A 71,358-nucleotide genomic window follows, 5' to 3' on the forward strand; every position below is an offset into this window, starting at 1 on the left:
AAGGTATGTCAAATTCCAAACCCCTATTTCAAGTTGCTGCATCTTTTATATCCCTTTTCCGTCTCAATTGAATTGGGTATTAGATTGCCTAGCTTTAGATTGAATTGCACTAAAGCAGTCACATGATTGCAGCTCAGATTCATAACCCAAGGTTTCGATCTTTTTCAATGAGCCTCACGTGGTGTTACCCATTTCTTTTCATGCTCCAAGTCTCCATTAATGGCCTTTCCACACGTATGTTCATGAAATAGAAGCCAGATTTAACCGCACAATAATAACGGTGATGATAATTGATCAAAATAGCTAGAGAACTCACTTGTTAGATGTAAGGGAGGGGTTTAATTTGATAGTGAGTTGAGTTAAGATGAGATGAAATAATAGTTAAAAGTTGAATGAAATATTATTTGAATATAATTTTTTAATATTATTTTTATTTTGAGATTTGAAAATTTTGAATTGTTTATTATATTTTGTTTAAAAGTTTGAGAAAATTATAATGATTAGATGAGATAAGTTGATATGATTTTTGAATCCTAACAAGGCCATAAATGCACGTCTTAAGAGTTAGAGACAATGCTACTAAGAAGGTATCACATTGACTAAGTAACAAAACTCAAAGCCAGGGTTGGCTCAATGGTAAGGCCATTTAGGCCATTGCCTAAGGCCCCCACCCTATGTAAGGCTCCCAAAAATAAAAATGAGCTCTTTTTTTTAAAAAATAAAAATAAAAATAAAAATCATTTCATTAAATAAAATTTTAAATAATTTTTAGTTTTCAATGTGTACAAGACCCCATAATATTAAATTTAATATTTAATACAATGATTTTTTTTTATAAGTAATTTAATGAATATTTATATTTTAAATAATTTTTTTAAGATCTTGCTAAATTGAGACACAAAATCTTCATTGAGACCTCATTTTAAATTGTTGTTGTAAATATAAATTCATAAAATATGTATTTAAAGATTTTAAATAAAATCTCATTTTATTGAAAAGTTTCAAAATATTTCATATAATAATAATTTATATTTTATTGTATTATAATTATGAATGATTCACTTAAACTTTGCCTTAGGCCTCAATTTATATTGAGATGCCCCTGCTCAAAGCAATAACTTGCATTTTCGATAATTTGAATGTTATTAGCTAAAAGAAACAAGACACAAAACAAAGATAATGTTTATATCTAGTAGTACAATCACAAAGGCTTTGAGAAGGAAAATGTAGTACAATCGAAATCTGTTAATGCAAATTTACACCAATAAATGATTAATCTCACCCACATCCATGCAGATGAAAACAAAGCAAAGAAAATTATCTTTTTTTGTATGACTACATGATGGCAAGCATGGGAAACTAAGCACATTCCAAATTACCAAGCCAAGAGAAAATTCGAGTCACAGAAACCCACAACAATGCATGCTCAAAGTTCAACATCACAGTATGTCCTTTCAAAACTCTTGGACCTAGAGAAGTGTACCAACACAGGGGAACACCAGATCCTCAAAGTATGATGTGCAGACTTCCACCTTCCCACCTTATAACGTATCTTTGCCTTCAGCAGAACATCTAATTCAACCTCCCCTGATGATTTCTCGATCTTAAGGTCCCGAGCTGTCGACCCGGACAGTGATACATTTTGAGCTGTGAGATTGACCTCCAAGCGGGTCACGTTTCGATGAGGTTGAAAGTAAGGATCAACAATGTTTAAAGCTATGGTTTGATCATCATACTCTACAGACACTTGGATTGAGTCATAGTATATGGAGACTCTACTGTTGGGATTATAGGATCTAATGGCAAAATTGAAGGTGGCATTGAGTTGGTCATGAGTACCTAAGTTGAAATTATGGACTGAACTATCTTCAACTGTGTAAACAAGTTGTTTAGGCCTAATTACCAGCCAAGTGATGAGCACTGCTACACCTACCAGTACAATCAGGGCAAGCAAGACTACAGCAATGCTGCGAAGCACCTTCGAGTGTGCTGGCTGCGGTGCCGGAGTGGCCATTTCGAAGCTGATTTAGTATGTCTGGGTGGAGAATTAGCTAATGTTTGACAAGACAGAAAGAGTATTTGTTTGATGATGAAGGGGCAGGCTTGGAGCAAATATTCATGATGTGAACTAATATAGTGAATGCTTTTGCCTTTTTTATTGTCATTGGAACACCTTTCTCTTTTTGTTTTCTTGAATGAAACTCAAGACATCTAAAGGATTCAGATCCTGGTATTGTTCTTTTCTTCCAAGTTGGATGTTGTTTTAGGTCCACTATGATATAGGGGATCATAGCTATAAAGTTAGAAGTAATTTTTAAAAAAAATAAAAAATAAAAAAGAAATTAAGCTGGCCGTGGAAGCATTCATGAGTGGTTTATTTTCGTTCATGAACTCGTACAACAATGCATAGCAGAGGAAAAGATAATGCAGATTTATGTGATTCGAGCTGTTGGAGTTATGCCTCGAGTCCATTGTACAAATGGCTGGAAATTTACATTTTCTTTATTTATTAATTTTTTAATAGTAGACCTCACTTTTTTTCAAAGCGACACTATAAAACTTGCACACTCCACAACTGCATGTAACATTACTCTTTATTATATATTATCTCCACTTAATATATGATAATCTGATCAAAACAACAATAGCTCTAATTTTTTTTATTTGAGATATTCCGTAATCTTTGTGCAGAGATTGCCTGCATGCAAAAAGGTGAGATTTTAGGTCTAATTTGGGGACTAATATTTTATTATTATTTATTATTATTTTATTATTTTTAATCTATTTTTTATTACTATTTAATATTTTATTATTATTTTTTTACTGATATTATTTATAAAATACCTCACCAACCAAACGCAAACTTAAACACAAGCCTATAAAACATGCAAAAAGGTAGGATCAAAAACCCTATCTTCCCTCCCTTTGTGGCGATTCCCGCCCACATCTGGCTCTACGAGAGAGCAGTCGGCTACCAAAGTTGGCGGGAGTCATGTGGTCAGCAACCAATTATAAGTTTTGATTGCGTGCGAACGAGTATATTTTAATTGCGATAAAAAAGCTCATGTGGTTGTTTTAGCTTTTGGTTGGATTGTATGAGAGTCCATTTTATATCACATCTTGATTTTAGATTCTTCCTTATTAAGGGCTCGTTTGTTTTCGAAGATGAGATGAGATGAGATGAGATTAAAGTTAAAAAGTTGAATAAAATATTGTTAAAAAATATTTTTTAATATTATTTTTATTTTAAGATTTGAAAAAAGTTGAATTGTTTATTTTATTTTGTATTGAAAGTTGAGAAAGTTGTAATGATTATATGAGATGAAATATTTTCTCAAAACAAACGAGGCCTGATTCTCTCTCTCTCTCTTTCTTTTTTTTTTTTTTTTCTCTTTATCCAACATCTAATACTTGCATCAATTTCTAACATAACTTCTCAATATTAACAATCTCATTAATACACTAATTATATTTGTGATTAATTTTCTAGTTAATTAATTCTCTTGCAAGAGAGACTACTTCAATTTCGTATGCAAGTATTCTGAAAAAAAAATGGCAATAAGTTAATTCGTCTCTTTACTCACTTCAAAGAGAGAATTTTAGGATAAGATATCATTTTTCAAACAAGAATTGTTACAGACACAAAGAGATTATATAAAATAAATTCATAAATTGATACGACTTTATGAAAACTGTTAAATCTACTTTATAATAAAAGTAACATTATGATATGACGTATCATATCAAACCAAATTAATTTATAAGTTTATTTTTATGTAATTATTTTATGACTAAAGTACTTTCATTTTCAAACGGTGAGATATTCTCGTTTCATATGATTCTTGCTTTACCAGCAAGCTATTCTAAAATCCTTCTTAAAACTTTCATAATCTTTTCCCTCCAATACATTCCACTGCTGACTCAATTGATAGGCCATTAGGGAAGTTGCAGAAAGAATTAAAATAAAGTCTAAAATAGGATAAATGTCATATATTTATATTATAATGATGATGATAGAACGTCCATGCATTGATAAGAGAAAAATAAATTATACATGTCATGTTAAAATCTAGCGGCATCATTTTAAATTTTTTTTCTTAGCCAAGGTACATTTGAGTAGTGAGAATATTTAAAAAGTGTTGAGAATATTTGTAAATAGTTATGAGTAGAGTTTGGAGTGAGTTTGTGGATCCCATTGAGATTATTTTGAGTTATTTGGATGCGTGAAGTATGATAAGTTGTTGACTTTTGGATAGGTAGTTGAAAAAGATATGGATCCCATAAATATTATAGTGATTTTAGTTTTATTAATAAATATTATAGCGATTTTTTAATATTAATAAATATTGTAGTGATCTTATTTTATTTTTATATATAATAATGATAAATATTATAATGATTTTATTTTTCATTTATATATAATAGAGATAAATATTAGAGTAATGTTATTTTTTATTTATATATAATAGTGATAAATATTATAGTGATTTTATTTTTTATTTATATATTATAGTGAAATTATTTTTTATTTATATATAATAGTGATAAATATTATAGTGATTTTTTATTTATTTATATATAATAGTGATAAATATTATAGTGATTTTATTTTTTATTTATATATAATAGTGATAAATATTATTGATTTTAATTTTAATTTATATATAATAGTGATAAATATTATAGTGATTCTATTTTTTATTTATATTTAATAGTGATAAATATTATAGTGATTTTATTTTTTATTTATATATAATAGTGATAAATATTATTGTGATTTTATTTTGTATTTATATATAATAGTGATAAATATTATTGTGATTCTATTTTTTATTTATATTTAATAGTGATAAATATTATAGTGATTTTATTTTTTATTTATATATAATAGTGATAAATATTATAGTGATTTTATTTTTTATTTATATTTAATAGGGATAAATATTGTAGTGATTTTATTTTTTATTTATATATAATATAAATAAATATTATAGTGAAATTATTTTTTATTTATATATAATAGTGATAAATATTATAGTGATTTTATTTTTTATTTATATTTAATAGGGATAAATATTATAGTGATTTTATTTTTTATTTATATATCATATAAATAAATATTAAAGTGATTTTATTTTTTATTTATATTTAATAGTGATAAATATTATAGTGATTTTATTTTTTATTTATATATAATAGTGATAAATATTATAGAATATTTGTAAATAGTTATGAGTAGAGATTGAAGTGGGTTTGTGGGTTCTATTGAAAGTATTTTAAGTTGTTTGACATGTAAAATATTTCTAATAGTACGAAAATACTTAAAAAGTACTGAAGTATATTGACTACCCAAACGCTGCCTTAATTCACATTGAGCCGGCCTTAATACATTCGTCGCTTAATTCGGTTTTTGGTGTTTTCTGGCATTTTTTATTTTTGGATAATATTAATGCATGGTGAGTTTTTGGTATAATTTAGGGAGCTTTGCTACACAACCTCCACCACACTCCACACTCCACACTTTTTTAAATTTTTTAAATTTTTAATATTTTTTTTAAATTTTTTTTGAGTTTATTCTTTTTAAATTATTTTAAATTTTGTATTCATTATTTATATAATAAATATTTAATAAAAGAAAAAAATAATAAAAATTAAAAATAATGTAGAGTGTGGAGGTTGTATGAATAGTAGGAGGTTGAGTAGATTTTTTGTAATTTAGGTCTTGTATCCATAGGGTTGGCTGAACAATAACATATTCACATTCCAATACCATAAGATAAATCTAGTCAGAAGTATCCGATGCACTACATCTTTATCATTCTACATATTTAAGACATATGGATAATGAAAGTGTTTAAGAATGTTTATGAATAGTAATAAAATATTAAATAATAGTAAAAAGTATGTGAAAAATAATGAATAGTAATAAAAGTAGGTGAAAAATAATAATAAAGTAAAGAATAGTAGTGAGAGTATTTGATAGTACTTGAGGTACTCCCGTTAGCCAAACCTGCATGGACAGTGACAGTAGTTTGCTCTGTACTTTATGGCAAAGCTCGGTAGGTCATCGAGTCTCGAGGTAGGATTCTTGGCGTAGCCGAGCTCGGTGTCAAAGCCTTTCCGGATAGGCTTATGGTCGTGGACTTGGCACGCAGTCTCCAGGTATGGGCTTCAAGCTTGCTTTGGGTTTTTGCCTGAAAGGCCTGGGGTCTCCGTAGCTTGATCTCTTTGGGCCTGGGCCCCTTCACTTAGAGGGCCCCCCTCACACTACCAATAAATTTACAATATTCATATTTTTTTTATATTTGCAATTTGCTTTTATATACAATGTAAAATAATTCAGTTCTATACAAGTAAAAAAAATATATATAAGCCAAATAAAAATTAAAAATAAAATCAAAATATGAAAAAATTATTTTAAAAATATTTTTTTAGAAGAAAATGAAATATATGTGTTTTAAATAATGAACAATATAAAAAATTTGCTTACATGATAAAAATCAAACCTAGGATGAAAAAGCAGACTTCTTTTAAGTGCTGATGTGGCAGTGAAGGTGTTACTATTTGGTCAGCCTTTTATTTTTATTTTAAAAATAAAAACAAGACCAACACCACCTTGGGGCAAAAAGGGGATTACACACAAAGTTCTTCCTTGCGACCTCTCCTATCTCTCAATGGGTAATGATATACTTACATCCTATTTACTATTATTTTACTACTTCGTTATTATTTTTCTTTTTATTCTTTAAATTTTGATTAAAAATCTCAGAATATGGCTTACTTGCATAGCATAATTTAAAAGAAAATAAATTCAATCAACCAACATAATCATGTAATTTAATTAAAAATAAATTCAATTTTATAAAAATTGACTCAATCGTATGTTTTCGCAAATGATATGAGATGAGTTTAGATGAAGGTTGAAAGTTAAATAAAATATTATTATAAAATATTTTTTTAATATAATTTTTGTTTTGAGATTTGAAAAAGTTGAATTATTTATTTTATTTTGTGTGAAAATTTAAAAAAGTTGTAAGATTAGATGAGATAAGATGTGATGTGATGAGTTGTGAAAACAAACGAGACTATTTTCTTCTAAATTATGCAAGAATATAATGTTTTGAAAATTTTAATCCAAATTCAAATAACTAAAATAAAATAAATAACTTGATAGTAAATTAATAGTAAATGAGATGTAAGAATATCATTATCCATTCAACATTACGTATCTTGTGTCATGTTTTTTTTTTTTCTTTACTGAATTTGAGGTGAAATTAATTGTTGCAACTTGCAATCACAAAATTTTGAAAACTTTGTTGTGTTTCTGCAGATGAAGGTTGTTGTGGTTGGGTTCGTCAACTTATTTGATCAATTGGCTGATTTCTGGGGTTTCCAATTCATATTTAGGTTTTAAAAACTTATATAAATCATCGTAAAACACACTCTCGAGATTGACTAATAAGACTATCGATCCAGTCCGAACCGATATTCTTACACCCCTAAATTACTTTCTCAGAAAAATAAAGAGATTCATTGGGAGATGAGGGCACCGAGAATGCAGAGAGCTTTTGTATTTTACAGTTTTAATTTTTTTAACTCCACTTATCCGTGTGTATTTCGAATTTCCTTGTAGCACTGCTCAACCCAAATAAAAGCTGAAGGGGTAGACCATTTTTCATCATGATTTGCCCCTAAGTTTAGGAAGGTCTTGTATGGTAGAAGCATGAAGTTTTTTATTTTATAGCAACCCATTGGTAACGTGTTGTTTTTATTTTGTTTTTCTGTATAACAACTTGAGCTGAAAAAGAAAAAAAGGGCACAATTTAGGAATAGGAAAATGCTATATGTCCCGATAAAAGGTCTTGATGATGGGTTCGATAGATTTTTTTATTTATTTAATAATTAAGAAAATATTTTTTAATGATTTTGTAAATTGAACGAGATAAAAAAATACATAAAAAAAAAAGAAAAAGAAAAAAGAAAAAAGAAAAAAAGGAAATCTACTAATCGGGAGAGTTCTGTACTATAGGAATATTGCGGAATCTCCCTGCCTTAGTTTTATAATGGAGATGTAATATCTGTCCTCCTTGAGAATAGGCTGTGAAAGATCACTATGAATATAAAGTTAGTTTTATTAATTTTTTTTAATTAATGCTAGATGAGTAATGCTACTATGTCCCTATATTATGCCAACTTTTTTTTTTTGTTGTAGCACCATATTTAAAAAAAATTAAAAAATATATATTCAAAACAAAATGGTACTTGAAAATACAAAAAAAATAAAGACTAAAATCTTAAATTTTCTCTACCTTTTTATGTTTATGTTTTTTATTTTTTCTCAATGAGGCAAAATGAGTAGTTTAACTTGGGGGCATAAGAGCATTACTCATGCTAGATACAACTTTAATGTGAAGATATCTCGTGCGGTCATTTTGAAAACAAGTGAGGTCCATCATGAAAAAAATGAATCTTTTCATGTAAATTTTAGATGTGCTCAACTTTTTTTCAAAGGTACCACACAAAATTTATACATCATTAAACTGTACAAATCATTTTACTTTCCTTAGAGTACTCTCAATGGTTTATGTATCCTATCCTTTAAAATACATAATCAAAACTCACTTTTTTTATTTTACATATTAATTTTTATAATATATCATACATCAATTTATCTATTTTTTCTTTATATCATTTAAATGTTATATTATTTAATAGTTTGTTGGAAAAAAAAGTATGAGAGAGAAACTATTGTGAGAGACAAAGTACATGAAAAGAGAAAAAATAAATAAAATATTTTTACATTTATGTATAGTTCACGCTACATATAGCTAAACACTGTAGCAAAATAGAAAATAGATTTGAAAATACATGATCCGTTGGAGGTAGTTTTGAGCTACATTTCTTCAAATTTTACATAAAAATGGGTTTTACAAAACCCATTGTGAGTGCTGAAGCTTATACTAAAGAAAAATAATCCAATGAAGAGCTTATCATAATACACGTGTTCATCCTAACAAAAAAAGTAATGTTCGGTCAAAAGAGTGAGTATCATTAGTGAGTACGACAATTGGATGATTAGTGAGGATCATTAGTCAAAAAGGCAAATTGGATGATGAAAGCTTTTAATTAAATAGAGAACGAGTGAGGTTTAAGTACCTTTGCCTATGCAAGGGTATAAGTATCTTCTTGTGAGAGTCCTGAGTGTTTTCTTTGAGTACGTAGTAATGGAGGAAGAGGAGTTAGCAAGGAGATGGGAGAACCTTACATTGTCAATGGAGGAAAATGAAGTTTTCCTGGTTCCTCCTGATGAAGTGAAGGATTTACGTGGAAAGTTTTGCATTGTAGGGGGTGATGGCTAAAAAGGGTTTGAATAATGAAGGTTTCTGAGCGACCATGTCACAAATATGGAGATTGGAGGGATGAGTGAAATTCAAGGACTTGGGTAATCATCGATTCTTAATTGAGTTTCAGTTCCTTGCAGATAAGGACAGAGTCCTTAGTGGGCGTCCGTGGTTTTTTTATAGGAATTTAGTCTCCTTTCGAGAGCTTGATGAATCTATCCCTCTGAACATGGTGCAATTCTAGTTTGAACCTTTTTGGATTCAACTGCATGGGCTACCTCTGGCTATTATGAATGCAGAATTTGGTAAGAAGTTTGCTGCATCGATTGGTCATGTGATTCATGTTGATTCTGACTCAGATGGCATGGCATGGGGAAAGTGTATGAGGGTACGTGTGGCAGTTGATTTGAACAAACCTTTGTTACGTGGAAAATGGCTGCAGTTGGAGAACCATAATTTTTGGGTCTCAGTGAAGTATGAAAGATTGCAGCCCGTTTGTTTTCATTGTAGTATCTTGTCTCACAAAGCAAAATTGTGTCAATCATAGAGAGTTGTGATCATGATGGAGAATCCAAACCAATGCAGTTTGGACCATGGCTGAGAGCTCAACTGATGAACTCAAAGGTCTTTGAAGTTAGAAAGTACGGTGGTGCAACAGGGGACAAACACCATCCAAGGTGGCAGCAGGCTGAGGCCCCTGGAGGGACCCATCATGAGGAACCTAATTCTGGAAAGAAGCCTGATCAGGAGCAATTCACGGACCTCCCAACTAAGGCAGATGCTGAGATGAATAAGTCAAAAGGAAAATATGTTTGCTCTAAGGATGGTATTTTCCTAAAGGGGGAGGATTCAACTGCGACATTAGAGGGAGCTTTTTCAGCTTGTGATATGCAAACCGATCTTTTCGTTTTTTGAATCTGAGGTGGCTCTAGAGTAAGGTTTTCAAATCCAAGTGGGACGTGAGCCACTAAAATCTGATTTGGTAAGTGTTTCTAACCATGACACCCCTCCTTTAAGGGTTTCACCCCAAGAGCAGAATGTGTCTTCTGCCTCGGAGTTGGCAAAAATAAAGACTGAAATGCCCCAAAAGAAGAGGGCCACGTGGAAAAGAAAGGCTAGGGAGGTAAATAAAAATGGGTCAGTTAGTCTGAGAATGGCAACTCTAGATAGAAGGAAAATAGGAGTTAATACTCAAGTGGATGTAGTTGAACCCGATAAGAAAAAAAGAATTGTTACTAGTGTTGATGCAAATAGTTTTGAATCTGAGCTCCACCAACAACAATGATAGGCCTTAGTTGGAACTGTAGGGAGCTTGGGAACCCCCCGTACAGTTAGAGAACTTCACTTGTTAGTGAAGACTAAGTAGGCCAAGTTTGTTTTCTTGATGGAAAAAAATGTGGAAGGAGAAGGGTGGAAGAAGTGAGGAATAAATTGGGTTTTGACTCCAGCTTTGTAGTTGATAGTAAAGGTTTAAGTGGTGGTCTTGCGTTCTTGTGGAATAGTACTCTTGATTTCACACTTGAGTCTTTTTCTCAACACCATATTTCTATGAGCTTGAAACATGAAAGCTCAGCAAAAAGGGTGTTGTTTTCTGGTTTTGATGGCTCTCCAATTACTGCAAACAGGCCAGATAGTTAGAATTTATTGAGGATGATGAGACCTAAGATTGAGTAGGCACGATTTTCTTTTGGAGGTTTTAATGAAATCTTACATCATCATGAGAAGTATGGGGTAGCTTGTCGACCTTATCAACAAAAGGAATTGTTTAGAGAAACTGTGGATTTTTGTGGTTTAAGTGACTTAGGCTTTGTTGGGCCTAAGTTCACTTGGTGTAATAACAGAGAGGGAACTCAGTTCACCAATGAGAGAATTGACCGTGTTTTTGGGAATCTTTTGGGGACTGAATTGTTTGTTCACTGCAGTATTCAAGCCCTTGCAACCCAAACTTCAGACCATAGCCCTATTGTGATGTTTCTACAAAGTGGGAGGAGGGGTTTGCATCATGAGGGAAGGGGTAGGGAGAAGCTCTTCAGATTTGAAGGCAGTTGGAACTTACAAGAGGAGTGTAGTAGTCTAATCCAATCAAGTTGGTCAACCCAGTCTTCCAGTCTTCTCAGCAAGGCTTTTCTTTGAGCTCAGTTTAGAGAAATCTCAGCAAGTGCAGGGACTCTCTAGTTGCGTGGAGTAAATTTTCTCTTCATAAACAAAGGAAGGCCACACAGTCTAAGCTGAACTAGTTATCTTCTCTGCATAACTCTTAACAAGGGATCTAATACTATGAAAATCAAGAACCTTTAGAAGAATATTGATAGATTATTGAAAGAGGAAAATGTCAAATGGCAGGAAAGGGCCAAACATAATTGGTTGAGAGATGGAGATAGGAATTTTAAGTTTTTCCATAGGTGTGCTAACCAAAGAAGGAAGACTTATGAGATTACTAAACTGGTACTTGATGATGGTAGAATGATCAATGAAATGGAAGGAATTGCTGAGGTTTTCTGTTAGCATTACCTGGCCCTTTTCTCTTCTTTGAATCCTACTGGTCTTGAAGCATGCCTGTGTCAAATTTAGCCTAGAGTAATTGAGGCCATGAACAACAATCTCTCAAGTCCTTTCACACCTGAGGAAGTCGAGGAAGCATTGTTTCAGATGAACCCTCTGGGCTCTCTAGGCCCTAATGGTTTTTCAGCTATCTTCTACCAATCTCATTGGGGTGTGGTAGGAGGTGATGTCACAAAGGCTGTGTTAGAGGTCCTGAACCATGGAGGGGATATAGGATCCATCAATGACACTTTCATTGTTTTAATCCCCAAACTGAAAAGTCTTCAAACTGTACTAGATTTTAGACCCATCTTTCTTTGCAATGTGCTATATAAGATTGTATCAAAAGTGATGTCCAACAGACCTAACAGCATTCTTCCCCAGATCATTTCACCTACACATAGTGTTTTTGTTCCTGGTAGAATGATTCTAGACAATGTAATTGTTGCTTTCGAGGCTTTGCACTCAATGTCTACTAAAGGGAAAAGGCAACAAGTCCACATGGCTATTAAGTTGGACATGAGCAAGGCATATAATATGGTGGAATGGGTTTTTTTGAAAAAGGCTATGGTGAAGATGGGTTTCAATCCGAGATGGATCTCTCTGATTATGAAGTGTATATTCTCAGTTTTTTACTTAATCCTTATAAATGGGGTTCCTCAAGCAAGCTTTGTTCCATCTAGAGGGATTCGACAGGGGGATCCTTTCTCCCCCTATCAGTTTATACTTGTTTCTGAGGTCCTAAGCAGCTTATTGAATCATGCTGAAGCTGTGAAAGATATTCATGGCTTTCTTATTTGTAGGGGCAAATTAAGCATTAACCATCTTTTTTTTGCAGATGATAGTTTGCTATTTTGTAGAGCTAATGCAATGGAGTGGGCTACTCTTAACAAGTTGCTGGGCCTCTATGGAAATGCATCAAGACAGCAACTCAATAAGTCCAAGACTTCAATATTCTTTAGTGCCAATACAAGAAAAGCTACCAGAGACTATATCCTAAGTATTGCAGGAACTCGATCCACATCCTGCTATGAAAACTACATTGGCTTACTTGCTCTCATAGGTAGATCATGGCATGCTCTTTTAAAGGAATCTTGGACAGGATGAGAAGCAGGATTAGCAATTGGAAAACAAAGTTCCTATCACATCCAGGGAAGGAAATCTTACTTCAAGCTGTCATTCAAGCCCTGCCTACTTACTGTATGTGGGTTTTCAGATTGCCCAAGTCTTTGCTTCATGAAATTAATAGAGTAATGCATCGATTTTGGTGGGCCATATGAGTAATGAGAAGAAGGTGCATTGGGTTTCTTGAGGACAAATGGGGAAAGCAAAGGGGGCAGGTGGCTTGGGGTTTAGGGACTTTGAGATTTTCAATATGGCTTCACTAGCAAAACAAGGTTGGAGACTTATCCAATTTCCTGATTCACTAGCTGCCAAGGTTCTTAAAGTGAAGTATTTTTCCAACACTGATTTTCTTCAGGCCAAAGTGGGAGCTAGGCATTCTTTTATATGTAGAAGTCTTTGTACTACAAGAGATCTTATTGAGAAGGGTTCTATATGGAGGATAGGTAATGGTCAAGATACTAAAATCTAGAACTACAGGTGGCTGCATTGACCCTTAAGCTATATGGTCCAAACTCCTTATACATCATTAAATGTTATATTACTTTAGATGTGCAAATGAATTTTTTCATATAAATTTTAGATGTGCTCAACTTTTTTTCAAAGGTACCACACAAAATTTATACATCATTAAACTGTACAAATCATTTTACTTTCCTTATAACACTCTTAATGGTTTATGTATCCTATCATTTAAAATACATAATCAAAACTCACTTTTTCTATTTTGCATACTAATTTTTACAATATATCATACATCATTTTATCTATTTTTTCTTTACATCATTTAAATGTTATATTATTTAATAGTTTGCTGGAAAAAAGTACAAGGAGAGAGAAATTATTGTGGGAGACAAAGTACATGAAAAGAGAAAAAATAAATAAAATATTATTACATTTGTGTATAGTTCACGCTACATATAGCTAAACACTGTAGCAAAATGGAAAATAGACTTGAAAATACATGATCCGTTGAAGGCAGTTTTGAGCTACTTTTCTTCAAATTTTACATAAAAATGGGTTTTACAAAATCTATTGGGAGTGCTAAAGCTTATGCTCTAAAGAAAAATAATCCAATGAAGATCTTATCATAATACATGTGTTCATCCTAACAAAAAAATTACTGTTCGGTCAAAAGAGTGAGTATCATTAGTGAGTACAACAATTGGATGATTAGTGAGAATCATTAGTAAAAAAGGCAAATTGGATGATGAAAGCTTTTAATTAAATAGAGAACGAGTGAGGTTTGAGTACCCTTGCCTGTGCAAGGGTGTAAGTATCTTCTTGTGAGAATCTTGAGTGTTTTCTTTGAGTGCGTAGTAATGGAGGAAGAGGAGCTAGCATGGAGATGGGAGAACCTTACATTGTCAAAGGAGGAAAATGTAGTTTTCTTGGTTCCTCCTGATGAAGTGAATGATGTTTTACGTGGAAAGTTTTGCATTGTAGGGGGTGATGACTAAGAAGGGTTTGAATAATGAAGCTTTCTGAGCGACCATGTCACAAATATGGAGATTGGAGGGATGAGTGAAATTCAAGGACTTGGGTGATCATCGATTCTTAATTGAGTTTAAGTTCCTTGCATATAAGGATAGAGTTCTTGGTGGGCGTTTGTGGTTTTTTTATAGGAATCTAGTCTCCTTTCGAGAGCTTGATGAATCTATCCCTCTGAACATGGTGCAATTCTAGTTTGAACATTTTTGGATTCAACTACATGGGCTACCTCTGGCTGTTATGAATGCAGATTTTGGTAAGAAGTTTGCTTCATCGACTGGCCATGTGATTCGTGTTGATTCTAACTCGGATGGCATGGCATGGGGAAAGTGTATGAGGGTACGTTTGGCAGTTGATTTGAACAAACCTTTGTTACTGTAGCCCCGCATACTGTAGCTGCGACACTGTTCATTCATGGGTATTTTTGGAAGATATGACCTTATTTTGGCTAGAGTTTTACTTAAGTTTTGGTTTAAATACTCTTTGTAGCCTCGTTTTTATTAGTTTATAAAATTTGATAAATTTATTCATTGTGAGTTGAGTTTATCTCCTATTGTTTTTTATTGAACTTTTGAACTTATCAAAGATAAATCACAACCTTTGTAGCTTTCTTCCTTGTAATCTGGGTTCTTGAGATGAGTTCTTCAACGAGTCTAGATTTTAATATAATCTACACTTTGGTTCCCATTACTGGGGCCAGGACAAACTTATATGGTTAGGGATAAAGGATGGTCAGTTTACAGTGAAAAGTACATATCACGAGCAGAAGGAGCTATGGGAATTGCATATGGGTGAGACTTTTCATCGAGCTAAAAGTTTTAAGGATTGGACCTGTTGTTGGAAGTTTCAGATTCCAAATGTTACTAAAGTTTTCATGTGGAGAGTTTGTCTTGAGTGACTACCTACTCGACTGAACCTATATAAGAAAAACATTGTTGATTCCCCTCTGTGTCCTATTTGTTGTAGAGAAGATGAGTCAACCACTCATGCTTTATGGATCTGCTCATCAGCCAAGGGTCTAAAGTTTTTCAAGAAGGATCTAACTCTGTAGGATGTTTCAAAGAATTGGTGGAACATTTTACTTCTACATTTGATCAAACGTTGATGGAGCTATTTTCCATGACAGCTAGATGCATTTGGTTGAAAAGGAATAAGATGATTTTTGAGAATTCCTTTATGCATCCCACGCAGGTTGCAAGACAGGCAGCCATTTCTTTGGCAGATTTTAAGGCTGTATAGATTGGCTCAAAGAAAGTGATCCAATAGCCACAAGACCATATTTCTGTATGGGTTCCTCCTCCAGTGAACATCATCAAAATTAATTGGGATGCAGCCCTGAGTGTTACTAAAAACAGAATTGGGATTGGCTTGGTGGCTCGTGACCATGAGGGCTCCATTTTGGCTACAAAAAAGCTGTCAAAATTTGGTGTATTGGATCCCCTATTAGCTGAGTTGGAATGACAAAGGAAATGGGGCAGCAATCTGTTATTCTAGAAGGTGACTCTCAAATTGTAATTCAAGGCCTCCAAAAGCATATTGATCGTTGGGATAACATGGGGTTGGTCTTACATGATACTAAAGCAATGTTGTCTAGTTTTAAGAAATGACATGTGACTTTTGTAAGAATAAGTGACAACCAGGTTGCTCACTATCTAGCTAATGATTTCCTTGAGCTAGCTGAGGATATGATTGAACTGGTAGATTAATCCAGTTTTGTACAACCCACCATGTTAGTACAACCCCCGGCGCCTACAGATGACTGAGAAAAGTTTTCTATTTTATATATATATATATAGAAAATGATACTTGGCCCTATGATTTCGATCCCTCAAAATTACCGATCAAGTATTTTAATTTTTTTTAATAGTTAAAGAATTAACTATTAATAAAGTTGTGGAATAACTATTAGTAAACTTGTTCTTTTAATATTAAATGGAATAATTAGAGCACTCTCATTGGATTCGTTAAAAGTTAAATCTATTGAGTATTTAGCTATTAAAGAGGAAAATATGCTCACAATGGTTAATTATTTCAAATTTAAAGGTTACTCTATATACTTCAAATAAATATTTTATTAATTATTTCTCTCTTCCTTTCTTTTTATCACATATTTTATCACAATTGGTATATTAATTTGAGTTAGTGATATATTAATTTAATAAGAATATGATTATTAATTAATATTTAATAGGTAAAATATGATAAAATAAAATAAATTAATAATTAAAAAAATTAAATATTTTTAAAATTATTAATTATTATATAATGAATAAATATATAATCTAATGTGGAGATTTGATGTGAATAACTAAAACGAAATTTATCTTATATTATTTTATTGTTATATAATGAAAAAATAGCTATTCCAATATGAAAATTTATGTGAATGAAATAGTTAAAAGTTAAATTTATCTTATATTCATAAAAAATATCCTTAATTTTGACTAATCTAACGAGAGTGATCTAAATACTTTCCGAACCCAAACGAAAGCTAAGGCGGGAAGGATTCAAAATTTGAGATTCAAAAATCCACAAAATAGACGTTATGTAAATTTCCCATAAAACTTCCCTATTCCAATTGCGCCACTTTTCCATTGCCAATCACTTTCTCGCCAAGGAAAAACAATCGTTCTCTAGGCTCTGCCTTCCTTCTGATTTCTTTCCTTCTCTTTCTAAGGTCACGATTCTAACCGTTCCTATGTCTAATTCTTGAGAATTTCATAGTTCGTATATTTTTGTGTAATTTTTATTTTCTACAGATCGAGTTAGCGAAGCAGCGAACGATAGTGTTTCTCTCGGAGCAGAGCCTAACCGGAGTGAGAGATGGGACAGATCCAGTACTCAGAGAAGTACTTCGATGACACTTACGAGTACCGGTACTTGCCTTTTCAATTTCTCTCATTATTCTTCTTTTTTCGTGGATTTTTTCATTTTTTGGTTTCCTCTTGGTAATGAAATATGGCGGAATCTTGTCCCTGATTGTTCGTACAGGCATGTTGTGCTTCCCCCAGAAGTTGCGAAATTGCTGCCCAAGAGTCGCCTCCTCTCTGAGGTGAGTAACTAGGGTTTTTGAGAATTTTACATTTTTTTTCTTGTCTAGAAACCACAATACACCGCCACACCATTAACAATCAGCATGACCTTCAAATTAAACGCTAAGTCAAGACAAAATTGAGGCCGATCGGATCGAAACAACGATTCCATCCGGATATTTTTCGAATTAATCTTAAATCTGATTTTGTAATTTTCTTTTGAGTTGATACACTGAATATATTAACTCCACAAATTATTAGATTTTATTTGACGTGAGTCTAATGGCATATTTAAATACTTGAGTTCGTCCTCATGTCTAGTTTACAGGGCCTGTTGGGGGTTTTTATATTAGCATGTATTCTCTTTGTTTGGGAAACGGTATTTTTTCCCTTTTTCTCTTATTTTAAACAAGTTCAGAGTAATCGGACATGCTATGATTACTGAATGCTTTGGACTTTGCGATTTTGATCATTGCTTTCAGAATGAATGGCGTGCGATTGGGGTTCAGCAGAGCCGTGGGTGGGTTCACTATGCAATTCATCGCCCGGAGCCACATATCATGCTCTTCAGGAGGCCTCTCAACTATCAGCAGCAGCAGGAGAATCAGGCTCAGCAGAACGTGCTTGTTAAGTGATCATTGTTTCATGCCAGTTGCTTTTCATATCTTCAAGTGAAATGAATGAATGACTAAGGATGATGGTTTATGTTTGCATGTTTGAACTTGGCTTCGTGTCTGTATCAATAATTCTCCTGTTTGGGGAATTTTATAGTTGTCATTGGCACTGCATAGAAATATGTTAGTTTACCGCTGGTTTACTTTTTAGTGTGGGTTTTGTTTCATTGGTGGGTTTTAATTATGTTGTTTCTATGCACTCTGTGGTTTTGGTCTTTCTTAGCTGGAGATAAAAAGCAATAGATTAGTGTTTTTATGCTTCTAATGTTGTTTTTGAACTTATTTTACAATAGATGGTTCGTATATGGCCTTTGTGTAAAAATTGTGTGTTTTGAAAAACAAAGAACAATTACTTGTAACATTAAATTGATCTTGAGGAAATTTAAGGGTAATGTAACTCTGGTTCAGCTTGGCTCATTAGTATATGCTTCCGCATTTCATTTGGTCCATTAATTTTCTCTTGAGTTTTGACGAAAAGCATTGATGCATATGGGTATTATCTGGATGTTGATTCCTTGGTATTATTTATTTGTCTTCTAAGCTGATGTTGGCTGAACATAGTAAGTGAGTGTTAACCAGTGAAAATTTATGATTCTCTATGAGATCAACGAGCCAAAGGTTGGCTTTTACTACAGAAATGATGAGATTCTAGGTTTGTTCTCATAATTTCTGTCGTACATGCTACCTTTGGATAGAAGATAGCTATAGCTTTATTTTTTTAACATTAATTTCTGTGTTTTCACTTTTCATTTACCAGGATTTTTAATTGATAATTTACATGCTTATTCCATCAGACTAATACATGTATCTTCTTGACACATTCATTGATTTATTTCAGTATCATTTTAACTGATGCCATATGACATATTCTATAATTCAATGGCCATGCTTTTTCCAAATTTGGAGAACTTTAAAATCCTTTTCTTGATTATGTAATGTTTAATTGGGATGAGACTTGGATGGCGAGTATGTATTGTGTTTGCAATTACCAGGATATTTAAATATTCTGTAGATTTGGGTAGCCTATCCCACTAGGGATTTGATGTTCACTTCTGCCTCAATTATATCTGTGCTTGCTGCTGGAACCACAGAGACCAGCTGTGATGGATTCTGAGCTTGATGACAGGGTTACTGCTTCCTTGAGCTTGTCTCTTGAACATTGGGTTACTGTTTCTTTCGGCTTGTCATATGGACATTTCTATACCAACCTGAATATACTGGACCTCAACTACTTAATGGGATACTCTGGTAAAAAGCATTATGACACGGGTAAAGCGTATTATATATTTTTTTTAAAATAAAAGTTGGTGGAAAAGTAAAATGAACACCAAAGTTGAAAGCTTTTTACTGTAAAGGGGAAAAAACTGGTTTCATTTCAAATTATCGGACAAGAAAAAAGTTTATGTATAGTTATTTTTGCTTATTCTTTTTCTTTTGTATACTCACTAATATGATTGATTGCATCATTTTTTTAATATAAAATAATTATTTTAATCAATTATATCAATAAAATATATAAAAAATATGTAAAAGTGACTATATATAACGAAACTCTTATAAAACCCCATTGCCTGCATCACGTAACGTCCGATCAGCTGCATCTTCAACTAAGTATTAGAAGGTTGGATGTTGATAAGCAGATAAATCTGATATAGGAAAAAATATAGAATGAACAAATAAATTTATTTATTTATTTTGGAACCCACTGTGATCTAGATCTCTGAGAAACATGTTGCTTTTGAATCATATATTTTTCATTAACTTACCAACTTTCTATTTAATGTTGTAACCAACTTTCTTACCCTACAACTCTTGAAACTTCTAAATTCATTCGAGAAATGTTACATACACAAAGAGTATACAAAAATAAATATATAAATTGATGTAGTTTTATGTGGTTCGTTATATTTATTTTACAATAAAAATAATTTTATAATATGTTGTATTATATCAAATCACATCAATTTGTAAATTTATTTTTATGTAATTCCTTTACAATTAAAATATTTTTCAATTCATTACTATAAGTTCGTATATCATCATTTCATGTTCACTATCCTCTTATATTTATAAAATGGAGTTTTGAGAATTATTTGTAACACTCAAAATATTGAACCGGATGATATTAAGCTTTTGAAGAGTTAGTTTTTTATATTACGATTTTTTAATTCTCTTGGTTTTTTATTATAATTTTATATTATTTAATATATATAAATTTTCTCTCAATTATTTCGTTGCACCGCGTTGAATATCCTATAGTACATTGCCGATAATAAAACAACTTTGGATCTCTATTATTTTAATGGAGTTTTTATTATTTGCTAAAGAAAAAGTAGAAATGTGCTGTTTGGAGCTATATATATGGTTTAATAAATTGAATAAATCTTTTTTTGAAAAGATAAATAACTAATTGAATAAATATTTATATATAAATTTATTATTTTTTATTTTTTTCGCAGGATGAATATAATAACTCTATAAAATTAGCTAATAGCTATTTTGCTACTTCCCCGAGTCTGGCCGATTCGCGTCAACCCGCGGCCCTTCAGTTCTGTGACGCTCCGAACTGATCCAATCCTCTTCGTATGGTTCAATCCGTACGAGGTTAACTCGTTTTCCCGATGTCTTCTGATGCGACTCCTTTGTGATTCAATATATGCTTGGTGCTATGTCGTTCCCCTTAGGGTTCCTTTTCGATTGCTTTTTGTTACTGATTTCCATTTCTTGTCGCAAAGCACGGTGAATTGGATGCACCATTTTTTTTTATTTTTTTGCTTGGAGACGCATACAATCTGTGAGTGTTTTAGCATAATTTTAATATTTACATATCGTTTAATCAGTCATGGTTGACAGCTTTGATTTGTTTTTTTTTTTGCTGATTTACACCGTTCTGATTATCTTACTCTTCTGGCTCCTTGCAGCAATTTTTGTTTCTCGAATATGTTCAATTTTGTGTGGGTTAGAGGGTTTCTCTGCAATTACTGCAAGAATACCTTGCTTACAAACTGTAATTAGTGAACATTTCTGGAAAATTACTGGCAATTTTTGCCTTTGGTGGATAATCAACCGGATCATCACCTGATACCGTTACCCATTCTAGCTGAAGACCTAACTTTGCTATCTGTTTGCATTGTTATGCATATATGAATGCGTGTGTGTATGCATATTTGTATATATAGACACTAGCTACAAAATACTGTCTTGCAAACACAATTTTACTCTTATGCCTTTCCTAGTGACTAGTGATTCCATGCTGTCTAAATGAACACGTATTTTTGTTTTCAAACTTTGGTTGATGGATGCACTTAACAGGTCTTTTCTCGTTCATTTTTTCAGGTCATATTTTTAATTAGTTGTTGTAACATTCATGTCGAGAGCTCGCAATGCCATTGTTGCCGCTAGCTTAGTAGCTTTTGCAGCTGCAGGCTTGGCATTTCCCTTTTACATGGCGTAAGTAAATTGCTTTTTGTACTGGTAAAGAGTTTTATTTGGTTGCATCAGTTAGAATAACATCAATTGTATAATTCAGGTCATCTAGAAAGCCTGTCATTGACCCATCAAGGCCTCTGCCACCCCAGGCAACATTTCGAGGGCCTTATATAAACACTGGCTCACGCGATGTTGGACCCGACCACCAGACTTACCAGAAGAAATGATTCATATTGTTTTGGACCTTCTCTTGGTGTAAGCAAAAAATGTGCTCATTTATGTGCGTTTTGTATATGAATCTGTTACTCTTTCAGACTAGACATTATCAGATTAGATCATTTTGGATTCTGGGTCAGGGATGTCTGCATGGTTTACCTGAGCTAAATGAGCAGGGCATAAGATTTAATATCGTGACCCTGCATTCTACTGGAGCAGGCAATTTACTGGGAGTATAAGATTTCTTTTTTAATTGGGGCAGATAGGTGAAAATATGTATGAGATAGACCATCCATTACAGATTTTACTGCTACGATTAGAATACAATAAATTATCTTTCATATTGCTCCTAAAAAAAAAAAATAGGGTCGAGCACTCAATCTTGGGGGTTGTCTGCTTGGGTGCTGTATGTTGGCCTGTGCTTCTGCTAGAAAGAAAAGTTTGGTTTATGGTATATAACTGTCTTTTCTTTTTCTTTTCTTGTAAATGAAGAAGTTTTCCATTAATGAAGAAACAAAGAATCAGCTAGTACAAGAAGAGGCTGAATACTATCTGATATAGATTCCATACAGACTCTATGACTGACTAAATCAAAGCAATTTTTGCCAGAGCATGTGCTACTTGATTTCCTTCACGTTTGACATGAGTAATTCTCCAATGCTGCAGATAAGATAACATTCTACGAGTTTCTTGAACAATTTGGCCAATGATACTTAAAATCTTCAAGATCTCTCTGTAAAGCTACCTCCACATGTTTAGCATCCCCTTCAAAAGCAACATTGCTGAATCCAATATGGGTTAACCACCAAAACTATCCCAATATGCTGGATATGTAATGTATGCTCTCTCTCTCTCTCTCTCGTCCCCACTTGTTTATTTTTTTGGTTAGTTAGCCATCGTAGCCATGTTTTGATTCAAAATGGAATCGGGAGTGGGCCATTTGAATTGATATCTGGTTGGTATTGTAGTTGAGCTGTGGATGCTGGGTTCCATGGAACTGAACCCCCATTCGGATGAAGCTTTATGAAAGTCATAGACTCATAGGTTAGATGCTTGTGGTCCTGTGGAGGTGTTGAATATTACAAGAACAGGATAGCAGGCTTGTTTGGATTCGAGTTAATTTCATTTTATCTCATCTAATTATTATAAATTTTTAAAATTTTTAAATAAAATATAATAAATAATTTAATTTTTTTAAATTTAAAAATAAATTAATATTAAAAAATTATATTCTAATAATAATTTATTTAATTTATAACTCTCATCTCCTCTCCCTTGCTCACTATTCAAACCTCCCAAGGAATTAAAAGGGTTATTGTTATCTGTCTCGACTCCAATTCCAAACACATTGTCAAACACGTACTTTGCTATAAGCCAATACATCCATCTCGGAGTATCAAAGCTCTTTTTGTTTCTTGTTTTCCTTTTTCCTCTGATTTTGTCTTTGGTCGGCAGCAGTTTCATTCGGCTAATATTAGATACTTGTGCACGAAAAACATGCCTCAAGATTTTTCCCCAACTTAAAAGATTTCAAATTAAAAAAGAAATGAAAAAAATAGACCTTACAACTCTTATTATTTTCCTTATTTTGAATAACATTAAACATTTCATAAAAATTTATATGGACAATTTCATGCGTTCATTTCTCTTTTACTTGAGATCATAAAATTTAGGAAAGTACTCACAATAATCCATACATGGAAGTATTACAACTGTTTTTAATATGACATCATGTGTTGGTATGAAATTATGAGTTTATATAAAAAGATTTATTATATATCAGTTACTATTTACTCTCACATTTCATATCTATAATTTTTTTATAAAGTATTGAATGTTTTTTATAAGATATGAGAATATTTTTTATAGGATATGAGATGCTGAATAATGACTGATGAAAATAATTTTTCTTATATAAAACCATATACAAATCCAATCAAATTTTCTACACAGTTTTAGGAGAGAATTTTGAATTCACAACAATAACTAATTTGATAAATCCGACCGTAAGTGGAATGAATAATTCTATATAACATCACATATTATCTATCCCATATAATTTAATTTATTTATTTTTTTAAATCTTGTATCTTATAAATTAAATTAAGATGGAAACTGAGGCGTAGATACTGGGTGAACTAGTAGTTACATCCGTATCCATCACTCTCCCAAGCCATTTCAAACTTGCACGCAGAGCTCTTGAAATTCGTGTGAAAAAGCAACCCAACCCCTCCCCCCTCTTCCCTCTCTGTAGTGTGTAAAGAAGGAATATCGTCGGGAATGAAGTTGAACTATTAGACACGATCATGGCAGTGCTACTCTCGGCCTCTGCTTCTGCTGCAACTCTTACCATATCGTCACCACCATCGCTACCCAAGTCCACCCTTCCCTTTAACTCCACCAATATCCCAAGCCTCTCTTCAAGAAAATCACCCACTACGAGTAGAGACAGAGCAAGTAGACGTCTTTCTCTTCCGCGTGTAGCTGCTCCTCCAACCACACCAGCATCTGGGGGGAATCGACAAGAAGAAGAGCATGTGATAGAAGGGTATGGAGTTGAGGATGAGCACAGTGAGGAAAGCTCGTCCAATGCCAAGTTCGCTTGGAGGGATCACTGGTACCCAGTTTCTTTGATCGAAGATTTGGACCCTCTGCTCCCTACCCCGTTTCAGCTTCTGGGTCGAGATCTCGTGCTCTGGTTCGACAGGTCTGCTTGTGAATGGGTCGCTTTCGACGACAAATGCCCCCACCGCCTCGCGCCCTTATCTGTAAATTAATCTTCTCCATTTCGTCTTGATTTTTACACTCCAATTTCTGTGCAAATTGAAGTTATGCTCTGTTTAATTGCTATGAAAGGAAAATAAACTAATTTAACAAACGCTCACCTTATATTTGATTTTTGATTTTTTAAACAATAGGTAAGCAATTTGATGGATATATAGCTAAATAATTAATTCGGTAGATAAAGTGGCATAGGATATATGTTGGTATAGATAAAGTTGCTACATGCTCTGTTTTTTCCTCTGTTTTTCGGCTTCTAGAGGAATTCATGCCCTATTGTGTCCCGAAATGATGTAATATATAAAGTCATATATGAGGGTTTCTTTATATCTTGTAAATTCTCTATGAAGAAGTGAGGAATTGGGTTCTTGATGTCTTTCCGCGATCCTGATGAGTTCATATGGTTTGTAGGAAGGGCGGATTGATGAAGGTGGCAACTTGCAGTGTTCATACCATGGTTGGTCATTTGATGGCTGTGGATCTTGTGCTAGGATCCCTCAGGCTTCATCTGAAGGTCCTGAAGCTCGTGCTGTTAAGTCCTCAAGAGCATGCGTTACGAAGTTCCCTACGATGCAGTCACAAGGCCTACTCTTCGTTTGGCCGGATGAGAATGGATGGGAAAGAGCACAAACTACCAAGCCTCCCAGGTGATTGATTCAGTTCATATCTGCAATCTGCTTCCAATTGTTTTGATTTGATTTAATCATTAAGTTGAGGATGTCGATTCATGATTATTTTAAGTCAGATGAATATAAAATTCACTGCAATGTGATGAATGTTTTAAAAAACTTGTTTTGTTATGTAGGCTGCCTGATGACTTTGATAAACCTGAGTTTTCATCGGTGACCATTCAGCGTGATCTGTTCTATGGCTATGATACCCTCATGGAGAATGTATCTGATCCTTCCCACATTGATTTTGCTCATCACAAGGTATATATTTGTAACAATATTAAATCGAATTTATGTAGTTGTGATGCTGCCCTGCGTATGTGTTGTGTGCATTGCCAATGCAGTTTTTAATTCAATAAGAAGATAATCAAACCTGATTCTCAACATGGATATGTGTTTGATAACCCAACCACTATAGCATATATGGAACTAACGTAACAGCTTGCCTGTATTTGGAGGGGTGCTCATGGTTGACTTTCTCTTTTCTCTAAATTGCTTCAGACAACAAGTGCTGTCAGGATGAAATAGGTTTTACTTCTGATTCTTTATAAGGCTCGGAGAATAAGTAAACTCTGGTTCTGTAAAAGCAGAAATCAGTTGGTATATTGTTGTGTTGTATGTGCCTGTGGCAAGTCTAATGCTGAGACCTAAGTACTTGTAATGCTCATCAGTATTTAAAAGTTAACTCTGCATATGTGTTTGACTTTATTGGTTTATAAGATTTAGAAATACAAGCAACACTATGGCTGGCCATGATCTGTTCAACTGAAATATTATGGGGAAAGTTGTTAAAGAGGCAACTTGCTAAATAAGGAAGAATGGTAAATGTTTGCGCTTTTTATATTGGATGACTTTTTTTGGTAGAATATTCATGCACCTAAGGGAACTTGAACCCTAGACATCACCTGCCACTCCATACTTAGGTTGCTTCAAAGTATAAATCTATTTACAGGTTACGGGAAGAAGAGATAGAGCCAAACCTCTGCCTTTTAAGTTAGAGTCTAGTGGTCACTGGGGCTTTGCAGGAGCCAATGATGGTAACCCACGGATCACTGCCGAGTTTGTTGCACCTTGTTATTATATGAATAAGTAAGTTTACCACTCTTGCATAAGCAGTTAAAGCTGCATATTCTTGCATTTACCATTGATAATGTGGTGTTTGCATGATACTAATAAAATCTCATGACTTTGATTCTTGCATGTGGTTGCTTAGAAATTTGAGTCCTACTCATACATGCATTGATGTTTAACAGAATAGAAATAGACGTAAAGCTTCCGATAGTTGGCGATAAAAAATGGATAATATGGATTTGTTCCTTCAATGTGCCAATGGCACCTGGAAAGACTCGATCTATTGTTTGCAGTGCCAGAAATTTCTCCCAGTTCACAGTACCAGGGCATGCCTGGTGGCAGGTAAGAACTCTAGTACCATTCTTCTGTATTTAGCTTAAAATGTCACCAATTAGATGGGCATTCCGATCAGTTCTCCCTTTTAGTTAAATTCTCTCTTTGATCATTTTTATTAGCTTGCTATTTTCTTATGCAAATTATTGTAATTGCTTCTCTTAGATTAGCAAACGTGTTAAGTTTAATCATGCCCTCTTGTGAAAAGAATAAATCTCATCTCGATGTTGCATCACAGTAATAAATCTCATCTTGATGTTGCATCACAGTGGCTCCTTGTGGTATAATTCCATTTGCATAATAACCGAGTAATGATAAGTTTTGTGTCAAACTGCGTTTGAATAATATCTGATTTTTATTTCCATTTTAATGAGTGATCATATCCTTTTAACTTAGTTCCTATTATGTATGCACTGGTGTTAGGTGGTTCCTAGATGGCATGAGCATTGGACTTCAAATAAGGTGTATGATGGGGACATGATTGTCCTCCAAGGTCAAGAGAAGATATTTCTTTCAAAGACAAAGGAGGGTTCTGCTGATGTTAATAAGCAGTATACGACAATAACTTTTACACCCACCCAAGCTGATCGCCTTGTCTTGGCATTTCGAAATTGGTTGAGACGACATGGGAATAGCCAACCTGAGTGGTTTGGCATGAGCAACCTACAACCTTTGCCATCAACAGTTTTATCAAAACGTCAGGTGTGGAAACTCATTGTCACTCACATTTTTAGAGCAGGTCTATATTGAGTTTGTAGAATTTTGTTCCTTGATTTTTTTGATAATACAGTATAAACATGCTATTTAGTTTCTAAGATGAGAGCAATAAAAATATTGCAATTTTATAACCAGATGGGGGAAGACTCTTTTCTGTAAGATCCTGAACCCTTCTTTTATTTAATTAATTTTCAATTTTTTTAGATGCTAGGACATACACAAAAATGCCTGTATACAAAGGTATATCATGTTTTAAAATGACCCCTTAATCTCAACAATTAAGAGAATATCCTAATAGGTCAGCACAGCGTACAAGATACATTGGTATTGCTACTGATTTGTTCTAGTTCTGTTTCCATTTTGTTTTGCAGATGTTGGACAGATTTGAGCAGCACACTCTTAAATGTTCATCATGTAAAGGAGCTTATACAACATTCCAGGCATTGCAAAAGTTTCTAATTGGTGCAGCAGTTATTTGCTGTGCAACGGCTGGGATTCCATCAGATATGCAATTACGGATTTTCCTGGCCGGGCTTGCACTTCTTAGTTCTGGCTCGGCTTTTGCTTTGCATGAACTGCAAAAGAACTTTGTATTTGTTGATTATGTGCATTCTGAAATTGATTAGAAAGAGAGAAAATACTTGGGCACTGTTTGCCAATATGCATAGGCATTAGAAACTACTGTGAATCAATCTTTGTATGAAGATTGAGAATTTATAAAGAATATATACCAAAAATTGTACAGATAACTTGTCATTCAAGTCTTTATATGCACTGTGAAAATGAGCTACCATTATGTTTTGAGATTGGTAAATTTGGGGGAATTATCCTCTCAAATAGTTTCTTGTTTTAAGAATATACACAGCCTACAAATTCAAACCATCTTTATTCCTAGCTGTCACACACTGTGGAAAGGGAGAGATCTCTACCCTTGTTATTGATAGTGGACACAATCATGATCATATCCTTCCAATCATGGTCGTATTCATTACAACTTCATCGCTTGCATTGTCTACTGCTTGTGAATGGAGGGGTGGGGGGAAGATGAGATTTCCCTTTCCTACCTAATGCTTTGTCTCAGCATGAAGTGGGAGATCCCCATCGCCAGTTTTAGGAAAAAGATAATATGTTCACCCCATCGCGTGTTGATGGGCACATACAGTGTGACGAGACAGAGATCTTTCCCTTCTCATTTGAGATGGACGCAACTATACTCAAAGGGAAAAGATCTATTCTTCCAATTGTGTTCACATCGATCACATTGCTTGCATGATCATGTGCTGGATATGGAGAATCCACATATCAAACCACGTCCAAGATTCACACTTTTTATAATCTCAATACCATTAGATACATATGAGTCAAAAGTGAATTTGGAAGGGAGATCATACTACATATTTATAATGTCCGAATTCCGATTTTGCCCATGATAGAAATAATGAAATTACATGAGTCATTAACTGGGTTTCTACGAATGTATTAATCTTAACTATTGTAACGCATATAATCGGACTAAAATCATATACTAATAGAGATATATCAATAGTCTAATTGTCACTTTATTAATCACTCTCAATAAACATTATAAATATCACATAAATTTTATTTTAACAATTTATGATTTATGGCCAAGGTCCTTTTAGACTAGACGACATAAGGAGTAGTCTTCAAATAGGAAAATTAGGTTCAAACTCCTATATATATAATTATGCATACACATGATTTATGAACATGAATAGAAAAATTCCAAAATGATGTCCCATGGGCCACAAGCAGAGTGCACGAGGAGAGAGATACCTGATATCTCCTGGCTCTTGGCAGAGGGAGGAGATCCGTAGGTTGTTGGTTGTCTAAGATATTCCGGTTAAATTAATAAAAACTCTCGGGGGAGAAAAATAAAAATTAAGAGTGATTTAAATTTAGAGATGAATTATGAATAATTGAATAAAAGTTGAATTATTTATTATATTTTGTATGAGAATTTAAAAAATTTATTTTAAAATTTAAAAAAATTAAATTATTTATTATATTTTATATAAAATTTAAAAAAATTATAATGATAAGATAAATTGAAATAAATCAAGATAAGTTAATATGAATTTTGAATTAAACGAGGCAAAAAGAATTCTCATCTTTTTGGGATTTCTGTGCCGAGGACCTTGATATTCTGAGAGAGAGGGAGATCCAGAGTGAGAGCGAGAAGGTAAAGGGGATTCCAGATTCCAAGTAGAGAGAGTATAAAACACAACCAAAATATCCACAAGATATTAAAAACGAAAAGTGGCTGGCTCATCTCTGACTCTCCTGATTTCCAACTTTTTTGCGGCCTCCTTTTTTCTCTATTAAAATTGGGTTTCTTCCAACATTTTGTTTGTTTGCTTCATCTTGAAATCCACCGTTCCTCTCCACGTCAAAAAGATTGTAACTTTTCGATTACCCAGCTCTCACATACTCTCGCTCTCTGACTCTATGCTCAGATCGAGCAATTGCTTCTTCACTGACTACGGTTAGGGTCGGGGGGTTTTTACGTATACATTTCCTTCTCGTTCTCTCCTTCCCTCTATCTTTCATCCACCTTCTTGCTTCTCATTCTTCACTGGCTTTCTTTTTTTTTTTTTTTTCCCCTTAAAGTTCCTAAGCTGGGTCTTTGTTAACTGGATCTGGGAACTTCTCTGTTCTTTCTTTTTCTGATTAATATTATTTTTCTGACTAGAGGATCAGAGTTGAACTGAATGTCGGTTTTCACGTTGGCTCTTGATTTTTCGGCTTCATGTTTATTTTTCTATACGTTTGACCAAAGCTTGCATTTGAGAAATTCTATGTCAATATTGGTGAATTCCGGTATTTGAAACGAGCTCTTAAGGACTATCTTGGCGTTTCCTATCGTCTTTATTATTATTTTTTTTTTAACTTTCTAAAATATTTTCCGCTTCAAATTTATCTTGCTGTTTTGGATTGAGCGAGTTTTCTAGGGTTTTGGGGTTTTGCAAATTATCAGTGGCTGATGCCAATCATTTGAGCTCTGCAACTCCAGCAGTCTTCAATATTTCAGGTAAAGAAAAAGGTCATTTCTTGCCAATTCTATTCATTATCATTTTCATCATCAGCTTTTGTAGCTTCGTAACGATGGGGCTTAGATAGGGCCCTTCCTTATTTTTAGTAAGATAGGTTGTTTATTATTATTTATAATAATTATTATTAGACATTTTGATCAGTTGTATATCCTGCTTCTGTCCAGTTCCGGTGCTAATTGGACATTTTGATTTGCACACTTTTCGGCATCTGCCTTTCTCCAGTTCACACAGGAACTGGACTGAAGCCAGACCCTTCAGCATGAATTGAAAACCAAAATAATTCTATTTCCTTGTATGTTTCTCTTCCATAAAGGAGCCGAATGAAACCGAAATTCACGTTCTGTTTTAAATTAGAGATGTTAAAAACGATGAATCAATGTCAAATATAGCCCCTTGCCTTCCAACCTAACGATGTGGGCTTGATACCCCATACCCACTTATGTCTATAAATTACCTCTATTTATTATCTACATGAAATCTGTATTAATTGCTTCTATATTAGAGTTAATATTTATTAATCATATTATTCATTATTATTCTATATTATTGTATTCTGAATTATAGGGATTATGCAGTGAATAATTTTTAGTGTTTTGATAATAGTGTTTTTGTTGAAATTATTCAAGTGCCTTTGAGTTCATTTAACCTACTTTCAGTAATCGATAATTTTGTTCAAGATAGGTTTCGTGGTCCATAACATTTTTTTTTTTTTGATAAGTAAGAAGTTATATTAATCCACGTAAAAAGGCAATGCCCAAGTACACGGGAAGTGTACAAGAAAAAGCCTAGTTACAAACTACGCGCTACGGAAAGTAGCATAAAAGTCGTTAAAATTCCTACCATACAATACAATAGAAGAAGCCCAAAGCAACAAAGTGTGATAGAAAAAGGCCCTAAAATTATCCGGAGAGCGTTCCCTATTTTCAAAACATCGACCATTTCTTTCAATCCATGTGCAGCACATTAAGCATAGAGGCACCATCTTCCAAACAGCTGCAATATGACGGTTGCCCCTAATCCCTCTCCAACATGAAAATAAATCCGAGACCCTCCTGGGCATCACCCATGCAATACCAAGCCTAGTGAAAATGTCGTCCCATAAAGCCTTGACTACTTCGCAGTGAAGAAGTAAATGGTCTGTTGATTCGCTGCTGTGTTTACACATAAAGCACCAATCGGTTAAGTAAATGCCTCGCTTTTTCAGTTTATCAATAGTCAATATCTTCCCATGGGATGCCAACCAGCCGAAAAAGGCAACTTTAAAGGGTGCATTGCTCTTCCAAATGCTCTTCCAAGGAAAGGCATTGGTGGGATGAACCGTAAAAAATTTGTAATAAGAGCGGACTGAGAATTTCTTGTTCCCGGTGTGTGTCCATATTAGTCCATCTTCCCTACCTACTTGTACTTTCAACGCATATAAAATATTGTAGAAATCAACAATGTCGTTCACCTCCCAATCCTGTACAACTCTAGAAAAACTCACTGACCAATGAAAAGAATTAGCGGAAATGCTCATATTATCAGCCACAGAAGCCTTCTTGTCTGACGCAATCCTATACAATGAAGGGAAAGCATTTTCCAAGGCCACATCGCCACACCAGATATCATGCCAAAATCTGATACGCGTGCCCCTTCCCACCTCAAATATGAAATTACTGAGTAGGTCTTCCCATCCATTTCGAATGAATTTCCAAACACCCACCCCGTAGGCCCCTCTTACCGCATTAGAGTACCAATCTCCCCAAATGCTCCCGTATTTAATGTCGATGATGCTTCTCCAAAGAGCGTCCCCTTCCTGGTGATACTGCCAAAGCCACTTTCCAAGTAGAGCCTTGTTGAAGATTCTCAATTTTCTAATCCCCAAACCACCGCAAGACAAAGGGGTGCAAACTTTATCCCATTTAATCAAATGTAATTTTTTCTCATCTTCTAGCCCTCCCCACAAGAAGTCACGGAAGATCTTTTCCAATCTATTTGCCACCCCTGCAGGCAAAGGGAATAAAGATAAAAAGTATGTGGGAAGATTAGAAAATGTGCTCTTAATAAGCGTGATTCGGCAGCCTTTAGGCAAATAAATTCTCTTCTAACCCGCCAGTTTGCATTCAATTTTCTCAACAATCCCATCCCACATTGCCTTAGATTTGTGGGGAGCCCCCAAAGGAAGTCCCAGATACTTATTTGGCAAGAGTGACACCTTGCAACCCAAGATGGCAGTCACTTCACTTAGATTATTAACCAGTCCATCTGGGACTAGCTCGGACTTTAATAAGTTCACTTTGAGGCTTGAGATAGCTTCAAAACACAGAAGGAGGGCTCTCAAGGAGCAAATCTGATCGGGATCTGAGTCACAAAAAATCAATGTATCATCGGCGAAAAGAAGATGAGCAACTGATAAGCTTTCATGCAAGGAACTACCCACCGAGAAGCCTGAGATGAAACCCCTATCCACCACCCCCTCCAACATTCTACTCAATACATCCATTACTAAAATGAATAACAAAGGAGATAAAGGGTCCCCTTGTCTCAAACCCCTAGAGCTGCGAAAGAAACCTTCGGGGGTACCATTGATCAAAGTGGAGAAACTAACGGTTGTGATGCAATGTTTTATCCACTGACACCATCTTTCCCCGAAGCCGTGCTTGCCAAGAATGTACAACAAGAAATCCCAATTGACATGATCAAATGCTTTTTTCATATCCAATTTACACAAGAGACCTTGGGTGCTGTTTCTAACTCTAGACTCCAAGCATTCATTAGCAATAAGAACAGAGTCTAAAATTTGTCTTCCTTTAACAAACGCACTTTGTGACTTCGAGATGATCTTCCCCATAACTTCACTTAGTCTCTTCGCCAGAATTTTTGAGATGATCTTATAGACCCCACTCACTAGACTTATGGGCCGGAAATCGTGTACCTCCACCGACATTGCCCTTTTCGGGATAAGGGCGATGAAAGTGGTGTTTAGACTTCTCTCAAATTTCATGAAAGAGTGAAATTCGAGAAAAACTTTCATAAGATCCTCCTTTAAAATATTCCAACAAGTTTAGAAGAAAGCCATTGTGTAGCCATAGGGGCCCGGCGCTTTATCTTTCGCCTTCCCGTTAAGCACACTAAGTACCTCGTCTTCTTCAAAGGACCTCTCCAACCAAGCCGCACTTGCTTGATCAATTGGATCAAAATTTAGTCCGTTTACCTTGGGTCTCCATTGATATTGCTCCGTTAAAAGCTTGTCATAAAAATGAACAGTGTGATTTTTTATCCCAACTCTATCCGTCAAAACCCTGCCTTCCGAATGTAGGACCTCAATGGCATTGTTTCTACAATGGGAATTAGCAACTCTATGGAAAAACGTTGTGCACCTATCCCCTTCCTTCAACCAAATGGCCCGAGATTTTTGTCTCCAAGAGATTTCCTTCGTAAGGGTGATTTTTTCCAGCTCAGCTACTACTACCATTTTCCTTACTTTATCATCCTCCGAAAGAGTCCCCCCCACTTCTTGAACATGAAAATGTTGCAGCTCTTGAGAGAGAGTAAAGCGCTGGTCATTAATATTCCCAAAGACTTCCAAATTCCATTTCCTTAGATAATTTTTCAAAGCTTTTAGCTTCCCAGCCAAAATGAAGCTAGGGGTGCCTCGTGAGTTGATAGGAGTTCCACCATGATCTAACTTACTTCGAGAACCCATCTACCTTTAACCACATATTCTTGAATTTAAAATATCTATGTCCCCCGTGAAGACCCCCACAATCTAATAAAAGGGGTAAGTGATCGGAGCAAAGTCTGGAAAGCCTTTTTTGGCAAAGGTTGGGGAAGTGGACCTCTCATGAGGAAGAGACAATGAACCTGTCCAACCTAGATCAAGCCCTCCCGTTAGACCAAGTGAAATCTCTTCCTGCCAAAAGTAGATCAACCAGTTCCATCTCAAAAATAAGTGCTGAAAAATCAGCCATGGCTGAGCCCATGTTGGAATCCCCTGATCTTTCACTTGTGAATTGAGTGACGTTGAAATCGCCTCCAATACCCCACGGGATATCCCACCAACTACACACACCAGCTATTTCGTCCCAAAGAAGTTGTCTTTTGTTGTCAAGATTTGGCCTGTAAACACCTAAGAACCCCCAAACGAAACCATCTTCTACATTTGAGAAAGAGTAAGCTACCGAACATGCGCCAACAAAATCCTCCACCAAATTGACTATTCTCTTATCCCACAGCACTAATATGCCCCCTGAAGCACCCTTAGAGACAAGGGTGGTCCATTCCACATAAGGACAATTCCACAAGCTTCTTATTAATTGCCTATCGATATACTTCAACTTAGTCTCCTGCAAACATATCACATCTGGCTTCCACTCCTGTAATAAGTTCTTTATTCTCAGGCGCTTGCTTGGATCATTCAAGCCCCGAACATTCCATGAAAGGATCTTGGGCTTCATGGAACATCGAGGTTCACCCTATCATTGTGTCTTCCCCTACTTGCACTTCCTTCTCTTGCATCATAGTTAATGGAGCAAGCAAGCCTCTTGAGCTCCCTATCTTTTTTAGTAGCAGATTTAGCAAGATGTGGCTGTCCTGCTTCTATGGCAATGATGAGGGCTTTAAATTGGTCCTCATAGCCTTCGCATGAAATCCCAAGGCAGTGTCGAAGAACATCAACCTTTTGTAATACCCAATTAGGTTGTACGCCAGCCCCTGAAGGCACTGGTGGCAACGAGCATAGAGGACTAGGAACATCTTTAGGATCCCCCCCCGATCCGTGTCATCTCCATACTCCTTGCAAACTAGCTGAAGATCAAAACCGTGTGAAGACTCATCATCTGAGAGAATCCCTTCCGTCGATGACTCGTCATCCCCTTCGTCCACAGTGCACAGAACCATTGAAGGGGTCTCCAAAACATCGGAGCCCTCAACCCAAGGCAGCCCAGTGGAGGTCGAAGCCTCCATGCAAATTTCCCTCCCAGCTGAGGTCGGGGGCGAGCCCAAAAAATTAGCCAGAGGCCTGGATGAGGCCATCGGTACTGTCTGTGGCACGGGCAAGCATGACGGCTCTTTTTGTGTCGCCGACGAGCTCAATATGGTTCCATTACTTTTAATATATATGCTTTCTGTAATCCCCCACCCCCTCACTCAATTGGATTAGTGCGCTAGACCTTCTGGGTTTCGGAAATGGGGTGAATTAAAGACTTTGAGGTGACTCTAATGAGTTTTGCAAGTTATCTAATCTTGTATTCAATTGGTTAAAGGTTCAATTCTTCTAAGTTTTGTCCTGCTTTGAATTTAACAAATTTAGTGCTTTGTTTCTATTTTATTGGTGCTGGATGCCCGTGAACGAAGTTTCAACCAATCTTGAGGGCGCACAAGCATTTGGTAAAGAATTTCCCGTAAGGGCACCTTGGGTAATTCAAGGGTAAATTCTCCCGGTCCGTTGGCCCCTAAAAATTATTTGCGCATGCGAGTTTGAACCTTAGACCTAGAAGGAGCATACCACCAAGACCAAGACGCTTACCACTCGAGCCAACCATGAGGTTTAGATTTTGTCCTCTGCTAGGTTGCGGCAAAAGGAAAAAAGAACATAGTAAAAGCTTCGGCTCTTTAATTTTTTTGCACTTTGGGACATGTGAGAAACCAAAAGTCTCTCAATTTCTTACATAGAGTTATAAAATCCCTTCTACCTTCCTCTAAAAGATTGCTGATAAAAATGCATGAAAACTTGCTGCTGTCTTTTGCCAATAAGTCATATTCTAGTGTAAAATGTATTAGAAGGCAATTTCAAGGATATCTGGATCTGTTTCTTGAAATACAATTGTTTTATTTCTGAATCGAGGGCAAGTTTTTCCTTGGTTGGTACTCACGGAACTGACAGTTTGTGGTGGGTACCCACTATAAAAGGTACATTTTCTGTTGATTCCTTCTATAAGTCCTTCACATATCCGTAGAACAATTACTTTCCTTGGAGAAGGATTTGGAGAAATAAGGTGCCTCCCAAGGCGGTATTTTTTGCTTGGATAGCTTCTTTGGACAAAATTTTGACTATGGAAAATTTATAGAAACGCCGGGTGATTGTTGTCGATAGTGCTGTATGTGCAGAAAGGGTAGCGAGACTGTGGATCATCTTATACTGCATTCTGAGGTTGCTAAAGCGATATGGGATGATGTCTTCAGATGTTAGAGATAGAAGCACTACTGTGGTCGAGCTTCTGGCCAGCTGGACGAACCTAGGTGTTATTCCACAAATCACAGCTATGTAGAAGATGGTTCCTATTTGTATTCTATGGTTCCTATGGAAGGAATGAAATGATCGGACTTTTGAAGATAAGGAGTGCTCATTCGAGGAGATTAGATTATTCTTTGTTAAAACTTTATCCCTATGGGCTAAAGCTGTAGATTTCAATGGCCTAGACTTTCATGATTTTCTTGTTTCCATTATTCCTCCTAACAAGGTGTTACCTCTTGTATACCCCTTGTGTACTTGGGCTATGCCTATTCTTATTAATACAATCTTTTACTTGTAAAAAAAAGTTTTTCCTTGGTCTATTGTCTTCTTTTCCCTTCTATTTTCATTTCGTGTTTATTCTCTCTTTCTGATGTAAACAAAGCTGCTGCAGCTAATATTTCCCATCCATTAATCTGTATGTTTTGCTTCCACATGTTCTGATTTGCCAACTCACTTGCTGCTTCTTTATTTGTTGGAATGTTAGTTTTCATGATCTTTTAGGAATATTTGAGGAGATGATGGGCACAGTGAACAAGAGTGGGAGCTCAAAAAAGTCAAAGGGTAGCCTAGATTTGGAATCAGTTGAAGAAGCTAAAACTGAAGGAGATTTGGAAGGAGTTCCATTGAAGAAAGGCCCTTGGACATCAGGGGAAGATGCAATTTTGGTGGAATATGTTGAAAAGTATGGGGAGGGGAACTGGAATGCTGTACAGAAGCACTCAGGACTTTCCCGGTGTGGGAAAAGCTGCCGTCTACGTTGGGCGAATCACCTAAGACCAGATTTGAAGAAGGGTGCATTCACTCCAGAGGAAGAGCGCTGTATCATTGAAATGCATGCTAAGATGGGAAACAAATGGGCTCGAATGGCTGCAGAGGTTAGTGAAAATTTTCTACTTTCAGTCTTAGTTTCCTAATACGTATATTCTGATATGTCTAGTTACTTTTAGATGTGAATAGTATTTTCATTTATAAGGTACATCTCATGCCCATGTTTAATGGGCAGACATTGGACTCTATGTGTCTGCACACTCAAGTGCACCCACATATTTAGAGACATATTGATGCAGGCCAGTTTGCATTACTCTTTGGAAAATTTTTAACCATGAAAGCCAATGATACCCATCATGCCCTAGATAGAGAAAATTAATAAATAAATTCTTATTGTTGTTTCAAGTCCAGCCGAATATTTCTGAGATTAGTCAAACAAGAAGAAATTACACGACTTCATGGGGAGTGGCAGACGGAGCTCTGTAATGGACGCAAGCCTTAGAGTTGGAGCCCATTTACAAATCATATGGGAGTTTGAACTGGTCAATTTGGCTGAATGAGTTTGAGTTATCATATTAGGAGTTATCGTGGTTTTGAAGTTGTCTTATTAGTTGTTTTTTTAGTTTGTAATTTTGATTGGTCAAAGAATTGTAAGTCTATTTAGAGTCTCTACGTACAGTTGTTTCTCTTTAGTTTTTTTGTTGGATTGCTTTTGAGTCTTTGGTAGCTCTAAACGTTGGAGTCAATTGGTAAAATCCATGAGGTTTCAGAGTTTTCTTATAATGTGGTTTTAGTGCTTAAATTGATTTTAAAATCTTTTATTTACGATTATATATAAGGGAATGTCAAACATATGTAAGGGAGTTGTTGATTATTATTTGAAATTGAATTATGGAAATAGCCTATGAGAGTTTTTTCAATGTTCATGTGATCCCAGATGATTGATGTGCTGAAAATGGCTGCTGATGTGAACATGGTGCCGTATAACTGTCTGTGCTTCTTAGTCTGATAACCCCAAGTTTCCTTTTGACACCTGCTGAATTGTTCGATACTATAGTTCTGGAACATGGTCATCTTTTTGGGTTAAATACCAAATAGCTCCTGTGGTTTGGCCTTTAGACAAATTACTCCATGATTTTTACTTTTGAACTTTTCCACTCCCTATATTCTCAACTTCGGTCGTTTTGATCATTCTGTTGCAGATCTGTCAGATCCACTAACAGAGCCCCTGTCACGTGGCTTACAGATCGGGAGGGGAGGTCCCCTCTCGATCAAAGGGCCTTTCTTACTTGGGATGATGGCTGCAGCCACCCCAAATCCACCCGGTTATTTGGGAGGGAACCTCTTGTCCCGTCCTATAATATTTTTATTTAGATTTTTATTTTTTTTCTTTATTTTTAAATATTTTTTATTTATTGCGACATGTGGATGTACACAGCTAAATATGATGTGTGTTGCATTGTAATTGGCGATGATGTGGCTTATGAGCCATGTGGCAAGGGCTCTGCTAGTGGGTCTGACAGGTTTGTAACGGAAGGATCCAAACGACTCAAGTTGAGAATATAGGGATGAAATGTTCAAAATTAAAAATCAGAGATTAATTTGTCTAAAGGTCAAACCACAAGGATTGATTAGTATTTAGCCCTGTTTTTCCTGACTTAATTGATTCTCAGTTGATTGCTTTTTTACTTTTGTCTTGACTGGGTATGTGTGCAATATTAGCATATGTACAATAGCTAGAGTTTTGGTACTTTGCTACTAAACAACATTGATAGTCCCAATTACGAAGATACTTCTGTTGTTGTGCTTTGTTTTTCCTGGTTCTTACTTTGTAATGCACTGGTTTGATGGCGAGCTTTTGCTACCTTTGTTCTGATTAACACTTCATATTGAGCAGCCATTAAATTTCCATCTGAAGGGTTTGGTTCTTGAGAAAAAATGGGATAAATGTCAAAAACCAAGTATAGTAACATCTTAAGTTCTCGAGCCCACTCTTCAGAATTAGGCTGGTTTTATTGCTTAATTATCTCTTGTTTGACTGACAGAATAACAAAATTTCTCCAGGCAGATGTTTGATGCTGATGTCAGGAGTACAAACGGATACACTTGAGTTTTCAGCATCTATACCCTCATTTTGGAAACTTACTCTACTTAAAAAAAAAATTGGATTCTTACTCCCTTTTTTTGAAAATAGAAGCATCCCAAGTTGAATCTATATAGTCTGAAATTGGGAAGAAATGTTCTAATTACTGCAAATGCATTATATTGGTTGGTGAAATGGCTATAACCATTCATGTAAGACGTTTATATAATTGGCTTGCTTTCAATCCTTTATGTTCCTAAACCCTATATCATACAGATATGCACAAATTGGTTGTTTCAAACCAACTGAGCTTATTATGAATCTTTTGGATTTGTCATGTGAACAGCTTCATTATGCCTATAAATTATGTTCCTTTTGAGGCAAGTAATCTGCCAGTTTCTTACTTAAGTTCACACTACGAATCTTTGGTATTGAGGGAAGCTAGTTCGAAAATGTTTTCAAGAAAAGTTGGGATAACATTTGTTTTCTCACATAAGAAAATTGGTACTTTGTTAATATTAGATTTGTTTATGAGGCAGACCTTAAAAACCTCTTTATGTAAAGAGGATGAGTCACAGAACCAGTGGGATGGGGCTGTATGTCTAAAATTAGGGGTTATTGGATTGTCTGTGATCAGAAAAGAGGTGGGAGTGGGGGTGGGGAGAGGAAAACAGGAGGAAGAAGTCTAGATTCGTGCTGGGGTTTCTGGAATTCAGTCCTTTGGGTTGGATGTGACAACAAAGTCCCTGGAACAACTTGATAATATGTACTAAATTAATACTCCTGGATTAACAATTAAGAACCTATCATTAGAACCAGCTAAAATAAAAGCTCCAACAGTCAAACAAGTTTGATAAATCCTAGGTGGGGCCTGCAGCACCATTGCTGTCCGAAATTAAATATGTGCTTTAGAATTCAGATTCCCATCTCTATTGTAAACCTTCCTCAACCATCTAGTTGTCCCCATCAGTTGGATGTCGATACCATATATATATATATATATATATATATATATGTATATTTCTGATTGTGGCTAGTTGAGTGATATATCTAACATCCTCTTTTTGTTAATTGTAGATTATTCATCCATTTACACTAGTTCCATCATTTTCCGACTTTCTTTTCTCTCAGTATAAACAGAGACTAGTTTGAAATATTCATGGTTGTATTGCAAATCACGCATTTCTAATCCCTTGCAGCTGAAGACAGCCGTATGTTGAGCTCGGTGTTGACTATGTTTTGCCTTTTACCAGTCTTGTAATGCTACGTTACTTTACCAATATGTTTATTTGTTTATTCATTTTTGTCTTGTATGCTCATATGTTCAGGAATAGACTGACCTATCAACCTTTTGACATTCTTCCTTCTCTCCTTGTAGTAGCTGCCTGGTCGTACAGATAATGAGATAAAGAACTACTGGAATACAAGAATTAAGAGACTACAACGATCAGGCACACCAATTTATCCGCCTGACGTGTGTTCTGCTGTAATGAATGGTAGTGAAGACAATAATCACAATGGGATGTTGACCACTGGGGACACACACCATCATGATCTCTTGCAGGGAGATAATTTTGAGATTCCAGTTTTAGAACTTGATAATTTACTCAATCACGGGTATCTCTCTTACACCCCAAAACTTCTTGATATTCCTGTGAGCAGCATGCACCAACAAGGTGTTAGTTCATCCGATAATTATGACTTGCTGTTCCGAACAAGGCATCCCCCCAGATGCCTTCAAGAGTTGGAGGTGCTGTTACCTGGTCTGGATGGTAGTGTCAGCAGTGCTCTCCCAGTCTTCAATCACTGCGTGGATTATTCTTATGATCAGAAGGCTGCCAAATCCTTTAACTTGCCGCCTTCATATGATCCAGATCTTGACCCCAGTGACCAGTTACCATTAGGTGTTCCTTCTGGCAGCCATGCCCTTTTAAATGGCAATTCTTCTTCTTCCGAGCCCATATCTGTGGCTATGAAGTTGGAGCTCCCTTCACTCCAATATTCAGAAACTCGACTGGGTAGCTGGGGCAAGCCTGCTTCCCCACTTCCTTTACTCGATTCTGTTGATACTTTGATCCAGTCTCCTCCGACAGAGCAGACCCATTCAGGTTTTCTCTCACCAAGGAGCCATGGTCTGTTGGAAGCAATAGTCTATCAGTCACGTACTCTGAAAGAATCAAGGAAGAATCCACCCCAGCAAAGTTTGGATACTTCTGTCATGCCGGGAGATGTGGTGAAAGGTTTGCCCATCAATCCATGTGAGACATATGGTGACCCAAATTCACCTTTGGGCCATTCTACTGCATCAGTGTTCAGCGAGTATACACCTGTCAGTGGAAGCTCAAGGGATAAATGCCAATCAATTGAAACCATGCTGGGTGAGAATGTTGAAAACTGTGGATTCACTCTGTAAGATGAAATATGTAATTATGTTGATAAAGTTTGCCATTCATTCTTATGCAGGTAGTTATGCTATGCCTGAAACGGTCATCAATCAGGATCCAAGTCATTATGTCATAAAGAAAGACGATTCAAGTCAGAGAAACTTTATAAGGCCTGATGTTTTACTTGACCTTTGTTGGTTTGGGAATAGCAATCAGCATCGTTAAGGACCAGTTCATGCAGATGCTATATGACGCACTTTTTGGTGAAGAATTCAGCAATGGCTACTCCCAGATAAGCACTGTGACTGTTACGTTCTTAACACGACTTGGATCTGGTGCATGCATGAGATAAAAATCTAATGAAGATCGTTGAGATCGCCGGGGAACTTCTGTACTCTGCATGTTATGATTTGTGCTTTGGTGCTGATCTTGGAAGATTTAGTTTGAATTGAGAGACGAGTCTCACTACTATTCACAAACCATTTCAACTCATCTCATCTCTCAATCCAAAAGAGTTTCGGGGCAGAACATTTTCACAAAAGAGGAGTGCAAAATTATTTTATCCTAAGCGTATTAATCAGAATTCATGGTGTTGATCTTCAATAATTATTCCCGTCTCATTCTTTGCTTGTGATCACTTGCTTTTATTTGTAAGAGATACCGTGGAGAACAAATTCCATCACATTATGAAATATGGGTAATGCTCAAATTTGATGGCTCTATCCTTCTTGTTTGGTCCTTTGAAATGACTAGCTGCTATACAGGTTTTGCTAATACGCCATAAACATAATTCATCTCCATTCTCGCTTGCTTCTTCTAATTTTAATTTTTTTAAAATTAATTAATTAATTTTATGGTGAAACCCTTAGAGACTGTGCAAACGCAATGTCTTTTATCCTGCTATTAAACCGTCTTCTTGCTTGCGTTTCCAACATTGGAACACTGGTTCGCCGTTATTTCATTGCCAGACATGGCTCGCAATTGACAGAACAAAAGATCGATGATTTCTTATAGCTTTTGATGACTCATGTTAAGTGTAACAACCCAGCTTGAAGTGTTCATTCCGTGTGGCCCATGGACCTCAATTATCTTTTTATCTTACATTTGAGCCTTTAGATTATTAGTTGGACTTTAAGTTGTATTAAATAGTAGGCTTAGGCCCGTAGTCTTGACTAATTGCAGATTGTGCTTTATTATCTTCTTATTGCTTCTAAGCTTAGGCCCATTAAGTGAGTTATATGTATTGAGCAACTTTGCTCTGGAAGAATCATCCAAACAGTAAATAAAGATAAATTTTCTTCTTCTATCTTCTTCTTCTTTCGAAGGTATTCACCCTCGAAGTGAGATTATCCCTTAGCCCCCTTTGGTGTGTTACAATTGGTATCAGATAGACACCCATCTCTGTTTTATCAATCATGGAATTAATCGTGGAATTGATTCTTCAGATGAAACAAAGCTGTGGAGTGTTTCAATAGCAGCTTGAAAGGGTTGGAGATATGATTGCTACTATGAAAAAAGAAACCAATGTAGCCATCGACGCAGCCATGGATGAGATTTCTACAGCAATCGACAATATTGTTACATTTGCAAACGAAAATGAAGCAATGAAGCCAAAGAATTTCTTTCCAGTCTTAGGTCTGCCTTGCGAACAAAAATACCTCTCTCAGATCCAGATCGAGATTTCTAAGGGGGAAACTATCAAAGGTAACCGTGAGATTTCCAAGCCCAGTCTCAACACCGGCATTTCCAAACATAGGGATAGAGCACGAAGAGAAGTGAATAAAGCAAGAGAAGGACTAGAGGGAAAAATGAGTTGTTATTTGGAGATTTCTCAAAGCTGGAATACAACATTACTACGGCTCCAGCCTCAAGTTTCACACTAAGATTCTCAGATTTGGGAGTTTGACCCAGGTGGTAGCAATTTTCAGTGTCTCCGTTCCTCACCCTCCTCTTTCTCCCATGAGAGCTAGCAGCAACCTGGACCTCCTCTTTCAAAAAGCAGTCGAAGTGCTCTACAAGCTCAAGATCCTTGCCGGTGGCCCCAAGCTCAATCCGGACCTCGTCAGTCTCAAGGCCATTCTCTACCACTCCTCCTTTCCATCCATCCACCTTCTGTCATTACGTAGAGGTCCTACCGGGAGCCAAATCGAGATCGGGTAGCTCTGCTCAACAACCACCAAAACAGACACCAACCTCATCCTAAAACCTTGTTCCAGACAAAACATGCTATACCAGACCCAATATCACAAGAAACCCACAAGGCATGTCCATTAGGAGACTCAAGGTCCCTAAACCCACTGTCTGTCTGCCTTGTCGTTGTTGGCGGCCGCATCTCCCTCGCCATTTGCCATGACGGCAAGTTGGTTTTGTGGGGGTGGGTGACATTTTCTTCCCAACAATCCCAAATATTTGTGATCTACCTGGCCTTCGGGGAAGGCAATGGTGCTATTTTGAAAGCCTTGAGCATCAAAGTCGTTGCCGTGGGCGAGATTTGTAGGAACCAAGGCGGTGGATCTCGATTTCCTTTAAAAATTCTCACTCTCCTCACAATGCTCGTACCCTTGGTTTCCTTCATTAGCCGAGAACTCCACACCACAGATCTAGGTAATTTTGCAACTGGTTCTGGTAAACAGAAGGTGGATTGGAGGGAAAGACTAGCATTGCAGCATTTCAAATCTCCCTTCACAAAAGAGATCACGGGCAGAAAAGTGAAGTCATCACGTTTGTTGGGTTTGAATTTGGTTCGACATGTTCCCAAGAAAGGATTCCCTCTTAAAGATGATGACGAGCCACCGAAGATAAAGAAACCAAGCCAGATGCATGGGATGGCGACGGGTAAAACTAAAGGTAGTGTTCCAAATTTTATCTTGAGAAAACCAAAATGGCGGAGAAAAGCCATAGAAATTGAGGATTAACTTAAATATATCCTTAAAAATGGGGAATGGGCGAGTTAAGGATACATTTAGTGATATATCTCTGTTAAGGAAGCTGGAACAAGTGAGTGCCATTAAAGTTACTGAGAAGAGACGAGAGAATTATAGTAATGTGAATGCCAAGGTTGATAGTAGTGAATCGGCTACAAGGAAAGAAGGAGCACATCCTGAATTTTTCGCTTTCACACTGTTGGAAAGGCTTAAACCAGAGAAGGGTGAGAACACTGCTGGAACTGCACACAGAAGAACCGACCTTGCACAATACATAGACGTTGCCCTAAGATATACACTAGAGCAGGAATATAAGAGTGACATTGTTGGGGAATGTGGCAATTTACTTGGTGTTATTCGAGAAAGTGTGGAGTCCTTGTTTAGAAGATATACCGAAAATGGAATGAATGAAAATGCATTAAAACCAGTTAAGTCTGGAAGTCTAGGCATCCTATTGCAAGCTAGAGTAAAAAAAAAAAAAATACTAGCTCGGAAGTGGATAACGATGAAAGAGGGCCATTTGATTACTGAGGTCTGCTGGAAGGGTTTGACTTTAAAAATTCGATTATATCAAGGCATGATTTTCTGTGGCAAAGGATTCTCTAAGGACATCATGGTATTATATGACTTTGATTTTTTTTCTTTCATATTCCTTCATCCAATTTATAATAAGCGGAACATTTTACGGCCCTTTTGAAGAAGAATTATGGAGGAATTTATGTTGAAACTGCTAAGTTATATCTTGAAAAGTCAATTACAAAGATGGAGTCAGAGAATCAGTGCTCTCAACCTTGAGGACAAGGTTGTTTGAAGGGAACGACAATGTAACAACCTAGCTTGAAGTGTTCATTCCGTGTGGCCCATGGGCCTCAATTATCTTTTTATCTTACATTTGAGCCTTTAGATTATTAGTTGGACTTTAAGTTGTATTAAATAGTGGGCTATGCCCCGTAGTCTTGACCAGTTGCAAATTGTGCTTTATTATCTTCTTATTGCTTTTAAGCTTAGGCCCATTAAGTGAGTTATATGTATTGAGCAACTTTGCTCTGGAAGGATCATCCAAACAATAAACAAAGATCAATTTTCTTCTTCTATCTTCTTCTTCTTTCGGAGGTATTCATTCTCGAAGTGAGATTATCCCTTAACCCCTTTCGGGTGTGTACACAAAGGATGCGATTCTTGGCGTGGAACCCAACTAATGCAAAAATTATGTACGGTTTCCCCCTAAGGCAAGGGTGTTGTGACTGTTGAGTACTGGGTGAAGGAAATTGCAGAGGGGTTGATATATTTTATGCATGACTGAAGCTTTACAATATGATAACTTGATTGTTGATGTGGTGTTCGGATGCTCATAAATGAGATAGATAATAATTAAGGTATATAAAATATAAATAAAGAGTTAGACATATAGATTTACGTGGTTTGATATAAAAGTCTATATCCAGGAGCCGTTTGGGGCAAAATCAACTATAATTAGTGATTTTACAGTCTCTCATAGCCTCTCATAGTTCTTAATACAATATAAGAAATAGAGTTTGAGAGAGTTTGAGGAAGATGTTGTCCCGTAGAAGTGGAGGGGAGCCAATAATTTGAGGAGTCTCTGTGTGTAGAGAAGTCGGGAGATTTGTAGAAATCCTCTTATTTCCTTAATTCCTTCTTTAGAGTAGTTAAGTCATACTTTCTTTATACCACTTTCAAACTTTTTGTATCTGAGTCAATTTCTTTTGACTTTATCTCTTCCTGACCTTATTTCTTGTTTTTATCTCTTATTTGTCTCATCTTTTCCTGTTCTAACCTTGCTCATATTTTTTGTATACGAGTCAATTTTTTTTGGCTTGATCTATTCCTAATCTTATCTCTTTGTCTTATCTATTCTTGGTCTTATCCATTCCTTTATTGATGATGGGTTTACAATGGGCTTGGAGCAGTTGGGTCCTACTTTCTTTATGCTATTTTCATATTTTTTGTATCTGAGTCAAACTTTTTTTAGCTTTAATTCCTTTATTATTGGTGATGGATTTCTAATGGGCTTGGAGTAGTTGGGTCCTACTTTCTTTATGCCACATTCACATTGTTTGTATATGAGTCAACTTCTTTTGGCTTTCTCTCTTTATGGCCTTATCTCTTGGTTTTTTCTCTTTCTTCTCTGGTCTCTTTTGGCTTTTATCCATTCCTTTATTATTGGTGATGGGTTTCCAATGGACTTAAAGTAGTTGGGCCTTACTTTCTTTTTGCACTTTCACCTTTTATGTATATGAGTCAATTTCTTTTGACTTTTTCTCTTCCTGTCATTTTCTCTTAGCTTTATCTCTTCCCGGTCTTATTTATTCCTTAATTATTGGTGATGGATTTCTAAGGGCTTAGAGTAGCTGGGTCCTACTTTCTTTATGTCGCTTTCACCTCTTAGTGTTATCTTTGTCTTGTCTTATCTCTTCTTACTCTTATCCATTCCTTTATTATTGGTGATGGGTTTCTAATGGATTTAGAGTAGTTGGGTCATACTTTCTTTCTGCCACTTTCACCTTTTTTTGTATATGAGTCAACTTCTTTTGGCTTTATGTCTTCTTGGCCTTATCTCTTAGTTTTATCTCTTCCTTTCGTATTTCTTCCTAGTCTTATATATTCCTTTATTATTGGTAATGGATCTCCAATGGGCTTAAGTAGTTGAGTCCTACTTTCTTTCTCCCACTTTATCTTTTTTGTATCTGAGTCAACTTTTTTTGATTTTATCTCTTCCTAGTTTTATCAATTCTTTTATTAATCATGATGGGTTTCTGATGGGTTGGATCTCGTTCATATTATATCCCACAACGAGGAATCCTAGAAAATGTGCACTTAACATGTCTTTTACCTTGTTAAACTCTAGACTTGTTTTAACACGAATCAAGTAGATGATAAACTTTTCAACCTAGAGGTGTAATGTTAATCATCTTAATTAGTTGCTATTCATGATAACCAGTACTATATCCTATCTTGATAATAGTTGTAGGCTTACCAAATTATTTGCCATCTTTTGCAGGCTTATCAAATCAAACCATCTCTACCAGGTTTCTTAAAACTAAATGTGGATGATGCTATTTTTGCAGATGGAAAAAAAAGTTGGTGCAGGCTTGGTTTTAAGAGATGAAGATGGTAGAGTAGTCATGGCTGCGACTAAAGTTGAAGATGTTGTTGATACACCTACTACTATTGAATTGATAGCTATGCTGAGAGGCTTACAGGTTTGTCTACCACTTGGAATACCAAAGCTAGTGGTGGAGACATATTGTTTATTATTGGTGCAAGACTTACAAGCTATTCAAGATTCCTTTTTTCCAAATGGTAATCTGATAAAGGATGTTAAGGAATTGATGATGCATTTTCCAGATTTGCAAGTTTAACATGTTTATAGGAATGATAATAAGGTAGCTCATAGTTTGGCACGTTTTGTTTGGAATGTTGATGATATTCTTATGTGGTGGGAACATGTCCCAGCTTTTGTGGATCATGCACTTTGGTTTGATCAAGTTGCTATGTAATGATTTCTTTATTAATGAAAGTTTGTCCATTAAAAAAAAAAGTACTATATCCTATCTTGATAATAGTTGTAGGCTTATCAAATTATTTACCATCTTTTGCAGGCTTATCAAATTAATTTGCTATTGTTTTATTTTGATCCATGTTAGTGTCCAATTAGCTCTTGTGTTCCTCTTAGAGTTCAGTTTTCTAAGTTTTGAATCATGGATCCTGTTAAGGACGTGTTTCGCACCCCGCCTTGTTCTGTCGATCACCTAAGACAAGAAAGCTTGGTGGCTTGGAGTGCCAAAAAATACCTTTGATGCCAGTTAGTTATGCTTTAAGGTGAGAATAGATGGATAGTGAGAGTGGAGAGAATATTCGACTTGTACCTGTACCGCAACTTTTATACTCCTCTTCCCAGCGGGGCATTGTTCCCTCTGTGCATGGGGTGTCTACCCTTGCTTTGGACAGCATGTCGTCACATTTACTAAGACAGCCTCTGTCTGATTGTCTCAACCCACGTTGAGCCTTTTTGTTTGGTGGTGGCGTTTGTTGCATTTAACGGGGTACTCCTTCTCAGGGGCACTCGACCTGCTTTAGGCATGCGCATCTGAGGGCGACATTTTGTTACATTTAATGCGGCACCCTCTATCAATGATGAGATCTTGACCCGTATCTAGCCATTCAATGCGATGTGATTGAAATTGTGTCCAAGTAGGGGTTGTCTCATCCTTTCCCATGCTGGCCTGGGCTTTCTCCTTGCCATTTGTCGAGTCTCTTAACACCCGGCGGGTGATGAATATTTCTTTCTAGTTATCTTGCAAATTCCTGTCACGTGGGTGTGGTGAGAATTTTCAAGAATTTGCAATGCCCATGATTGTCTTGGTCTTATCCTCATTATTTATCTTGGCGCTGCACATGCCCACATCTCGGGGTTGAGCGTGATGGTTCTATATCTATGTCTCTTCACTTTCGTTGGTTTGTTGGAATTGTCAAAGACGCTTTTGTTCCTTGCACACTTGTCAGTCCCCTATTGGGGCTACTCGACCGCCATCTCTCCTTATTTAATAACTCCTCCCTATCCTTTGAACATTTTCCACTTTCTCTAGATTTCGCTTTATTCTCCCGTTTGTCCCTTCTCGAGAAGTTTTACTCTTTCTTTCTCTCTCTCCTTGCTCTATTCACCCGCCTTTGATGGCTTGAAGAAACCCGTCTAAGCTTTCTTCGTAGGGTTCGCCCTCTCCTCACCGTGGTGAGTACTTAGGGAGGCTTGAGCTCTTTTCTCAGTGGGACCTCCCTTTCTATGATGGAGGTGGTTGGTCCTCTATCACCAGCTCAGGGGACCTTAGGGGGTTGAGGGACTCGTACGGAGTCCCAGACTCAATTGTCCTAGAGGTCCCAAGTCACAGTCATGGGGTTGTCAACTCTGAGGGGCTTGTTGAAAAGGTTGCTTTGCACACTAGAGCCTTCTCGCACAAGTTGACTCCCCTACTCTCGAGGAGCTCCTGGAGGAAGTGGGCAACACCCTCGTTGCTTCTGGTGATATCATGCAGTTAGGCGTCTAGGCTTCCAAGGCGCCTTCCGCAATCCTTGGCGACAAGGTGCCCATCATGTTAGCCAATCGTAAGGGCCCTTCAACACCTCTGTTGGGCAGGGGACTTCTTTACTTGCCTTATTTGAAGATGTATCTTCCTTGGTTCCTCCAAAAGGCAATGAGGAGTCGGTGGACAAGCCAAGTCCCATCGACCCCCGTAGGCATTGGACCTTCGTCCCAACCAAGTGAAAGGCAAGTTGGTGATCTGAGGCCTGAAAGGGCTTCGGTGCCGCCGCCACCTCCCTCTCCCCTGCCTTTTTCCCTCAGGCCACTCTGCAGCTCGGGGTTGGCCAGTCGAGATGAGGGGTGCACTTTTCCAGGACGCTCTGGTTCTTTGGAATCTTGTCGCTCTTAATATGTTGCTGACAAAGCCAGGGCTGAGTCCATGCATGGGGTGGTTGACCAGCTCAAGGACTTTCTTTCCTTGGTAAGTTTTTTTGTCGTTCCTCACTGTGTTCTTTTATTTATTACTTTTTTATGTCACCAATCGATTGGGTTTGCTCAAACAAGGGGTCGATGATCTAGTGGCTTGGATCGTGGATAGCTGGGCTGAGTTGGAAGAGGAGGTTCGCAGGCTATGGATCTATGCTGAGTAGGCATATTGCGAGATCCTAAGCTCAGGGTTGAGAGAGACCAAGCTGAGCTAGCTTTCGTTGTGGTTGATAATTACTATCAGTCCTTGGAGGGAGACATTGCTAGCCTCCGTGAAGAGGTACTCACCCTGGGAAGGTGAGTTAAGGGGAGAAGTGTCCCGAAGATGCCTCGAGGTCAAGGCCTTTATATAAGATTGGAATCTAGAGAGGATTCAGGCGTCTTGTGTAGACAAGGAGTTAGAGGCAACCCAATAGTGTTGCCTCGACAATGTCGCCTCCTTGTCAGAAGCCAAGGATGCTCGACTGGATATGGGCCTGGAACTCGATCGTGTCAAGGTTGAGAGAAAGGAACTCGAGAGCATGCACCGCTCTCAAGGGACAAAGCAGCCGTGGGTACCAAGTACACTACTGCCAAGACAAGGTGAGGTCACGTAAGAGGTAAGTGAAGGAATTGAAGTCCAAGCTTGCCTCCGCCAAAGAGGATCTTGCCAGGCTCTCCCCTTAGCTCATGGCGGCGTAGAAGGTTAGTAACCAATATGGGGGCTATGGGCATGTTCTGGGCTTGAAGAAACTGCGAAGTACTTATTGTTGAACCCCAAGGTTGACTCGAGGACCCTGGACTTAGAGATGTTCAAGCCAAATCAGGAGGCTCTCAAGTTCCTTAATTCCTTGGGCAGGGACATGATGCTCGACTCCTTCCCTCAGCCTACTGCCCAAAGATGAAGAATTCTTTTGTTTGTAGTTTCTTTTTTTACATTCCACGTATTGTACAAAAGCTTTTTGGCTCTCGTGGCTTTAAATGATATGCAATATGCATCTGCTTTGACTTCAACTTTTGTCGGTGCTTTGCCAGTATGTTTATTTTTGCTTCCTTTCTCCTCTTTCCCCCTCCTTCTTGGGGACCCATTTACTGTGCCTATCGATGTCCCTTGTCGTGTACGTTCGGGGGTCATGCCTTTTACTTTGAACAAAACGGGCTATCGGTTGTTGTTTGGGCATGGAGACACTTATGCCTGATAACCAGACGGAAGCCAAACTTGACCATGCTGGGTAGCAATAAGGGGATGGGACTCTTAGGAAAGGTGTTTGCCAGGTGTGAGCGCAGGACATCGGCTTATAGATAACCAGGTAGGAGATGGGCTTGACCGCACTAGGTAGCGAGGAAAAATGAGAAACTTATGAGAGGTGTTTCTTCATTTGTTCACCGAGTGCGAGCGCAGAGCATCGATTTATAGATGACCAGGCGTTAGATGGGCTCGACCGTGCTAGGTGGTTAGGAGGAATATGACACTTAGGAGATGTGTTCCCTCCTTTGTTTGCCGAGTGAGGACCAAATAGCTCGTATGGGTGAGGAACAATAGCTCTTACCCTAGGTAAACAAATAGTGCTTGTCTGGTGGGGTCGAGGAAAAGTAATTGTCCCTGGGGCTACCATAAGTGCTTGATCTAGGTGATGACTATGCTGATAAAAAGTGCACGTCACCCTTGTGGATGAGCTCTATGTAGGTTAGCAGAGTTTGGCACCCTTGAGGGTGAGCAAAGCTCTCATCCCGAAGGGTGAGTGAAATGCTCAACCTCGGGTGAGGGACAACACTGAAGAAATACTCATCCCCGAGAGCAAGCAAGGCATTTTTGCTCATGTCTTAGCGAGGCAAATGCTTGCAACTGAGAAGATGAGCAAAAGTATCGACCCCCATTGGAGCTCAAGCAAATGTTACCAGCTCTATGGGAAGTGCTCCTCTAAGGGTGAGCATTCAAAAAAAATGAAGTGATGATTGCAAAAGTGCTCATTGCCCTTGGGTGAGCAACAACATCCCGCTCCAGGGGCAAGTACTTTGCTCGCATTACATATTTGAGAATTGTGCCCAAGTTCCGTGGGAGCTAGGGCAAATTGTACAAGCTCCATTGGATCTAATGCTTATGTGGGAGCTTGGCTTCCAAGCATGTAAAGCATACCCATTCTTTTTATGTATCAGACTCCTGATTAGATTGGTCAGATAACATGTCAGCTCGGCTCCTAAACATGTAAAGCGTACTTGATCGCCAATAGTATCAACTTTTGATCAAATTGGCAAGAAGAATTGGGATATCTGACACCCGATCAAATTGATTTGATTACGTTGCGAGCAACAACATCTCATACCTAGGGACGAGTTCTTTACTCACATCCCAATAAAGTGTTCGCACTGTATCTCAAAACCACGACAACAACAGCGCCACATAACCTCTCAAGTTGCCGACATAAATACCCACTAAAAATCTCAATCTCATAATCATGAAGCTGATGGCAGAAAGTCCTACAAGAAATCTCCATTAGACACACGACAGCGGTAGAACCATGGGTCTCTAGTGTGAAAGTGAAGATATTTCACGTTGCTCTATATTTCCATCTCTGTCGTGGTCACGAGTCACGCCATGGTCAGATCTAATCACGTCAACACAGTCGTCCATCTCTGCCATGGGTCGCACCGTGGTCGACGAACAAACATGGCTCTACAATTTCTTTGTAGAATAAAAAAAGTCTAAAATAGATGGAGAAGAGAAAGAACATAAGAATGAAGAACAAGAAGAGGGTAGATTGGGGAGTGCGAGAGAAGATGAAGATGGAGCTGGTTTTGGAGATTTCTGGTTGTCGATTGATTTGGTTTGGATGTGGGCCATTTCTATTTAATTTGATTAGTTGTAGAGGTATTTTAGTCTATTCAGATATGTGGCAAGAGAATTTTAGCTTAACTCATGTCTCTTGAAGGGTCACTTTGGCCAGATCACCATCTATAACAAGGGTATTTCAATCCAACATGACTAAGGGGATGTTTGGAAATAGTTTTGGTCTTATCTCTTATCTCATTTCTTTCCTAAACCACTTAAAGACAAACACTTTTAAACTAATTATTACAAAATTTTCAAACAATCAATCAAAAAACAAAAAACAATTCAAACTTTTCAAATCCTAAAATAAAAATTATATTAAAAAAATTATATTTCCTATGATTTTTTACTATTTGGAAAGACCCATTTTTTGTTACAATGTTTGGGCTTGTTCAAGCATATTCCATTTTGCAAAATTTTTAGCTTTCCTTGCTCTGAGTCAATTAGTTTAGTGCCTTGTTAAAACTAGTTTCCAATTTCTTCCATTGTTAAGTGATTGTGAATTTTCTTTTGAGTATTGAGTATGAGGGTAGCTTTTATATACTTGTTGAAATTATCATGTTTCTCATACCTCGTTTATGATCCCCATGTATTTGTACGAGTGAAATCGGATTGTGGGTAATATCTTAATTTTAGGCTTTGAATGGGTTGTGTTTGGTGCTGTTTCAGTGTTTGTATTGTTGGGGTGAAATATGAGGTGCAAGTGCAGGAGCTAAGAGTATTTCCATTGGATTCCCCATATGGGATCTATCCCTATAATTTGGAGATAAATTTAGGATTTTAGAGAAAAATCCCTCCCCATTGGATTTCCCATTTTGCAGTTTAAATTTACAGGGTCTACAGTCGTTCCCCATATATGGGGAACCACTGTAGATCCCCATCGCAACCCAGAGGCCTTCCGTCCCGCGTCTTCTTCTCTCTCGGTGTTTACCCCTCCCTCGAAACACCTACATCACAGCCCCTCTCCATCGGCAGATTTTGTAAATTTTGATTTCGGTTTCTCCAAAATTTTGTGACTTTGATTTCGCAACACCAAATTTCGCCCCCCTTCCTCATTTTCGAAATTTTTTTCTACAAATCATATCTCTCTCCTTCTCTGTTTCTCTATTCCCCTTTTTCTTCCTCTCGAGGCCATGATCAAGGTAAGTATGCGATGGAGAGCCTACAATTTGGTGCTCTGCGTCGACGATCTCTTCGTTGTTTGGCTGCTACAAATGTTTCAGTGCTTTCAGATTGGTTCAATTTTTTTTTATTTTTTGTCACTCTCGTTTAGTCATTCTCATTTTGGGCTTTATTTAGGAAACCAGTTATCATTTTGACCTTGCATTGCCATTGATCTATCTATATTTTGGTTGGTTGTGTTGAGTGTTTGGCTGCTGAGAAAGTGATGATGTTTCTCGGATTTTTTTTTCTCACCGCTGTTTGGTTGCTACAAAAATTCAGTTAGATTTATTCTGATTTTTCTCACCACTGTTTGGTTGCTTCGAAAATCCAGTTAGATTTATTGAATTAAAATTGTGTTTTATGTTGTGCTTGTGTGGGATCGTTTTGATTTTGCTCTCATTTTCCTTGATGGACTGTTTGCTTACTGTGGAAATCTCCAGTTGCAGAAAGAAGAAGAAACTGAATATGTGACCTATTGTTTTATGGAATATGGGACCATTTGTTTTATTTTTCTCAATTTTCGAATTATCTCTTGTTTAATGTGTGATTCAACTTGTGGTTTATCTTCTTTCAACATGTCCTATGTAATTATTTGTGGTGTTTGATTTCATGGGAGGGGAACTATTGAAAGCAATTGAACGATGTTGGCCAATTTGTTAAGCAATGGGCTTCTGCTATTTGTAAGTTTATGTAGAACTATTTGGAGGGCAATGTAGTACTCGTGATCTTTTTCTGAGTTCAACTTTCTTATTACACTTTGTGCTTCGGAAGTTATTGTAATATGTGTGTGTGTGTGTGTCTATAGCAGATATGTGTCTAGAACTTAATATATATATATATATATGTATATATATATATGCGTGTGTGTGTGTGTGTCCAGAACTATATATATTTATAGTATGTGTGTGTGTGTGTGTCTATAGCAGTTATAGGTCATGAATGAATTACAAATAGTATTAATTTTTTTCTCTTCAACCAAGAACTTAATATTTCTTGATTAAAATCATGATTGTGGAGAATGGAAAAGAATAAAAAATGATGGGTAAATTTCATGGGTTCCTGCTAATGTAAATTTCATGATATCCTACAAAATGTAATTTTAGGTTTATTAAACCAAATATGTTTCATTGCTCTTTCCATGTGTAATTTGTTTTGTGTTGTTGGGTTTCTTTGCAGTGTTTCGTATCTCTCAAGGGAGAGGGCTGTTATTAGGCTGTGATGATAGTGTTATAGTACGAGTTAATTCACAAGTGTTAATAGGGCCCAATCGATATGGCGCGGTAATCCTCACACGGATTGAGGTATTGTATTTTGTGGTACTTTCTAGAAAAGGCAGTGGACATTCGGGTGGGGTTTTGCAGCCATTCGATGTGAATGACTCCTTACTTACGCATGTTGTCAATATTTCCACCATTCTGAGGCTCATTTATTTCTTTATTTTCAAAATTTTATGGGGAATCCAATGGGAATGCTCTTATTTAAATTTATTGTGATTTGCATGTTGTTTGGTTGTTGTTTTGTGTGAATATGTGAATTGGTTAGTTCTGTGCAGTTGTTTTTTGCTGTGTCATTGTTTTGTGTTATTTTTGTGATAGAAAAGTAATGTGTAAATTAAACCCTCCTCGATTGTGATGATGACAAAGCGTGGTGGAGATACATGAAATTTATGGTCATTTCCTCAATGGCTAGGTAACCGGGACGGCCAACAAGTAGTGGCAACCGGTTGTTTAGCCAATCGAGGGTGACCAAATTTCATAGATGTCACCATTTGGTTCCTGAGCCAATGATGGAAAAATCCCAAACTTCATTCTTACGTGTCTAACATTTCAATGCATTTTTAGATATGGATTCACAAGACCCTGGCCATATGTACTTCATCAACCTCCTAAGTGAAGATCCTCAACTAGACCCCACTTACGGTGTGCAAAGTGGAAACTCTCCTATGACTGTTGATAACTTTCCACCCCTACCCATAACGATCCTATTGGAGTTAGGAAATCAGTCAGAGGTGCGAACTTCACTCTCGAAGAAGACAAGTTACTTGTCTTCGCATGACTTGATTGTAGCATTGATGCCGTCCAGGGAACAGACCAAAAACACTCCCAACTTTGGGAAATTTTTTTTGAATACTTCGAGCAATTTAAAGAAACCACAAATGATCGGACAATAAAGTCTTTAATACATCGATGGTCAGTTGGAGGTTATGTGTTAAATCAGTAAGATATTCTATGATTGTAAATGGAAATCCAAGTGAAGAGTTTGTGCCTAGTTGTGGTTTGAGATAGGGAGACCCTATCTATTTATTTTATGTGCTGAAGGTTTAAGTTCTTTGATAAATAGAGCATAACAGAAGGGATTGATAAAAGGAGTGAAAGTAGCAAGGAAGGGTCCAAGAATAAATCATCTGTTATTTACAGATGATTGTGTTATCTTCCATAGGGCTATACAAACTGACTGGACTAACTTGCAAAAAGTATTTGAGGTGTATGAAAGAGCATCAGGGCAGAATTAAATAGAAACATGACATTTTCTTCAGTACAAATACTGGTGCAGGGGTTAAGGATCAAATCAAGAATGCAGCAGGGGCAGTAGTGTGTGGGAATTATGAAAAATATTTGGGTTTACCATCAATGGTTGGTAAATCTAAGTATAATATATTTTGAGGAATTAAAGAAAGAATATGAAGGAAGATAAATAGTTAGAGAAATAGCTTTTTGTCGAAGGCAGGGAAATAAGTTCTTATCAAGGCAGTTTTGCAAGTTGTGCCTACTTATACCATGAATGTATTTAAACTTCCTCAGAGACTTTGCAATGAGATTTCAGCTCTGTTGGCAAAGTTTTGGTGGGGCAATAAGCAAGATAGGATGGAGATTCATTGAAAGAGGTGGAATTATATGGGAGGGACAAAGAGCAAGGGAGGGCTGGGATTTAAAGATATAGAAAGTTTTAATTTGGCTTTGCTAGCAAAACATAGTTGAAGGTTTTTACATGATCCTACATCTTTAGTAGCAAGGGTTTATAAAGAAAAATATTTGAGTAAGGATAATATATTGACAGCCAAACTAGGAACTTCTCCATCACTAGTTTGGAAAAGTGTGTGGATGGCTAAAGATATAATGAAAGAGGGACTGATATGGCATGCAGGGAATGGACAACAGATCAATATATGGGGACAAAAATGGTTGCCAAAGCCATCAACCTACTATGTTCAATCTCTTGTGACTTCACTGGGGACAGATGCAAGAGTTAGTGACTTAACAAGAGAAGATTTGAAGATCTGGAATGAAGCTACTGTAAAAGAACATTTTAACTGTGATGCAGGTTACCTATTAGTAGCAGTGGATCAGAAGACAAGGTAATATGGAACTTCAATAAAGATAGCAAATTTTCAATTCTTAGTGCATACCATGTGGCTTAAGACAGAAAAATGAAGATGTTGGGGGAAAGCTCTACAACAAGAAAATCAGATGAAAGATGAAAGAAGATCTGGAGCTTAAATGTCCCAGGTGCAACCAAACATTTTATATGGAGAGCAGGTAATGAATTTCTGGCAACTAAATATTTACTATTTAAAAGGAGGATTAGTGATGTTGTAAATTGCCCTATTTGCTTAAGAGAAGAGGAAACCATAATGCATGTGCATGTTATGGATGTACCCAGTGGCAAATGATATATGGGCAGAGGCAGGGAGTGCACCGTAGAAATGGGTGGTGACTGGATAGGATTTTATGGTGTTGTGGGATAATTTATGCCACAATCTTGATAAGGAAAAACTAGAGGAAACTGCATCTATACTGTTAAGAGGTGGCTTGAATCTAGTTGAAATAGTGCTATGGTGTCTGTTCGCTCGAGCGGAGGTTCATTCAGTTCGAGCGAAATGCAAGTTCGAGAGTTCGCTCGACATCGCTCGACATTCAGCTCAAGCGAAATGCAAGTCTGAGAGTTCGCTCGACATTGCTCGACATTCTGCTCGAGCGAAATTCAAGTCCGAGACTTCGCTTGATACCGCTCTTCTGTTCGCTTGAGCGAAATGTCAAAACCCTACGCTCGCTCAACACCCGCTCAAGAGTTCGCTCAAGCCAATGTTCACAAAAGTGAATATGCACCGTTTTCTATAAATATCAAACGGCGCCTCCTTTCTTTTTCACTTCAGAAATCACTTTTGTTTTCAAGAGTGATTTTTTCTAGAGAGAGTTTTAGAGCAAGAGAGAGATAACTTCTTTGACAAAGAAGTTTTGTATTATTCTTCTGTACTCCATCTTTGTTTATAGTGAAATCTCTGATACCGACCCCACCAGTGGATGTAGGCTCACTTTGAGCTGAACCATTTAAATCTTGGTGTTTTCTGTGTGATTGTAAGTATTTTCTTTTACTTATTTCCGTTACTATACTTCAAGTTAGTCTTCGATATACAGTTATTCCCAACATATACTCAGAGACATATGGCACAGAAGGAATAAAGTAGTTTTTTATGACAATTTTATTAGTCCTTCACTGGTTATTAAAATTGTTTTATCAACTCTAAAGGAATACAAGGAGGCACAGGGTAGTAAGAATGTAAACCACTGTGGTGGGGAAAGAAAGCCAGTAGAGGGAACCCTTAAAGCCAATTTTGATGCAGCAATTGATGAAGCAAATCAAAGAGTGAGTGTGGGAGTTGTCATCAGGGAGAGGCTTCATGCTGCGATCGACTTCAAATGGTGACTCAAGCTGTAGTTGCAAAAAGTATTGCTCTGAGGACAGCAGCTAAGCTGTGTTCTGAGTTGGGATTTAACAGAGTCTTGTTTGAAGGTGATGCACAAGTTGTTGTAAATTCAGTAAAAAAATCCAATAGAAAATTGGACCTGGTATGGTCATATTATTGAGGATGTAAAATCTATCTTTAAAACCACGTCTAACTGGAGTTTAAGCTTTATTAGGAGAGAAGGAAATGGGGTAGTACACTAGTTGGCTAAACTGGCTTTGTCTTTGAAGGGGTTTCATTGTTGGGTAGATGATGACTTGGGGATATAGTCAATAGAGTTGATTATGAGATGCCATGTATTGCTTGATTTTCAAGAATAAAAGTAGATGCTTTATTCCAAAAAAAAAAAAAAAGGCTAAATGAGGTGTAAACTAATTGTAAAAGAGTTATTGGTTTATCATTTGAAACTACCCTCAATTTCATATATAGTTATAAAATATAAGTTTTTTTATATAACTATAAAATATAAAAAAATATATATATAAGTTTTAAAAGAGTTGTAAGTTGGTATTTTTTCCATTCCTATGAACAGAGACTCAGATAATAAAAACAATGAGTCCTAAGAGTTTCTCTCTCATTCTCATTATCATTTTTTTTTTCATTTCAATTTCTATTATATTTTTAAACCAATTTAGTATATATATTGCTAAAATCAATACCCTTCTAAGAATCTTCCTTCAAATGCAAGAAGAAATCATGCAAACTTAAGAGTGGTCATCTGCAGGCCTTTCAACTTCAATAACTCGACGGTTATCATTAAAAAACAAAAGGCTGATAAAGCGAGGAATCATGTATATATGAATGAGCTATCACAAGCTAGCTTAACCAGATCATGACAAAAATACACAAGAAGACATGAACATCTTCATATCAGAGAGAAAGAATCAGAACTCATCGTTTGGATACTTCCGATTGCAAAAAGAAGATACTCCAATTAAACAGGATTACCATGCCAAAAGGGTTTAAGAAGCAGAGAGCTAAATGATCAGCATGGATCGAAGTAAGCATCAAAGACAGAAATATTTCAACAAATTGACCAACTTTTTGAGCCAAGCTGATGCATTTCACGACTAAACATGAGGAGGTTCATTTAAATGATCAATTAGAATCTTCATCCTCTATATATGACAGGATAGACTAGGTTCATTGAGAAGATCACTGACTGACTTCATCATCTGATAGACATTCATCGCTTTCTTTCGTCTCATCGGTTTGGAAGCTATTATTTGTTGTATTTTTATTCTCCTTTACCTTGCGGATGGATCTGTGACCTCCCAAGCCTTGGTAAGTGGGGTAGGATACGCCGCAATCTCTGCATTCATACCTTCGAGGCATCTTCGGAGTTCTTTCAATCGAGCCAAGTACTTCTTCTTGATCATGAGTTCCTGAATGCCCCACATGATTCTTCACTTTCTTCTTCATTTTCATCTTCTCTTGACTTATTTGATAACGGTGATCTTCACTAGTATTAATGCTCTCTTCATGTTCTTGATCTTTGCCATGCCCTTTAGTCTCATCAATTACAAGCTTCTTCATTCTTTGTTTCTCCGTGTCCAAAGCATCAATTCTTTCATCCTTGCACGAGATCGAACGTTCAGATTTCTCGCTGTCAATCACAGAGCCGCAACTCGTCGAGTCACTATTTCTAGCAGGGAGGATTTGGTTGGGACGAGTAGAATTCTTTCGAGTAATAGACAAGTGAACCTCGGCAGCCCAAGGTGCCCTTATGCCTTCTCGCCCTTTTCCGTCAGACCTGGACCAGTTGGACAGAGAAATCAAAATACAAATATTGTACCCCGTAAATTCTGAATCTGTTGATGAACCACCGCTACTATCATCCACATATTCTGAACTGCTCGAACTAGAACCGTTTATGTCAACAGCCGGAGGCGGGGGCTGGGGCGGCTGGGGTGGCTGGGGTGGCTGGGGAGGTTGAACCCTCCTCCAACCCCTATCCAAAGCCGAAGGATCACTTTTCTCGATGTTCTTGGAAAGAACTTGATCTTGGTTTGTCCGACTGTGAGATCCTTTATGACCCCCAAAAGCATGTCCATCTTTAAATGTTTTGCCATAAACGTCATGACAGATACGCTCTTCAATATCTTTTGGCTTCCCGTCGTCACCATTATCCGTGGTTCCAGATGAAGTACTGAACTCGTTCATCTTCTCCTCATCTTCATTGGAATCATAATCTCCTTGAGACTCGTTTTGATCTTGTTCTTTATCGTCAGCCATGGGGTGGAGAGAGAGAGAGAGAGAGAAACAGGATAAAGAACGAAACCAAGAATCGCAGCAGAAGAAAGGAAAACTGAGAAGAGATTGCAAAGTTAGTTGGATTTTTCTGGAGACATGATCGATGAAAAGAAAGAAAGAATTATATATATGTAATTTTATACACCACATCTTCATCTTATTTTTATTCTATTATATAAGATATAGTATATTTATTACTATTAGATGATAAATAATTCTACCTTATTTTTATTCCACTATGTTAGATATGTCACATTTATCATCATTGGATGATAAATAATTATTTATCATTTAATGGTAATAAATGTGTCACATATTACATGGTGAGAGTTGAATGGTAGTATGATAAATAGAATTTATATAGAATTATTTCTTTGATGGGTACTACTAGGGTGCTACCCAGCAGTGTAACACCCGTCTTTGTGGTGGGACTTTTTCTAAAATATTTTTATAAAAGGACGACGGGAATTACCATCTAATTTAAAACTTTTCACTTACATACCCAGGGTTCTAGACTCCACATTTATCAATTAAAATGTGCTTTAGGATAAAAGAGGGTTACAGCGGAAAACATTAATTTTTACAATAAAAGGCATCTCATACGTTTAAAACTTGTGCCTAGACTTCCGTATTCTTCCCCATGGGCTGTGTTCGTCCTGATCATGCAGTTCCTGTGGGGGGAGGGACATGCATAAAAACTAAAATGAGTCGAAGACTTGTAAGCATTACTCCATATGGTTAAAATATAACAACATAAGTTTTCATTCATGCATTCATCACTCGTATATACTATTACGTGCATGCATACATGTCATACGTGCGTTTGTTTGAAAACTTCACTAGACGGAGTTTTTTTCTTTTTAAACATGAGCATCCTTTTCGTAAAATGTTTCCTTCGTCAGTGCCTTCATTTCTTCAAGAGTTCGTGCATGTTTACATGCATACGTGTGCTCTTTTGAAAACGTCACTAGACGGGATTTTTCTTTCAAAAGGCTTTCCTTTCTTTAAAACGTGTCCCCCGTCAGTGCCTTCATTTCTTAAAGGTTCGTGCATTCGTGCGTTCGTACATGCATGCATACATCCATTCATTCTTATCACTTTCATGGGCCAATACAAACTGTTACGCCCCGTGTGTTTGGGGTTAGCGGTCTTCCTTTGGACCTGGATTTCGCCCGTGGCCACGGGTTGGGAATCCCTTTCATAGGGGGCAGCACTGGGTGCACTTCCAGTACTACTTATCCGGCATTGCAATCTGCCCATTCATTGGTACCCTTTCATTCATTCATGTGGCCGTTACGTATCTTCATACATTCATGCTTTCATTTCTTTCTTTCTTGCTTTTCATTCATTCGTTCATGTCAGCTCGAAAGAGTTGGAGCTTTCGTTCATTTCTTTCTTTCATTTAACAGTCTTTTTTTTTCATGAGAAAACATTTCTTTTCGTAAGAAAATATCGTTTGGGGTGTAAGCCCGAAAATGGTCTTTTCGTCTTTCAGTTCATTTCAGTTTTATCCTTTCTTTAATAGTTCGTTCGTGGAAAACTTCATTTAAGAACATACATGGGCTTAAACGTCAGCCTTCGTGGCATCCCATAAGCGTCACCTTGAACGTCGTCAATCATGGCATCCATGAGCATCACCCCGTGGCGTGCTTGAGAGCGTCGGTTGGTAGGATCCACAAAAGCATCCGTTGTCATGCCCTTCATGCATCTTCATCAGTTTGTGGATTTTCTCAGAAAATACATACAATAGATACAACGTATAGTCATCCATTCACATGCGTATAATTAATACTTTGGGTGCGTAAACAAGGCCTGCCAAGGAGGGGCCGTACATACTTATACATTTGAACACTTAGCATTTTCTTTCTTAAAGCGTCTTTCGTGTCTTTTCTTAAAGCGTCATAAGGGAAAAGCTTTCGTTTTCATTTTCTTTTATCTTATAAAGACTCTAGAAGAGTATGAACGTAACACTTACCTGGACTCCATGCTACTTGCATGTCATTCAGTCCATTCATGTGCTTGTCAGATGGCAACCTACATGCATACGCATACCTTAGCGTCATTCTCTATATAATGCATAAGCAATTTGAACTATAAATAGAACTACGCTATACTTGGAACACTCTCCTTCTATCCCATGCATTTACGTGCCCTTTACTATGTTAAACCCTTTGGGGACCACTTACGGTCACCACATCTTCCAACTCAAAGTCTTGTCTCGAGTGCTCATCCACTAAAGTGAACCCATGATTTACCTTAGGATTAAGACACTAAGACATTCGTCTTACTTTTCTTACAACCACATTCCGACGCATGATTCTGACCGATGGAATCACGCATCCCAATCCTAACGATGCACCCGTCACTACCTTCATGCATCTTAGCCCGCACTAAATCCCCATTCCCATCCATACAAGCCACACGGCTCTAAGCCAACTCGGAGGCTCAAGCACCGTGTAACTGTACTCATGACAGATTACCCATTACATATGATGAATCCATCCGACACATGTGTCTCATCATGTTACACATGTGCCTTACCCCTTTATCACCTAAGATCAACATATAACATGTTGATCACCTGCTCGTAAGGACAAGAGCCATATTCCGATATCAATCTTCTCTTAACCCGGCTAGCATGACTCTTCATGCTACTCGTCCCATTTGACAGTTCATCCCAACACTTAATTCGACAAGACTCCATTCACAACTACGCCTTATGTCACGTCACATAACCCAAGATTGCTCCAGAGCTACACTGTGACCTTGTCGCGTTACCCAATATTCTGCTACGTCAACTCCTGACTTATCACAAGTACGGTTCCTCACATACTCCCGTCACATCGTGACATTTCGTCACGTTCCCTTTATGCCATTCCTACACTTTAACACTTCACCCATCATAAGCATGACTTCCAATAACCACGTCACTTCGTGACGTTGTCCAGTCATACTTCCGCTGCGCACTCTTGTACTTGTTCCGCTACTTCACACCTATTCTCAGCCATAAGTCCAATATGGTGACACCCGTCACCTTAGACTACAAGCCTCACCAAAACTACTTCCGTTGCGCACTCTTGTACTTGTTCCATCACGTTCCACGCCCATCAATCACATAACCATCCTTATCTCTACGACACGCCACGCAGAGTGTCGCTGCCACGTGGAGTACACTCCACATATACTCCATTCACATACGCCACATCACCACTATGGCATACCTTCTATATGGAACATTACTCCATCACATGGAGTACACTCCACATGTACTCCCTTCACATATGCCACATCACCACTATGGCATACCTGCCATATGGTACATCACTCCATCACATGGAGTACACTCCACGTGTACTCCTTTCACACTCATCACATCACACAGAGTACCCTCAGCATGTACTCTTCCTGTTCCACATACACCACGCTACATCACTATTATGGTGTACACGCCATATGGTGCATCACACCATCACATGGAATACATTTCACTTGTACTCCCTTTACATACGCTCTATCACCACTATGACATACCCGCCATATGGTGCATCACTATATCACATGGAGTACACTCCTCGTATACTCCCTTCATACACACTACGACACATCACCATTATGGCATTCCCGCCATATGGAGTATCACTCTACCACATAGAGTACATTCCACATGTACTCCCCACATATACCAAACCCCACACAGAGTACACTCATCGTGTACTCCCTTCATACACACTACGACATATCACCATTATGGCATATCCGCTATATGGTGCATCACTCCACCACATGGAGTACACTGCACGTGTACTCCTTTCACACGCACTACGCCATTGAGTACACTCCACTCGTACTCATCCCGTTCCACACTACGTCAGGAGGATATATTTTACATATACTCTCTTTGTCACACATTACGCCACACACAAAGTACACCCAGCGTGTACTATTCCCATTCCATCTGCCACGTCACCAATACAACACATATTCCCCAACCACACTACATGGCACAATCCACAACACTTCTCATCTACACCCAACACATTACATTGCACTACACGGCACAATACACCTCCATACTACTCAGACAAGCCCAACACTTCACTACACAGAATGCCCAACACTTCATCACACAGCACCACATCACAATACCACAACTCCATTAATACTAACAGCACATTCCACGACCTAGTCAACTAATCAATATCTAACATAATTAATGAGAGATAGAGGGTTATACCATCGACGGGATAACCCGTGCGTTGCTCGTTGATCGCCACAGCCGATGATGTCGGAAGGGTCGTACGTGGCCGCTAACCCACGTACGTTAACTATTTAGGCGTTTGGATAGCTATGTGTGGTCTTGGAAGGGCTCGTGGTGGCCTTGTGATGGTGGTAAGGAGCGTAACACGGCGGATCTAGCTGTGTGCAATGGCAGTCAATCACACGCAGTGCTTGTCCATCACGTGCAGTGACTACCCATCACATAAAGTGGTGGTTTGGACCTAGGGCTCGGCTAAGGGAGGTGCGGTGGATCTCGTGGTGGCGTCGAGGTGGTGCCACGGTGGCAGATCTGGCCATACCGTGGAGGAGAAGTCATGGGTGAGAGAGAGAGTGTGTGTGTGATTTCGCGGGTGGCAGATCAGGGCCGTGGGAGGTTGGGTTGGCTTGGTGGCGGCCTGAGGAGGTTGGAGGTGGTGGTTACTAGCTGTGGGTGGCGGTGCACGGTGTGCAACCAGTGCGTGTGAAGAGGAAGAAGTTGTGAGGTGTAGAGGGGCTTCTAGCCATGGGTCACGTGGAGGAGGAAGGGGGGAGGAAGGGGAGGTCCATGGTGGCGCTGGGTGGCCTTGGGTGGCCGTGTACGGCGGCGCTAGAGGTCGCGCACGGTGAAGCCGTGTTGGGTCTCCTTGTGCGTGCGTGTTTGCGACGGAGGGAAGGTGGTTGCATGGGAGGTGCCGAGTTTGCTGGGGAGAGTGGTGGCCGGTGGCAGAGGAAGCTGCCGAGGGAGTGGTGGCGTCGTTGGGCGGCGCACGGTGGCGCAATGGACACCAAGCCCGTTCGGGCTTTACACTTCCAGCAGAGAGGAAGAGGGAGCGTGAGGGAGAGGGGCTGGGCTAGGGAGGCTCGCCGGCGTGAGGTGGAGCTGGTGGTGCCGGCGGTGAGGACTGGCGACGCACGACGGCGCCGGGCTGGGGCGTTGAGGCTTCGGCGTGGAGAGGGAGTCTGCATACTGCGTATGCTTGAGAGAGGGAGGAGAGAGAGAGGGCTGGGGAAAAGTGATAAAGAAAGAAAGGGGGTCTGGGTATTTAACCTAGTCCCTTCGTCTTGGGGTCTACACAACGATCTAACGATGATGAATTAAAATACTGATTTGAAAATGCGTAAACGTTAACTTAATTAAAAACACTTAGAGGAATTAAGGTAAATATTATTTTAAACTAAGTTTAGTTTATAAAATAATATTTCTTCATCATTAATAAAATGATGAAATCTCACTTAACATATTTAAAAGGATTAAAACATTTAATTAATAAAAGTTCTCAACATAATTTAAATCTCATAATATTTTAAATAATTGAAATCATTTTAATAATAATATTAAAATGATTTCCGGCAATTATAATATTTTTGGAGCTCTTCAATAATATTATGATTGTCGTATTTAAGATCAAATCTTAATTCAATAACAATGAAAATACTCTTTATAAATATTTCCAGCATATTTAAAACACTGGGCGTGTCCTAGAAGTCACATGATATTTTTTGAGACACGTCATCATGGTTCGACACGCATAACGAGTCTCACAGTCGCTAGATAGAAGGGGCAGACAATTTACAAAATCTATGCCCTCGAAATTTGCTTACTTCATAAAGACAAACATACATTAGAAAGAAGAAGCGTACGTAAGAAGAATGAGTAGGGTATTACAAGCAGTGACTGCTATGGGCGTGCCCCCTAGGCTAAATCTTACTTTTTTTCACATTTTTTAAACATCTTTAAACATTTTTAAAAAATAAAAAAAAATACCAAAACATTAATAGTCAATTCCTTAATCATTAAGTAAGAAAGATTTAAAAATAAATAAATACATAAGCAGTCAAAATGAAGAGGTAAAATGAGAGGACATATTATCATTTTCATATATATATATATATATATATATATATATATATATATATGAGTCGGGCTACTCTGCCACTCAGAGGATCCCGCTCAATTTGACCGATAGGCAAAATGTGTATTTTTTTTTTCTTTTTATATTTTTATGACATATTTAAATATTTTTAAAAATAAAAAAATATATCAATATACTAAAAATCACTTTTTTAATCATTAAGTAAAAAAAAATTAAATATACAAATGGTCAAATTGAGCGGGCAAAGTGAGGGAACAAATTAACATTTTCTATATATATATATATATATATATATATATTAGGAATTATAGGGATAAACCTAAGTCCAAATGCACAAGCATCAACAAAAAGTAAATTTTCACACTTTTAATGGTGTGTTTTAATTTTTTTATAAAATGAATCGGAAATTTATATATTTAAAACTTGTATATACTATTATATATATATATATATAATAATGATATATACCCCTATATAGTTGATTTTTTGTAATTTTCCACCCTTCTAGTTCTTACTCATGTGATGCTTTTTGGCCACAGCATGAGTATGGGAATTGCTAGCTTCAAGCAATTAACTTTCCACTTCTCTTCCATAGACACCAGTAGATGCTATATTATGCAGTAGGCAATAACTGATCTATTTTATAATAAGTAATGCTTACTTTTTATTTTGAATTTTATCTTCTCCAACTATACTGATTGATCAGATAGTGCATTTTATATCTTGAATAGGGTTAAATACTGAAATAGTCATTATGGTTTGTTTCTAAAATAAATTAGCCTCTAAGTTTTAATTTTGAACTTTTTGATAATTATATTTTTTACTTTGATTAATTTATCTTTTGGTCACTATTTCGTTAGTCAACTCTTAAAAGTACCTAGTCAACACCAATAAATATTTGACACGTATGCATGCATCATATTTAAAAAAACAGAAATAACATAAAACAAAAACAAAAAGTCGTTTAAAAGTTGAAAAATAATTCTTAAGGAAATTCAATTTAAAATGAATAACTATGTTTTTCTTATGAGTTGTATTTTTGTTTAATGAAAAGTCATTTTTGGCAACTAAGGTCAACATTTTTTAGAATTTTCTTAATTCTTAAATTCAAAGAAATCCTAAAGATCAAATTAGCATACATTTTGGGTCTATGACCTCCTAAATGCATGTATGGTTTCTTTCTCTTTGTTGGATACGAAAATGCTAAACACAACAGCGCCTTATTCCCGTTGCGGCCTCAGTGTCTACGTGGCATTATACTAAACGACGCCGTATGAATTAATGAATTTGGTTCGATTCTCTTCTTCACCCCCGCATTCCATCCCTCTCTTCTAGGGGTGATACCCGCCCCCTACGGGGCGGGGCCACCCCTCCCCCGCCACCCGCCCCCGCATATGCGGGGGGGGATTTTTTTTCCCCGGACCCCGCCCCCGCATGGGCGGGGGTGGGGTCCCCCGTCCGCTGCCCGGGGTGCGGGGGTGGACCCCCACCCGTCCGCACCCCGCACATGGTATTGTGCCTCCGGCCCAATACTTTTTTCTGGGTCCTAAATGGCCCAGAATCAGTTTTTGGACCCCTTTGGGCCCAGAATTCGTTTTGGGCCACTTTGGGCCCATTATTTATATTAAAAAAAATATAAATTTAAAAACAGAAAAGAAATATTTTTTTTTTGATACTTAGATATTAAGTATTTTACAATAAATACTTAAATAGTTTACAATTATACAAATTAAGAGAACTAATAAACTATTACACTATTACAAACTCTTCTAAAAAAAATAAATATTACAAATTGTATAATTAACTATTGTAGCAACATTACAATAATTGTAAATTAAGAAAATTAAATTTGGGGGTGGAGCCGTAGTTGTGAGTTCACTGAGTTGTGTCGAATGTCGATTGCTGTGAGACTGAAAATCAATAAGTTAAAAATAAAAGTTAATAAGTCAAAAAACCTTGAAATATTAATAAGTTAAAAATAAAACAAATTAGAATTAAAAAGTTATAAAAATGAAACAAAGTTTTAAATGCAAAAAACAATTAGGGAAGAAATTATGCAAACCATGGCAATGGTGAGTCCAATACAAAAGTCATACTGCATCGGAGGTAGCCGTAGACGCCGTCTCATGTATCACTATAAGTATTAAATTTGAAATGAAATTAATGAATACCAATTAAATGAAAATAAATAAATGAAAATAAATAAATGAAAATAAGAAATTAGAATAAATACCAGATCCAGACTGATCATCACCCTCCTCCTCGACGTCGGCCTCCTCATACTCAAGAACATCCGGAACATGAATTGGAGTTCCCTTGATCCAATTCTGCGTGCAAATCAAAGCCTCCACAGTGGCAGGAGCTAATGAACTCCGAAATGAATCTAATACACGTCCTCCGGTGCTAAAGGCCGACTCTGAGGCTACTGTGCTAACAGGGATGGCCAAAAGTGTGCGGGCTATCTCTCCAAGGATGGGATACTTCACAGCATTCAGCTTCCACCAACTTAATATATCGAAATCTCGTGAAAATGGTAGAATCTCTGCTGCTAAGTATCTGTCTATCTCTGACTGAGCCTCTACAGAAGTCCGGAGGATGGGGGTCTGCTCATACCTCTCACTCCACTCCAATCTACGCCTTTTCCCACTCTCGATTTCAGGAAACTGTGAGCCTGAGGCTCAGGGGGTAGATGTAGGTGCCGCAATATTACCACCCCGCATGGTGGAAAACTCATCAAATAATCTAGTAAGGGTTTCCCGAACCCTTGCTGCAATAAGCTCCGCCCATACTTGCCCGTACGCAAGGCCCAATTCAAATATCATGCCATCCAACTTATACCTCGGGTCAAAGACGACAGCTACATATAACAAAATATTAGCCCTAGTTAAATCTCTCCAATACTTGTCGTACTTTGACCTCATAATCAATGCCATCTCCCGCAGCCTAATGTGACCACCCGCGACCATGTCATCTAATTCTTCTTTTACCCTACATATTTGCTGGCATACAACATTGGATGTAGGGTACAAAGTTCCAGATAGCCTCGTGGTGATATCGTAAAAAAGCCTCAAAAAGTCTACAAAAATAGTTATAACTTCCCAATCATCAGCTACGGGTTTCCCCAATCCCCCGTGATCATCAAAATATTTTACATATTAGATGTCTTCATCACCCAATAATGCAAATGCCAGCCTATATTCTTGGGCTGCCTCCAACATCAGAAATGTTGAGTTCCATCATGTAGGCATATCAGTACAAAGACCATTCTTAGATGTTAGACCCGCAGATCTCGCAGCAACCTTGAATTTCTCCAACCTTGAAGGAGAAGATCTCACCCATCTCACAGCAGTCCTAACTCGAGCAATAGAGTCATGAAGATCTCTCAAACCATCACTGACAATCAAATTCAGAATATGTGCTGCACATCTCACATACAGACACTCACCACCCATAAGTGTCTTATTTGCCTCTCTAAGATAAGTTCTCAAATGTCCTAATGCAACATCGTTAGACGAGGCATTATCGACTGTGACTGTAACAACTCGGCTCAAACCCCACTCTTTTATTGAAGCCTCCAAGGCCTTCCCAACTGTCTCACCCTTATGATCGGTGATTTTATAAAATTTTATAATTTTCTTGTGTAATGTCCAATGGCAATCAATAAAATGCACAGTCAAAGACATATAATTAAAATTTTGGATCGATGTCCAAGTGTCAGTGGTGAGACAAACAAATTGATCCGCCAATTGACCCCTCAACTTCTCATTTTCAATGTAAAAATGCTTTTTTACATCCTTTGCCACCGTGTGGCGAGAGGGAATATTAAACCTTGGTTCCAAGTAGTGAGAATACGCTGGAACCCTTTCC

At 37.2% G+C, this 71,358-nt stretch overlaps 6 protein-coding genes across 10 annotated transcripts; 4 read left to right on the forward strand and 2 right to left on the reverse strand.

Moving 5' to 3' along the window:
- Positions 1 to 1,200: 1,200 nt before the first annotated feature.
- LOC109001054 (uncharacterized protein At1g08160) lies at positions 1,201 to 2,096 on the reverse strand. The gene has a single exon (XM_018978165.2). It carries the CDS (start codon positions 2,012 to 2,014, stop codon positions 1,427 to 1,429), a length of 588 nt encoding a protein of 195 aa, XP_018833710.1. The 5' UTR covers positions 2,015 to 2,096; the 3' UTR covers positions 1,201 to 1,426.
- Positions 2,097 to 17,052: 14,956 nt separating this feature from the next.
- On the forward strand, positions 17,053 to 18,419 carry LOC109001052 (cyclin-dependent kinases regulatory subunit 1). Its single transcript, XM_018978164.2, has 4 exons — positions 17,053 to 17,172; positions 17,255 to 17,371; positions 17,487 to 17,547; positions 18,010 to 18,419. The coding sequence occupies exons 2-4, from the start codon at positions 17,319 to 17,321 to the stop codon at positions 18,160 to 18,162; spliced, it is 267 nt and encodes an 88-aa protein (XP_018833709.1). The 5' UTR covers positions 17,053 to 17,172; positions 17,255 to 17,318; the 3' UTR covers positions 18,163 to 18,419.
- A 2,271-nt stretch (positions 18,420 to 20,690) lies between these two features.
- On the forward strand, positions 20,691 to 22,948 carry LOC109001072. 4 transcript variants are annotated; one of them, XM_035690233.1, is made up of 4 exons: positions 20,691 to 20,805; positions 21,538 to 21,651; positions 21,731 to 21,885; positions 22,513 to 22,948. In XM_035690233.1, the coding sequence occupies exons 2-3, from the start codon at positions 21,569 to 21,571 to the stop codon at positions 21,855 to 21,857; spliced, it is 210 nt and encodes a 69-aa protein (XP_035546126.1). In that variant the 5' UTR covers positions 20,691 to 20,805; positions 21,538 to 21,568; the 3' UTR covers positions 21,858 to 21,885; positions 22,513 to 22,948. The 4 variants fall into 4 exon arrangements, with proteins under 4 accessions (XP_035546126.1, XP_018833739.1, XP_018833738.1 ...); XM_018978194.2 differs by lacking the exon at positions 22,513 to 22,948 and having other exon boundaries at positions 20,691 to 20,864; positions 21,731 to 22,275; XM_018978193.2 differs by lacking the exon at positions 22,513 to 22,948 and having other exon boundaries at positions 21,731 to 22,275.
- Positions 22,949 to 23,969: 1,021 nt separating this feature from the next.
- Positions 23,970 to 28,229, forward strand: LOC109001071 (pheophorbide a oxygenase, chloroplastic-like). The gene is made up of 7 exons (XM_018978192.2): positions 23,970 to 24,614; positions 25,039 to 25,274; positions 25,433 to 25,559; positions 26,251 to 26,387; positions 26,552 to 26,711; positions 27,126 to 27,404; positions 27,791 to 28,229. The coding sequence occupies exons 1-7, from the start codon at positions 24,153 to 24,155 to the stop codon at positions 28,043 to 28,045; spliced, it is 1,656 nt and encodes a 551-aa protein (XP_018833737.1). The 5' UTR covers positions 23,970 to 24,152; the 3' UTR covers positions 28,046 to 28,229.
- Positions 28,230 to 29,591: 1,362 nt separating this feature from the next.
- Positions 29,592 to 42,680, forward strand: LOC109001069 (transcription factor GAMYB-like). 2 transcript variants are annotated; one of them, XM_018978190.2, is made up of 4 exons: positions 29,592 to 30,471; positions 37,192 to 37,582; positions 40,940 to 41,936; positions 42,022 to 42,678. In XM_018978190.2, the coding sequence occupies exons 2-4, from the start codon at positions 37,223 to 37,225 to the stop codon at positions 42,165 to 42,167; spliced, it is 1,503 nt and encodes a 500-aa protein (XP_018833735.1). In that variant the 5' UTR covers positions 29,592 to 30,471; positions 37,192 to 37,222; the 3' UTR covers positions 42,168 to 42,678. The 2 variants fall into 2 exon arrangements, with proteins under 2 accessions (XP_018833735.1, XP_018833736.1); XM_018978191.2 differs by having other exon boundaries at positions 30,340 to 30,471; positions 37,209 to 37,582; positions 42,022 to 42,680.
- Positions 31,290 to 33,419, reverse strand: LOC109001043. The gene is made up of 2 exons (XM_018978159.1): positions 32,582 to 33,419; positions 31,290 to 32,476 (listed from the first exon to the last, which is right to left on the reverse strand). Exons 1-2 carry the CDS (start codon positions 33,417 to 33,419, stop codon positions 31,290 to 31,292), a joined length of 2,025 nt encoding a protein of 674 aa, XP_018833704.1.
- Positions 42,681 to 71,358: the final 28,678 nt, after the last annotated feature.

Source organism: Juglans regia, chromosome 5, assembly GCF_001411555.2.
Source record: "Juglans regia cultivar Chandler chromosome 5, Walnut 2.0, whole genome shotgun sequence".
Taxonomy (NCBI): Eukaryota; Viridiplantae; Streptophyta; class Magnoliopsida; order Fagales; family Juglandaceae; genus Juglans; species Juglans regia.

Bases quoted from the DNA above. Each gene is read 5' to 3' on its own strand.
- LOC109001054 (XM_018978165.2), bottom strand. From the start codon at position 2,014: ATGGCCACTCCGGCACCGCAGCCAGCACACTCGAAGGTGCTTCGCAGC.
- LOC109001052 (XM_018978164.2), top strand. From the start codon at position 17,319: ATGGGACAGATCCAGTACTCAGAGAAGTACTTCGATGACACTTACGAG. The intron at 17,372-17,486 runs GTACTTGCCTTT...TTGTTCGTACAG, and splicing joins GATGACACTTACGAGTACCG to GCATGTTGTGCTTCCCCCAG. The intron at 17,548-18,009 runs GTGAGTAACTAG...CATTGCTTTCAG, and splicing joins AGAGTCGCCTCCTCTCTGAG to AATGAATGGCGTGCGATTGG.
- LOC109001072 (XM_035690233.1), top strand. From the start codon at position 21,569: ATGTCGAGAGCTCGCAATGCCATTGTTGCCGCTAGCTTAGTAGCTTTT. The intron at 21,652-21,730 runs GTAAGTAAATTG...TGTATAATTCAG, and splicing joins GCATTTCCCTTTTACATGGC to GTCATCTAGAAAGCCTGTCA.
- LOC109001071 (XM_018978192.2), top strand. From the start codon at position 24,153: ATGGCAGTGCTACTCTCGGCCTCTGCTTCTGCTGCAACTCTTACCATA. The intron at 26,388-26,551 runs GTAAGTTTACCA...GATGTTTAACAG, and splicing joins CCTTGTTATTATATGAATAA to AATAGAAATAGACGTAAAGC. The intron at 26,712-27,125 runs GTAAGAACTCTA...CACTGGTGTTAG, and splicing joins CAGGGCATGCCTGGTGGCAG to GTGGTTCCTAGATGGCATGA.
- LOC109001043 (XM_018978159.1), bottom strand. From the start codon at position 33,419: ATGTCGGTGGAGGTACACGATTTCCGGCCCATAAGTCTAGTGAGTGGG. The intron at 32,477-32,581 runs GTTAGAAGAGAA...CTTTGCCTGCAG, and splicing joins AATTGAATGCAAACTGGCGG to GGGTGGCAAATAGATTGGAA.
- LOC109001069 (XM_018978190.2), top strand. From the start codon at position 37,223: ATGATGGGCACAGTGAACAAGAGTGGGAGCTCAAAAAAGTCAAAGGGT. The intron at 37,583-40,939 runs GTTAGTGAAAAT...TCCTTGTAGTAG, and splicing joins GGGCTCGAATGGCTGCAGAG to CTGCCTGGTCGTACAGATAA. The intron at 41,937-42,021 runs GTGAGAATGTTG...ATTCTTATGCAG, and splicing joins ATCAATTGAAACCATGCTGG to GTAGTTATGCTATGCCTGAA.